This window comes from Argentina anserina, chromosome 2, assembly GCF_933775445.1.
Source record: "Argentina anserina chromosome 2, drPotAnse1.1, whole genome shotgun sequence".
Lineage (NCBI taxonomy): Eukaryota > Viridiplantae > Streptophyta > Magnoliopsida > Rosales > Rosaceae > Argentina > Argentina anserina.
In genome coordinates, this window is record NC_065873.1 from 22,684,123 (window position 1) to 22,750,163 (window position 66,041).

General features: G+C 39.6%; 8 protein-coding genes, 1 long non-coding RNA gene and 2 other non-coding genes across 16 annotated transcripts; 3 read left to right on the plus strand and 8 right to left on the minus strand.

Moving 5' to 3' along the window:
* Window positions 1-3,456: 3,456 nt before the first annotated feature.
* Window positions 3,457-5,515, plus strand: LOC126784192 (putative FBD-associated F-box protein At5g56700). The gene is made up of 4 exons (XM_050509675.1): window positions 3,457-3,915; window positions 4,009-4,275; window positions 4,885-5,034; window positions 5,195-5,515. Exons 1-4 carry the CDS (start codon window positions 3,457-3,459, stop codon window positions 5,513-5,515), a joined length of 1,197 nt encoding a protein of 398 aa, XP_050365632.1.
* Window positions 5,516-7,075: 1,560 nt separating this feature from the next.
* Window positions 7,076-12,843, plus strand: LOC126782148 (filament-like plant protein 3). Of its 5 annotated transcripts, none has more exons than XM_050507320.1 (6): window positions 7,076-7,310; window positions 7,389-7,459; window positions 8,241-8,395; window positions 9,948-10,140; window positions 10,388-12,117; window positions 12,244-12,843. In XM_050507320.1, the coding sequence occupies exons 3-6, from the start codon at window positions 8,285-8,287 to the stop codon at window positions 12,640-12,642; spliced, it is 2,433 nt and encodes an 810-aa protein (XP_050363277.1). In that variant the 5' UTR covers window positions 7,076-7,310; window positions 7,389-7,459; window positions 8,241-8,284; the 3' UTR covers window positions 12,643-12,843. The 5 variants fall into 5 exon arrangements, with proteins under 5 accessions (XP_050363277.1, XP_050363282.1, XP_050363278.1 ...); XM_050507325.1 differs by having other exon boundaries at window positions 9,951-10,140; XM_050507321.1 differs by having other exon boundaries at window positions 7,399-7,459.
* Window positions 12,844-13,450: 607 nt separating this feature from the next.
* Window positions 13,451-13,535, minus strand: TRNAM-CAU (transfer RNA methionine (anticodon CAU)). The gene is given in 2 exon segments: window positions 13,451-13,486; window positions 13,498-13,535. It is a non-coding gene; the product is annotated as a tRNA-Met (tRNA).
* Window positions 13,536-13,597: 62 nt separating this feature from the next.
* TRNAQ-UUG (transfer RNA glutamine (anticodon UUG)) lies at window positions 13,598-13,669 on the minus strand. The gene has a single exon. It is a non-coding gene; the product is annotated as a tRNA-Gln (tRNA).
* Window positions 13,665-16,061, minus strand: LOC126783527 (uncharacterized). The gene is made up of 3 exons (XM_050509010.1): window positions 15,663-16,061; window positions 14,991-15,268; window positions 13,665-14,251 (listed from the first exon to the last, which is right to left on the minus strand). The coding sequence occupies exons 1-3, from the start codon at window positions 15,907-15,909 to the stop codon at window positions 13,943-13,945; spliced, it is 834 nt and encodes a 277-aa protein (XP_050364967.1). The 5' UTR covers window positions 15,910-16,061; the 3' UTR covers window positions 13,665-13,942.
* Window positions 16,062-18,742: 2,681 nt separating this feature from the next.
* LOC126783322 (chlorophyllide a oxygenase, chloroplastic) lies at window positions 18,743-22,171 on the plus strand. Its single transcript, XM_050508774.1, has 9 exons — window positions 18,743-18,884; window positions 19,362-19,592; window positions 19,760-19,864; window positions 19,994-20,275; window positions 20,483-20,630; window positions 20,750-20,934; window positions 21,048-21,160; window positions 21,298-21,592; window positions 21,679-22,171. Exons 1-9 carry the CDS (start codon window positions 18,780-18,782, stop codon window positions 21,850-21,852), a joined length of 1,638 nt encoding a protein of 545 aa, XP_050364731.1. The 5' UTR covers window positions 18,743-18,779; the 3' UTR covers window positions 21,853-22,171.
* Window positions 22,172-22,275: 104 nt separating this feature from the next.
* LOC126783333 (uncharacterized) lies at window positions 22,276-22,747 on the minus strand. Its single transcript, XM_050508788.1, is given in 1 exon segment — window positions 22,276-22,747. A coding segment is annotated over 1 exon segment (327 nt). The 3' UTR covers window positions 22,276-22,420.
* A 653-nt stretch (window positions 22,748-23,400) lies between these two features.
* LOC126784193 (SNARE-interacting protein KEULE-like) lies at window positions 23,401-35,861 on the minus strand. The gene is given in 22 exon segments (XM_050509677.1): window positions 23,401-23,785; window positions 24,427-24,593; window positions 24,711-24,786; window positions 25,003-25,193; window positions 25,680-25,754; window positions 25,834-25,941; window positions 26,033-26,131; window positions 26,213-26,338; window positions 26,821-26,892; window positions 26,951-27,017; window positions 27,144-27,214; window positions 27,315-27,352; window positions 27,355-27,412; window positions 27,504-27,587; window positions 27,674-27,865; window positions 27,949-28,039; window positions 34,245-34,310; window positions 34,407-34,505; window positions 34,612-34,662; window positions 35,053-35,131; window positions 35,551-35,632; window positions 35,847-35,861. Coding segments are annotated over 22 exon segments (2,292 nt in total).
* Window positions 35,862-50,481: 14,620 nt separating this feature from the next.
* Window positions 50,482-52,008, minus strand: LOC126783335 (uncharacterized). Its single transcript, XR_007670860.1, has 3 exons — window positions 51,858-52,008; window positions 51,439-51,483; window positions 50,482-50,898 (listed from the first exon to the last, which is right to left on the minus strand). It is a non-coding gene; the product is annotated as an uncharacterized LOC126783335 (long non-coding RNA).
* Window positions 52,009-52,149: 141 nt separating this feature from the next.
* Window positions 52,150-52,809, minus strand: LOC126784194 (E3 ubiquitin-protein ligase MPSR1-like). Its single transcript, XM_050509678.1, has one exon. The coding sequence runs from the start codon at window positions 52,807-52,809 to the stop codon at window positions 52,150-52,152; it is 660 nt and encodes a 219-aa protein (XP_050365635.1).
* A 719-nt stretch (window positions 52,810-53,528) lies between these two features.
* On the minus strand, window positions 53,529-55,725 carry LOC126783327 (BTB/POZ domain-containing protein At1g21780). 2 transcript variants are annotated; one of them, XM_050508780.1, is made up of 4 exons: window positions 55,494-55,725; window positions 55,245-55,393; window positions 54,707-54,807; window positions 53,529-54,330 (listed from the first exon to the last, which is right to left on the minus strand). In XM_050508780.1, the coding sequence occupies exons 1-4, from the start codon at window positions 55,604-55,606 to the stop codon at window positions 53,725-53,727; spliced, it is 969 nt and encodes a 322-aa protein (XP_050364737.1). In that variant the 5' UTR covers window positions 55,607-55,725; the 3' UTR covers window positions 53,529-53,724. The 2 variants fall into 2 exon arrangements, with proteins under 2 accessions (XP_050364737.1, XP_050364736.1); XM_050508779.1 differs by having other exon boundaries at window positions 54,692-54,807; window positions 55,494-55,724.
* Window positions 55,726-66,041: the final 10,316 nt, after the last annotated feature.

Consider the following 66,041-nt stretch of genomic DNA (forward strand, 5'->3'; position numbering starts at 1 on the left):
TAAATTATAGATAAATTTTATTTGCTAATTATACCGTGATTTTGAACAAACCAGCTCGAGAGGCTCGATATAGTTATAATAAGTTTGGGTCAATTGAATAAATTTTAAAATAAAAAAAAAAGAGTTTTATTGATTTTATTTGATTATGAGAAAATTATGTAGGTCTAAATAGCATTTTAGTTATTTGTCAAAGTAAATTAGAGATCTAATTACCAGAAAATCCAAATGTCTTTTTTTGAGGTATGAATAGAAACTCCTAAAATTATATAAGGTAAATGATGCATAGAAAAGCACCAAGCTAACTGTGGAAACTCAAGTAAACACCAAGTTCAATCCTTCCAACATACTGATCCGATCAATCTTGCTAACAACGAATTTTGTATCTTTGTAAAGTTATCGTCTCAATCTCGCTTACAACGAACTTTGTGATGTTTGCCCATTGTAGTCTAGCAAATAGTTATAGAAAATTAAACCGATATAAACTATCTACAATGTCACACTGGAGGGGGAACTTTAAATGCAACAACGTGAACCCTAGTTTATAGATGAGATTCAATTCATGATAATACAGGTAAGAACACATAACCAAGGACTAAAATATCGACAAGAACGGAAATATCAACAGTCTAAAAATTGGAAATATTGACGGAAATTTCGGAAAAATATCGATTTTAAAATATAATTGAGTAAATTGATGGAAATTTAAATAAAAACATGGAAATTTTGAATGAAAACTTGAGAGATGTTCATTTGATCAATTATCTACTATATTTCATAAGAAATTATTATATAGCTATTAGTCTATAATGAGTTATAATAATTTAAGGTAAAACAATCGTCGAGAATTATTAAAAATTTACTTTAATTATTTTTTAATGGCTGGGAACTCAAAAGGAGGATAGGTCATCACGCCTTATATACATATGATACATTAAATATAAAATTATATGAGTAATTTAGAACCACATATAGGATCTATGAGGTACAAAATTTTCACCATCTTCATAATCTCATTGAGTAGAGCACTGAGTATATTGTGAAGAATATTCATTAAATGATACCTCCCATTTGTAGTTTTGTATGTATTGACTTATATGGCAACCATATGGGTCATTGGTGATTGACTGTGAATTTTAGTACTAGTAGTTCCCATTGGTAATTTGTTAATCTCCTATATGATGTAGGATTATATTTGACATGAACGTAAAAAAATAATTATTATTATAATTGACTAAAAAATATAAATTAGAACTTAATAATATTAATATACTTACCAACAAGGAAGAAAAGAGAATATCAACAAAGTCTCACTCACTAATATATTTGGAATTTGATGCTAATATATTTAGAACTTGAATTAGAATAGAGTTGAGTAGTGGTGCAACCGTACAAGTGTGCAACCAAGGACTAACATCCTAATGTATTTATAGTGTTTTAAAGTTTTAATTTGAAAAGTAGTTAAAAATTGAATTGTATGTAAATAATGTGATAAAGTTAGTTGGGATTGGACATATAACCAATTTTCTTTGTTTATCAAATTTATTACACATACAATATATATTACAAAGTGTCAAAATATAACACAAATTGACTTAGTAGAGTTGACTAAGTGATTCATTTTCTAATGAGGTGAACATGGTTCGATTCTCTTCAACAACAAGTTAGGTTTTATTTGAATTTTATATGAAACATAGAATTAAATATATATTAAAAATAGTCATGTAGAACAATAACTTTGCATGGTAGAGTTGGCTACACATCTTTGCTTGCAAAGGAATGACCACGTTTGATTCCCCTCAAATGCATATTTGAGTTTTAATTTTTGGTGGCAACACGTGGCGGAATGAGTGATTATATCACAAATATATCTAACATATCGATAATATCGCGATATATCGTGGAAATTTCTAAAATATCGACCAAAATTACTATGGTACGTGAAAAATATATCGACGATAATTTCGATTTTTTAGTTCTTGCACATAACAACAAAGGCCTTCCGAAAATCAGCTATAGTGCCCAACATATTACCAATTAATTGAGTTTAATTTATGCTTGCTTAGCACATAATGATCTTCGTCACGTAACTTCTACATGACGTACACATAGCAATTTGCAATAATTTTTAAGACGTATGTTTAATTTGACACGTGGTGACCGCCAACGTCCATGTATGATACAAGAGAAAATTGTTTCTCTTAGAATCATTGTTCATTGGCAGTAGCTTCTACTAATATACACGAGAATATAGTACCAAATATAATAAAAAGTCATATAAATAGTAAATTAATTAATAGGTAAACACTGTTCGGTCCTGTTTTGAACTGTAGCCACGTCACTGTTGCGAACTATAGCACGTCATTGTTTCTATACTGTTCCAAACCTACAGGCCGAGTAATATATAGTGAAATATGATCGATCATAAACCCCAATATATTTGTTAAACCGTTAAGTTTGATTGAATGCTGATTGAAAAAAGGAAAGCCGAAACTTTAGCCTCTGAGTCGGGGCCTGACTCTCCCCATGTCTATTTTGATCCAAAGCAAGGTTCAAACCTCTAACCTATTATCAGTATCGAAGCAGCGTTCGTCCTGTTTGGAGGCTCATTAGATTGTCATCCGAACCACACCATATGGGTGTTAAACCGTTAAGTCGTTAACCAGTAAGATGCGCTGAGTCGTTAACCAGTAAGCTATGTCAAGTTGTTAAACCGTTAACATGAACAAATAGCTTATTCTTTTTTACATTTGCAGTTATTACATCAACTTGTATGAGTTGCATCATACCATGTAAATTATGTTTATTCTTTTTTAGTTCATTTATGAATAAGTATATAATTAAAAAATAAAAATAAAACATTAATGTTGTTTCGTTTCATATAAATTATTCCTAAAACTGTAATTCAATAATTGTACATTACAAGTCTATTAAAATGAATTCAAATCCAAAGGAAAAGAAAGGAAACAACCTCACGCCAAATGGAAGGTCTTAAAATGTTAAGACTGACAGTTTTCCTGTTTTTGTTTTGGTCTGCCAGGCTGCCACAATTGAGAGAAGTAAAAGGAGTAGAAACAAGAAGAGGTAGCTACTAGCTAGTCTCTCGTGTATATCTGAATCTAACCTTCTGTGACTCCAACTAGTAAGTCTCTCCGTTCTATTTGTTTTCTCTCGATCCCTCTCTCACTCGTTGTTGATCGATTTGCTATTATATACATGTTACGATTTTACCAGCAAATTGGGGTTTGCTTCCATTATTCAAGACGTTGATTTAACATGATTGATCTAGCTTAGATTATTGGATTCAAGAATGTTTTCATATATATTTAATTATGTTTACTGTTTGGTTTCGATTCTGCTTCACTAGCTAAACATCCTCTCACTTTATGTATGCGCATCTTTTGAATGAAGTCACCTTCGACCAACTGAACAAGAGAGGCTTTAGATTTAAAAGGCGATATGGTGGAAACAAAGACTAAGGAAGAAAACCATGTCAAGGAGGATCATAATCGGTTCAATCAGCTCAGTGATGAAATTTTGATCCTCGTTCTCTCCTTCATAAGCCTTATGGACGCAGGACGAACTTGTGTCCTCTCCAAAAGGTGGAAAGAATTGTGGAAGCATCTTAGGTGTATCCACATTGATTGTGAGGCAGCTCGGAAGTCTATTTCTTGGGTAGATAAAATCTTGCACTTACACCGGGGTCTAAGTGCAGATGAACTAAAAATTCGGATCTGCTCCGGCAGGGTATATGTCAATGGAGTTGACAACTGGATAGATTTTGCGGTACAAAAAAGAGTTAAGAAGCTTGAGCTAGACTTGAAAGGAGGTGCACCTTACTATCATAACATCATCAAGTATATATTCCCGGATAAGCCATTTAAGTTCCTAACTCACCTCTCTTTGATCTACGTCAGAGTAAGTTGTGTAACAATAAACCAACTTATATCCCAGTGTCAACTTCTTGAACACATATGTGTTTGTGGATCTTCTTATCTACATTCTTTGAAGGTAATGGGATCAGCACTGCGGCTGAAATCTTTAAAGTTCAGCGAGTGTTACGAACTTGTCATGGTGAAGATTTCTGCTCCCAACCTTGTCTCGTTCATCTATGAGGGTGCAGGTCCATACAGATGTGGAATTAAAATTCTACATGCACCATCACTTGTGAAGGTTCATTTGGGAGAAGGTGACGATTGTATAACGAAATCGTTTAAGGCGGTTAGAGATTATTTTCTTCAGCTAGTTACTCTCAGCCTACGCTTGAATCTGTGCCAGGTTAGTATGTACTTCATATATATTTTATCTGAAGGGTAAATATTCTACTATGAAAATACTTGTTGAAACTTGGAAAAAATAACATGCACACTACATGTGATGCAGCTCAATTTCTATGTGTGTGAAAAAAAAAAAGATTAACCAAATAGAAAAAAATGTGTAATAAAGACCACAAAATTCAACTTAATGAAAATTAAATGGTAATGATTTAATCTGTATCATATACAATGTTGCATGATATACGAATCCGTTTAAACCCCTGCTCGAGGTTTTGAATAACAAACTATTGTTGTTATATTATGGCTTCTCGATCTACTGACTGGACATATTTTTGACACCTTCAATTAACATATATACATATACGTGTCTCATATATGTACATTTTACCCCTTCATGAATGAATTGTCAAAGTATTAATTAAAATGACAGAAAATAAGATTCTCAATGCAGTACTAAAATTGATTAAATTTAGCTAAGTAACTTAAGTTACACACACACACACACATGCTTTGGAATTGCCATAATGCGCGCATGCATGCATGTTAGTTGTGTGGGAATTTTTCATCTGTCTTACCTCTTACTATTGATTAGTTCCGTATTATTTTTCAGGAACAGATTATTCTGCCGGCATTTCGAGCATTAACCCAGCTAAGAGACTTATCACTAGCCGTAGTAGTCAAGAGTGAAGGCAAAAGCCTCCTGGAGTTGACCTCCTTATTGATAGAGAAATCTCCATTTTTGCAGAGTTTTACATTTGAGGTAAAAACCAATCATCAAATAAGTTCATTCCATGCATGATTGTGTTAGCATCATCATTAACGTTTCACTTGTTTGATCAGCAAAAGAAACTGGTCGTGATCGACGAAGATTGATCTATATATATTCTTGTACTTGATACGTATACTACTGCCTTGTGCAGATAATATGGAATTATTTTGAGCCGATGGTTACAAGATCCATGCTGGACATTCCTGAAAGCCCTCACAGATGCCTTAAGGTGATCAGATTTACGGGGCTTATCGGGCTGGGCACATTTATCGATACCGAGCTAGCCATGTATTTCATTCAGAATGCTGTTGTGCTCGAAAAGCTTATTCTTGACGTTGGAACTGAAACTACTGATTACTATTATAAAGAACGGGATCCTGTAAAAAGAGCCAAGAAGTTGGAGGCAAGAAAACAGTATGCTTTGCGGTTTGGAGCACAACTCCCACCAGGGGCGGAGCTCATTGTTCTGTGATCGATCGCAGTTGATGATGGCTCTTTACATGCAAAAGGTGGCGGACTTCTGAGTTCATTGCGTCTACTACTAATGACAGCAAGCTAAGCCTGCCATGCATGCATGTAGTTGATTTAATTTACAGTCTGATGTATGCTTAAGAAGGTTTTCGACGGTTATCACCGACTGACCACCGGAACTTGTTTGTTAATCAGAACAAATTTTCTGTCGATGAGTTTAATGATAAACCATGCTTCAATATGCAGCTTGCAACTGAATTAATTAGCTTGTTCAATGACTTGAGTTCACTATCAATCTATCATATAACCAGGGTGACGGCTGCCAGGAGTGCATGCCATCTATTCTACCTCCTCATATGGCTCTTTTTCAACATGTAGTTTCACTACAATTTACTTCGAGTATATATATATGCTCCTGAAATATGCAATCACTTGTTGGACTAAGTTTATAGGGCTATTGTTTTCTATCATTCGCTTGAGCACTTTGCTTGGTTGCGGCGAATGCCGACTAATCTCTAATGATATTTCACATTACATATTTTTGTTAACGATACTAGGGTACGTAGAACGAGAATCTGAAAACAAATAAGAGTGCAGACACGTGTATAAATAAAATGTAATTTATTGATAATCAAGCGCGATGTTACAATATTTGTGAACTCCTCTGATTCTATCTCCGTATGTAACTTGACTCAAGGATGATATGCACTTGATCTTGAGAATTTGAGTTTTAGATTTGATGAAGAACGAGTAATTTGGTAGCTTGATGATTCTTCGTGGACTTTGGAGACTTCGGGATTTCTCGAAAGTAATATTGCTCAAGTGATTTTTTATCTTCTTCTCAAGTTCCATTATATTCATGTTGAAATGAGTATTTATAGTGTCAAGACTTCTATTTTATAAAATATTTTAATGACACTAAAATAACAATATTTTATAATTATATAATTAAATCAATATGTATTTTATAATTAATTTAAAATTAGTTATTCTCATAACTATATTAATCAGAAAATAATTGATTTAATTAAAATCGTTAAGGAATTTATTAATGTAATCAAATGTCCGATTACCATTTCAAATCGTTAATGACATTCAATTTCCAATTTAAGTAAGAATCATGCAGCTTCGAGTACGATCATCCATTTATGTGCTGACACGAATTTTATTCGGATTCGCACTAACTTTATTGTTTTTTGAATTACGTATGTAATTTTATCAGACTATTGATCGATTTAATCATTTGTAAGGTGTATATAAAACAAATGAATAAATAGCTCGCTGCACTCCCCATCACACAAACCTAAATTTTGAATGTGAAGAAGAAGAAAGCATCGGATACTCAGAAGTCAAAGTCCACCGTAGGAGCGTGCACACAGTAACCTTTCTCCACTAGTGACCGTGGCTGGCGTTTGTGCCAAGACAAAAACCAATAAAGAAGCAACAGTGTCGAAAAGCTGAGGCGACAAGAAGCTAGAGGTCCCAGCACACACCAGTTTCTCTGCAACGTAGAATATTGCAAAAACTTGAATTCAAACTTATTTAAAATCCAAACCCAAAAAGCCGCTGGGAGTTTCAATAATCATTAACCATCCTCATTAATAGGCGGGAATAAGTGCACTTCATTTTCAAAATCAGTACTCAGAGACCAAACAGATTGAGAGAGCACTCAACAAGTGTGTTTGAATAGAGAGAAAAAAAAAACTGAAGAAGTCTTTGATTGTGTTTCAGGACTTGGTATCGACAAACAAGCACATGGTTCTCTCTTTATAATATTTCTGGGTACACCCAAAAAGGTAAAGTAGAATACAAGAAATGGAAACTCACATTATCTGAGTTGTTAGAGCTCAGTGGAGCTCACTGACTTTCTACAGATTTGTGCAGGGCTTTGTTTATTGAGCTTCTTTCTTCTTCTTCTTCAGGCTGTAAAATCTTAAAACTTAAGGTTTGTGCTTTCGTTTTCTGTTTATTTATTGCTGGCTTCCCAACTAATCTGTGAGTGGTGTGGTCTTCAGTCAAAGGTAGTTGATCTGGGTCTAGTTCTCATTTGGTTGTTTCGGGCAAAGTTTGAATCTTTATGTGTTTGGGGTAAGTGGGGCGCGTTTAGTTGATGGGTTGCTTCTAAATTGGGGATTATTTGTATTGGGTATTTGGGATTTTGAATTCCCTTACTTTCATGTTCTGGGTCGAGCAGTGTTTCATTAAATAGCTGAATTTTGCAACATTCGATCAATTCTTGAAATGGGTGGTTTTGCTTTTGTGATTCAAAAGATGGGTCTTTGGTGATTTGAAGAACTTGATGACATTTCTGAGTGTTGTTTTTTGGCTATAAAGCTTCCATCTTTAGAGCAAAAAAGGTGAGTCTGTGTATGCGAATTGGGTGGGTAATTTGTGCTCTTACACTCACCTGAGAGACCCAGTTTGATTTCTGATAGTGTTAGATTTCTTGTTGGGGGATTAGATGGTTTTGAAGTGAATCAAAGCTCAGAGAGTTGATATCTGAAGTCTTATTTTCTGTTTAAATGTTTGAAATGTGCTGGAAAGCACTTGGCTTTCTGTTAAGGCTCAGTGTGTTGGTTGGAGTTCCGTTTTCCAGCAACAACCAAACAAAGTTTTCTCAGTTGGGTATATATTTTGTGCTGTCTTTGTTTTGTTTCCTGCAACTATGAAGAGGATTTAGAGAGGGTGTTTATGTTATTTATGTGTAAAAATATGAATGCGTGCAGATAGTCTGTGATGTGCTAGTTAGGGAGCTGGAATAAAACATTAGATGGACCGGAAGTGGTTGTGGAAGAAGAAGTCTTCTGAGAAGAGCTCAGGTGGCGAGACTGAAAGTTCTGGTTCGGTGTCCTCTCATTCTGAGAGGTGCTCTGATGAACAGGTAGGGGTATATCCTTATTTCCATATAATTGAGTTAAATTATCGGTCTGTAGACCTTGCACATGTTGTTTTCTCTCGGCCTATAAGAAAAGAAAAGTAACTTGAAATAGATTCATCCACACGAACTTTACCAATTACCACATAGGTTGACTCAAATTAGCTAAACTGCATTTCTCACTCTACTGTTTTTCGATTGGATTCTTTCCTTCCTGGTAGATTTTCTCTTCAACTTTTGCATGTTAGATGTTATACTTCAAGTGCTATTACAAAAAGTTAGCCATCATGGCATCAATCTTCTATATTGAGTCTTAACTACCTTGCTTTGCTAATGAGTTTTGAGTCTTACAAAAGTTGAAAACCCGCAAACAGCTTCGTTGAAGGAGATCACTGTTCTACATCTTTTATCTCCTTTTCTTTTTAACGACAAATTTTGATTCTCCTAAAACTTACATGACATACAGCTAACTACTTATATTGAATTGATCAAATTAAATTTAGTTTGAGATTGGGTTTTGGCTATTTGAATTTGAAAGTTGTGGTTTGCAGTCTTTATAGCCTGCTCTATAAATCTACGTCCTCCTATCGTCCGGTCCAATTGAGGTTGCATGTCCATGTGACTCTGTGAGAGACCCCTGTTTGGTTTTCCGGAAAGAACTTTCACTTATATATTATCTTCCTTCCTGTTTCTTTTTGACAAGATTCTCTGACTGAATAACCCTTTCTTTGTTACTTTATCAATTTCCTCAAGGAACTAACCAACTTTTGTCTATAGTTCTATACTCCCTAAAGGGGCTTCACAGCTGACTGATTAAAGTTCCAACAGTAACAGCTCTAACTTAACCACATGACCATGAACTGGGATGATGACAATGTTACTGAGTCTGTTTGTTTGAACTGTCTCTGAGTAGGATCTGACTTTTGACTGTACACTAGGTTATTTTAGGAATGTACTTAGATGATGCATCGACATAAAAGTGTCTTGCTTGCCTTGATATGGTATTTGTCTTTTCTTGATCTCAGCGGCATATACTTGTTGTCAAAATGATTTCTATAACAGAGATGAAATGTCAACCAAAATTTTTTGGTACTCTGGAAATTCAATTTATTTTTAGGTTGTTGCTTGCTGCAAATGACATCAAGAACAAAGCTGACAGGTTTATACATTGTAGTTCTATTTATAGATATAAAATTTGTCCTTTTTGAACTGGACAATTGCCACATGCATAGTTTGTCACCGCAAATGTCATCAAGTACAATACAGGTAGGTTAACTCTTTGTGGAAGCTGCATCTTTTGCTAAGATAGAAGGAACTGGACATTTGCCACATGCATATAACAGCATCAGCTTTTATGTAACCTATTTTAAGATAATAAGATTTGATGCTTTTGTTTTCAACAGTTTTGATTGTTTATAATATTCAACTAATTATTTTCCTGCCTCTTTAAGATCTTTTGGTATTTGGCCACTTCTCACTAGGTGTTTCTTTTCTTAAGTAGAACTGAACTATAATGTCTTTCATGTTTGAATTTTGTTTCATTGCTTGTCATTCGAAGCAGGAGGCACTTAAGGATTCTGCTCATGATTCTCAATCACCTGAAGTCACATCAAAAGGTGTATCCGGCAGTGGTGATGTTAATGATAGTCTGAAGAATCTGACAGAGAGATTGTCAGCTGCTCTTGTGAATGTTAGTGCCAAAGAAGACTTGGTGAAACAGCACTCCAAAGTTGCTGAAGAAGCTGTTGCAGGTAGGAGTCTGTAGCTATATATTGACTTTTGTCATTGAACATATTGGCTCTAGTTTCTGTTTTTTTTTTTAATTCAAGAAACCAACTCCAGCACTTTGGACTGCTGTCACACTTGTTTAATGCGCAAAGAATGCTTGGTTAAAACTTGTAAAATTTGTAATTAAAGTATATTTGTACTCATAATGATTGCAATGATATTCTTACATTTATGTATAGGACAAGTTAAGCAATGGTTTTGTCATTGTAGGCTGGGAAAAGGCTGAAAATGAGGTGGCTGGCTTAAAGCTACGACTTGAAGCTGCAGTTAAGCAAAACTCAGCTCTGGAAGATCGGGTAAGCCATCTTGATGGAGCCCTGAAGGAATGCGTAAGGCAGCTTAGACACTCAAGAGAGGAGCAAGAGAAAAATGTACATGAAGCTGTGCTAAAGAAAACCCGCGAGTGGGAGGCTACCAAAGTGAAGCTTGAGAGCCAGATTACTGATCTCCAGACAAAAGCAGAAGCTAATAGATCTGGAGTTTCTGGTTTGGTTGATCCTCATATTTCACATAAGCTTGAAGCTTTGGAAAGTGAAAATTTAGCCCTTAAGCGTGATCTACTGTCTCATGCAGAGGAGTTGGAAATCTGCACAATTGAGAGGGAGTTGAGCACTCAGGCAGCAGAAACAGCCAGTAAGCAACATTTAGAGAGTATAAAGAAGGTTGCGAAGCTTGAAGCTGAGTGCCGGAGGCTAAAAGCTGTGGCTTGCAAAGTTCCTTTGGTTACTGATCATAAGTCCAGTGCTGCTTCCTCAATGTATGTGGACTCGTGCATGGATAGTCAATCGGACAGTGGGGAGCGGCTCAGTATGATGGATATGGAGTCCCAGAAGATGAGTGGCTTAGATCCAAATAAGCATGATCTCAGCGTCTCTGACTCATGGGCATTGGCCCTGGTTGCTGAGCTTGATCAATTTAAAAATGAAAAAGCTGTCAACAAAAATTTGCCAGCTTCTTCTGTTGACATTGATCTCATGGATGATTTTCTTGAGATGGAACGACTGGTTGCATTGCCACAGCCTGAAAGTGAATCTGGTTGCCTGGAATCAGAAGCCATAGTTGATGTCCCCAACAATGAAGAAATTACCTTGAGAGAAGAACTTGAAGCAATGAGTCATCGGACAGCAGAATTGGAGTTCAAGTTAGAAAAGCTGGAGGAAGAGAGAGCTGAATTAGCAGCCATGAATCACCGTACAGCTGAACTTGAAGTGATGACTCATCGGACAGCAGAATTGGAGTACAAATTAGAAAAGCTGGAGGAAGAAAGAGCTGAATTAGCAGCCATGAATCACCGTACAACTGAACTGGAGTACAAACTAGAAAAGCTGGAAGAAGAGAAAGCTGAACTTGAAGCCACAAGTCGTCAGACGGCTGATTTGGAAGTCAAGTTAGAAAAGTTGGAAGTAGAAAAGGCAGAACTATTAGACAAGAGTTATCGGGCAGTGGAATTGGAGGAGAAGTTAGAAATGTTGGAAGGTGAGAAAGAAAAGTTGGAAGTAGAAAAAGCACAACTAGAATCTATGAGTTATCGAGCAGCTGAGTTAGAGGACAAGTTAGAAAAATTGGAAGGCGAGAAGGAAAAGTTGGAAGTAGAAAAGGCCGAACTGGAAATTGCTTTAGCCAAAACTAGAGAATGTTATGTGGCATCAGAATTTCAGCTTAAAGAGGCAGAAATGATGTTGGAGGAGTTACAGAAGGAACTGAAAATTGCAAAAGAGTCAAAGCTGAGTATTGAATCTCAACTCATTAGCATAGAAGCAGAGGCTCGGACAATGTCTGCTAAGGTTCAATCTTTAGAAGCAGAGGTTCAAAGAGTGAGGGCTTCGTCAGCAAAAACTTCTATTAGATGTCAAAATTTAGAGGAGGAGCTATCAAGAAAGAATGAGGAAGTCGAGTTTCAGAAAACTGCTTGCTCAGATAGTGAATCAAAGATAAAGCAGGTTGGTGATCAGGGATTTGAGCTATCTACATTACATGTGTAGTAGATCATTGCCCCAACAAGTAGTCTAGTTGAAAAATTTAATCTTTATGTGACTAATATAATGCATTTGGGACTAATTTTCCAGGAAGACATAGCTGTAGCTGCTGGAAAACTTGCCGAGTGCCAGAAAACAATAGCATCTCTTGGGAATCAACTGAAATCACTAGCAACACTAGAAGATTTCCTGATTGACACTGCAAAGATACCGGAGTTTTCTGCTGCTGCTTCACGGATTCCTAGATCTGATGAACCATGGAAGATGCATTCCAATGGGACATTTTCACCTAAAAGAGATTCTGTGTCGAAACAAGCTGTGGAGAGTTCTGGACTGGCAACGAATAGAAATGAAGATAATTCCCCACTATCTTCCTATTCGTCATCCCCGTCTACTGTAGTGTCTACTCATGTCAGTTCTGAGAAGAATCGAAATGGTTTTGCCAAATTCTTCTCTAGAACAAAGAGTGGAATTCGATTAGAAATTTAGCTTAGATTCAATTTTTGGTAAAGTAGAACAAGAGGGATATGTATTATTGATTTCTGGGTTTGTATAACATAGGATTGAGTGCTGTAGCACATTTTGTTCTGCCCTTCAGAACATCGGAACAGGAGTGAATGATCAAACTTGGCATTTGATTTTGTTTAGCAAAAAGAAAGGCTACCCATCTTTGTCAAGTGGGCGTTGAACGATGCTTCTACTTGAAGGGGCATGTATTATTATTGATTTCTGGGTTTGTATAACATAGGATTGAGTGCTGTGCACATTTTGTTCTTCCCTTCAGAAGCTACCCACCTTTGTCAAGTGGGTGTTGAACTATGCTTCTACTTGAAGGGGCATAATCACTTTTCTGAGGCTACCCACCTCTGTCAGGTGGAGTGCCCTTCTGACCTAAAAGGCTTAGGGAGTTAGGGGCCTCTTCACGACTTCACCCAAGTGAAGAAACCAAACCAACAAACACTGCATAACCATCACTTTGTAAAATATACATAATACAACGTTTTCCCGATATGGGATTCTATCAACACCAATTTCCCCCTAAACCCATGTAATTGAGAAATCGCACTGTAAAGTGTCATAGCTAATCACTACACATCAAAATGCTACAATAATCAAACAGAAGCTTTAATTGCTTTCTAGCACTTGGTGAGCCTAATTTTGGTCAGATACTTCTTCGATTGCTTTCCAGTTTTGTGAACCTAATTTTGGTTTTGCTGTCCTCTTTAAACATGAATGATGAATCACTGATAAGAACTGCAGTGGGCTCTCTGGGATAAAATTTAAAAAGAAAAAAGATTGGGGCGAGAGAGGCTCGAACTCTCGACCTCAGGATAACTCAGAAGCTATGAGACCTACGCGCTAGCCAACTGCGCCACCGCCCCTTGTTGCCTTTTAGCTAACACAAATTGCATATATCCCAGGAAACAAACTAATGAGATGTAAAAGGTCCTACCGGGAGTCGAACCCAGGTCGCTGGATTCAAAGTCCAGAGTGCTAACCACTACACCATAGAACCGAACTGTTTATTTTGCTCGCAGTTTTATAATATCCCCAGTCAAAAAATATTACATGACTACAGCAGATAAAACGAATGAAAACAAGCTATGTAGAGTGTAGTACCGAGGCAGGAAGGGAAAATAACTGTGCCTTTCACAGTTTCACATGCTCACATCAATTACATTCCTAGTTCTCAACGAAAAACTCTCAACTCTTTTCCAACTGCGATTTATGTGCAAAAATCAATCAAAAACAACACGAACTCTAAACTCTGTTTTTGGCCCCTATTTTATCATTCTTGATGTGTATTATGCTCATACTTCATCTCTCTCTTGCAAGCATGGAAGAGATCAATGCCAAGAAAAGTATTCAGCGTGTTCATTCCAAACATTCCCAACAGCGCAAGAGGCAGTTCTACTCCCCTTCCAAATTTATGAGCATCTATAATAAGCTTGACGGTGATGAGAATGTGAGATGTCACCCTTGCGAAAGAGAAAGTCATCCAATTCATAACCCACTCAGCCTTGACAATGGTGCTCTTGGCATCACGAACACCAGCCATTCGCCGGATTTTCCTCACATGCAGAAAGATAGAGTGCAGCTGCATCATTGGAAATGTCCGAATCAGTTTCATACGATCCGCATAACTATCAATTGAGATTCTAAAATCCGTACATGATTATACGATTTTCAACACTGGACTGAATTTTTATTATTTTTTGGATACTGCCGTGATTGAATTTGCAGAATCTTTTATGCATATGGATTGATTACACAAGCAGAACTTTAATTGATTACTCAAGCAAAACTTTGATTGATTACTCGACCAAAACAAATCTTATTCTTTTCAAAGGACAAACTTTAAATCTAGACTAAACTTGAGCACCAGTCATGAATGAGTGAAATAAAGTAAGAAGACAGACTTTCATGAGTTCTGGATTTGTTCCGCTAAAATCAGGAGGACAACTAGAAGAAAAACTGATTGCTGCCATTTTCCTCATCTCATTTGGAATGGCTTGGTGAAAATTGACAATGTCTTTTCTTTTATAGAGACATATGGCTGTCCTTTAGAATATTGGTGAAGGCATCGGGTGTAACAAACGGGGTTTGAAAGCTTGGTTGAGGTCATAAGTCTATATTACGGTTGTTACCTTGACACATATCAATTTGAACTGATAAATATTGTATGACAAACAACCAGCCACAGTTGTGGCTGCTTTTACTAAAATTATGCCGACCTGAGAGACAGGTTCAGATGTCTAACTCTCCAGTATAACTAAACCAAAAAAATATGAAAGCAATACCAGAGAAAGAGAAGGACTAAAGAAAACGTAGCGTACCTCACAAATGAGAGTGAGAATAAGGTAATTAATGGTGACATTCCGATACAAAGCAAGAGTGAAGCAAATAAGGAGCAACAGATGATGTGCTAGGATGGAAGGGATAAGACCACTATATAATCCATAATGCAGCATATCCCACTGATCATAGGCAAAGTAACCGCACGAGAAGCACAAAGCTTGGTGCGCCCACGCCCAAGTCCCTCCAAACAACTGTGAGTGCTCAAACATCCCACTTGAACCATTTTGTAACCACTGATTAACCAATATGAATAGAACTGCAGATACAGAAAAATCATATGTTGCATCACTTATCTCAACATTGAAACTTAAATTACTAAGAAGGAAAGGTAAGACAATAACAACATCATATCCCACCCCCAAGAAAACAACTTGTCTTCTAAGATTTAACAGAGCATTAACTAAAGACCAAGACCAAGATTCTACATTCCAAAGTTCCCCAAGTTACTATAGCAAGTTCTGATCTTTTGTTCAGAACCTAATACCAAATTGCTCAAAGAATTCGTTTTACAATTAGAGAATCAGAAAAGCACACACCTTGTATTTCATCACTGAACTGGGTATCTAAAGCTAAAGTGGCAACTTAAGCAAACAAATCAACCCATCAAAAAATCCCATAAAAAGTAATAGTGAGAGAAAGCAAGAACAAACCTGAAGCAGAAGTAATTGAAGAATGAAGAAGAGAAACTGTGGTATTAACAAACAAAGGGTCACGAGACACAAAGCGGCGACATACCCAGTTAGCCAATTGGTAAAATCCAGACCCAGCAATAATATAAGCCAACTCCCTTTTCCTGTTGAACAGAATCTCAAACCAAACAGAAACAAACCACAACAGCAAAGTGGCCAAGAAGAAAGCCCCTGCCTTTTCCTGTGTTACAGTTCGAGTCCTCCCCATTGATAACTCACCACCTAATAATAATAGCTCTGCTTCTTTGTCTCTGCTGTGCTATTACACCATATAGCCATGAGGGTGATGTAGATATTTTGATGAGTATTCATTACTGTTATAAAACGATGAGCTGGGAAGTTGGGATTCTCCAATTCGTTATGGGGAGTCATCATTCGTGTGGACTTTTAAGTTAGAGTTCTTGACCGACTGACTGATTGCTTGGCTTTTCTGGTGATCGCTTGGTTTGCCCGCTGTGTCTCATCACCTCGCTAATGGGCTGTCGGTAAGAGTATCCATATTGCTCTGAGCCCATATTGGTAAAAAGTGGAAGATGGACTCCCACATTGAAAATTTAGAAAATATCATTGGAGAATACTTTCTAACATCTTTTCCCCACTTTTTAGCCCAATATTTCCATGCATGCCCTCTCTCTCTCTCTAAATCAAATTTCACCACCCCAACTCCTCCATAACTAGTCCATTACTCATCCCCCGTCGATGCCGCCACTGCAAGCCTGCGACAACCTCCGTTGTGAGACCTACCTCCGATCTTTGGCGACCGCGCTCAATCAAGTGCTCAACACGGGGGGATCTACTTCGCCACCACCCCTCCCTTCCACGCTCTCATCCTAGCGACGGAGACTCGAAGCCTCAACCATGAAGCCTTCATGCCTCACCGAATCAATGACCTGACCTCGGTCGTTCTCACCCTCCACCTCTTTGGATCTCGGTTTGTTTTAAAGAAATCGAGCTTAATTTCCTAGGTGGTGTAAGATGACTTCGAAGCTTGAACGAGGGAAATGATTCTGATGAATGAGGGAAGTGATTCCGGCAAGGCAAATAGGCGTATTTGATTGCAGGTGTAGTACATTTTGGTTGTATTGCCAGTAGCTTTTGATTGCAGGTGTAGTAGCCTTTGGTTGTATTGGCAATAGCTTTTGATTCCGACTAGTATCTTTATATGCTAGTCGTAGTATTTTTACATATCTACAACAATATATTTTGATGATGTTGCGTGCATTTTGTGTATTGTGTCGAGTGGATGAGTTATTTGGGATGTATAGTTGGATGAAAGTTGGATTTTGTGATTAGAAATAGTAGTTTTATTTGTCGTTGGTAGTAGCTTTATTTGTCATTGGTAGTAGCTTTATTTGTTGTTGGTAGTAGTTGGTGTTCTACTTCATAGGAGTTTTGGTAAACATGCATAATAGTATTTTTGTGTGGCTCGTTAGTAGCTGTGCTTGTCATTGATAGTAGCTTTGTTTATCGTTGATAATAACTTTGTTCGATATTGGTAGTAGCTTTTGTTCTGCTCCATAGTAGCTTTGGTAAACATGCATAGTAGCTTTCGTCAGGCTCAGTAGTATATTTTGTATGGCTCGATGGTATCTTTTGTGTGACTCGATAGTAGCTTTTGGGACCTCGTCGGAGGTTACCGGAAATCTCATCGTAGTATCTATTATTGCCGGTGGTAGTACCTTTTAGTGCCTGTGACCGTATTTTTTGTCATCATCAAAGTTTCCGGAGACATGCGAAACTTGTCGGAACCTCACTGGAGTTGACAAGTGTTCGCCAGAACCTCGTCGGAGTTGACAAGTGTTCGCCAGAACCTCGTCGGAGTCGGCTGGAAGTCACTGGAGACGTCATCGGAGTGATGGTTTTTGTGTTTGTTGTCATCTTTGAACTTTAGTGATAGTCTGTAATTTTATGTAATTTTAATGTCTAAAATGAAAATATTTTTACTCTAAAATGTCCTTATATAGATAAAAATGTTTGAGTGTTTATGTGTCCATATGTAATTGGTCCTTGAAATTTTGTGTTTTATATCGATGTTTTCTAGGGTTTATGTTTGTGTTATTATTGCTGAGCCTTGTAGTGGGGACTTGTAACCAAGCAGGGCATTAAAAGTCATACTCCAATAACAGGTTTAACTCGATGAGGCCTGGGTTGTCTTGGTTTGTTCACTTCGGTGAATCGCCCTTGGGGTTATGAGGGCACCCCACCTCACAAGGGTGGTCGGTAGCTCTTTCATCCCTCAAACTGAGGGAGGTGTTGCGGGATCAAGATGATCTTACCTCCGCGTGCTGTCGGGAATTAAGCTCTCACGCCACAATCACATTTTTGATGTTTGAGAAATGTTGTGGTTTTTTTTTCCGTCCTTTTCTCACTATTTCTCCTTACATAATTTTATGTGCAACGTAGGTTTTAGTAGCAATGTGATACACAAAGTGTGTTCTTTACGAGGTTTCCATGTTCTAGCACTTGCCTGCCCAAATTTGGCTCCTCCAAAAGTGTGATGACTCATATTCTCCAAATCACATGTGCAATCTTGTTACTCAAACGCCACCCTAGTATCCAAGTACAACAAGTTAAACAACAAAACAATAACTCTAGGTCACCACACACTAAGCAATCACTCACAACCATTATCACCCATCTTGATCAAAGTAATTATGCTTTATCATACTAGATTAACGGATAAGATTGCAACAAAAAAACCCACAAATGAAATCACTACCAACACTAAAGACGACCACCACCCACCTCACAAATCCCACTTTCAAAAATCTCAAACACACAGAGACAAAGAAACCGGGGGGGGGGGGGGGGGATAGGTAGAGAGATATCTTAGCCGTCCGACCTGGCAAGATAAGGGCCCCACCAAGTGCCAGATATTCACAGACACAAGCAACCACTATGTGGAATCAGAGCCTGCCACGTGGGCATCAGCTTCCTCCACATGGCTGGTCATGGGAGGAGGAGTGAGATCGCGGGTGACTGTGGCCACTTATCAACAGAGACCTCAATGATAAATGTCCCTCGCGAATAAAAATCAACGTTTCTCTTTTGTTCTTTCTTTCTGTTGTTCTGGTCTCCATGTTGAGCCTGTCAGCTTCAAACGCCATGAGCATAGTTGCCACTGCTGCAGCTCTATCTTTGCCTATCTCTTTTTGCAGATCATCGAAGCTTAGCACCAAGAAGGTATCAAGCACAGCTCACTTGCTTTGTTACAATGAGTTTGGTTGACTTGTAAATGAAACAGTTGGTTTTATAAGTTGAAATGTGGCTGAAAGTGGTAGCTAGAGCTAAGTAGGATGGTTCCCTGGTTAGTTTTTGCATCTGGGCAATGCTCAGTTCCTCAGTCTAGTAACTATATCCTGCTTGATCAGAAATTAAGTTATATTTGGATAAAGTTACATTTTTGATTTAGTGGCCATATGCTAAGTTTTGTTAATTGAATGATTGATTGTTTATCCAGTAATTTAGGACTGGAATGTGTTGCTTGAGACCAAAAGATACAAACTTTAGGTTGATTCTTGCACTTGCTAAAGGCTAATTGTTAAGGCGAAATCTTTTATTTCATACGGATGTAAATCTTGGTATCTGTAGTTTATATAGAAGATATAGGGATCAGGTTACTATGTTGGTGCTTAGGTTCTTGGGATTGTTGAATTTCAGGGTCTGAGAGGATTTCAGGTTTTCGCTGTGTTGGGAGAGGAGTCAGGGGTAGATAAGAAGAATGCTTGGAGCTCACTCTTTGATGTGGAGGATCCAAGGCCCAAAAATCCGAAACTAGAAGGGAAGGTCTTGAAGGCAGCTCAGGCCTTGGAAGTTGCTAGGTTTGATATTCAATACTGTGATTGGCGCGCTCGACAAGATGTGCTAACAATCATGCTCCTCCATGACAAGGTAACACTCATTCAATATCTTAAATTTATACATTGACCTAATTGCATGTGGTTCCATTATACCATTGTTCGATATTACTAGGTGCTCATGAAATTATTATTTAGTTTGAAGTCCTTTGCCTCTTCAGTTATATATTGGGATCCTTAGTCGTAAATATGGTGGTGCAGGTTGTGGAAGTTTTGAATCCTCTAGCTCGTGAATTTAAGTCTATCGGCACCATCAAGAAGGAGCTTGCAGAGTTGCAAGAGGAACTAGGACAGGCACACAAAGAGGTCTCTAAAATAAACTCTCAGAGCATAGAAAACCTTGTAGCTTACATAACTAATCACCAAGAACCATAAATTGCAGACCATCTAACTGACCGGATGCTTTGTCTACATTTGATCCATGAATACCAACAGGTTCATATATCTGAAGCAAGAGTTGCTACTGCCTTAGATAAATTGGCTTACATGGAAGAATTGGTGAATGATAAGCTTTTACGGCCACAGGACAGCAACACTGCAGATGCTGAGCAAGCATCCTCCTCTCCCAGTACTTCTACACAATCTTTGGATGCTGTAAAAAGGAGAAGGTCTAGGAAAGGCTTGAATGTTTCAGGTCCAGTTCAAAAGTACCATCCCCGATTGAAGAATTTTTGGTACCCTGTTGCCTTCAGCACTAATATTAAGGAAGATATTATGGTAAGCTGCTCTTCAAACTCAAAACCTTGAAAACCAACAAAAACATAGCCGATGAAAAAGAATATTATGTCCTTTTTTTAAAATGTTTTTTAGAAAAATAATTTAATTAGGTTAGGAGTTTCCATTTCAAGCACTGCTTGTCCCCTACTAGATTGTTGTCCTTTTTGGAGGTCTTCTAACAAGAGTAGTGCCACTTTTCTGATACAGGTTCCATTTGATTGTTTTGAGGAACCATGGGTTCTATTTCGTGGAAAAGATGGGAAACCCGGATGTGTTCAGAATACCTGTGCACATAGAGCTTGCCCTCTTGAACTTGGTACAGTAAAAGATGGCCGTATCACATGCCCATATCACGGTTAGTGCAACCTTTTAAGAAATGTTACTGATAAATCTTCCAGTATCTGCTAACGGAAAAAATATATGACTAGTATAAGAATATGTAAGTTTAAAAAATTTGTGGTGTATAAATCTCAGGATGGGAGTACGCTACTGATGGAAAATGCGAGAAGATGCCATCAACAAAATTACGCGATGTGAAAATTAAGTCATTGCCATGTTTTGAGCAAGATGGGATGTTATGGATTTGGCCTGGTGATGACCCTCCATCAGCCACTATACCTTCTTTACAACCTCCTGCAGGATTTCAAGTCCATGCTGAGGTATGCTAATGATCCATTCTTGGCCTTTTTAACTCTTGAAGAAGCATAGAGTTTACTTGCTTATGTGGAAGTGTGTTGTAACATTTTTAATTGAACTGTGTTTTGTATGACAGCTGGTAATTGAACTCCCAGTGGAACATGGATTACTTCTTGATAATCTCCTAGATCTTGCGCATGCTCCTTTTACGCATACGTCCACCTTTGCCAAGGGATGGAGCGTTCCAAGGTTTGTTTCTGCTTTATTTTGACTATATATAATTTCTTCCGTGGCACTGTATTCAAGTAGGGAAGTAGTATGTAGGGAGCTGCTCCCTACTTTCTCAGAAAATCAGAGCTTAATACTGTGAATAATCTGATTTTCAGCTTTGTGAAATTCTTGACACCTGCATCCGGACTGCAAGGGTATTGGGATCCTTATCCGATTGATATGGAATTTCGACCACCTTGTATGGTACTCTCAACCATTGGGATCTCAAAGCCGGGAAAACTAGAAGGGCAGAGCACGCAGCAGTGCAAAACACATCTTCATCAACTTCATGTGTGCTTACCCTCTTCAAGAAACAAAACAAGGTTATTATACAGAATGTCACTCGATTTCGCGTCTGTACTAAAGCACATTCCTTTCGTGCACGTTTTATGGAGGCATTTTGCAGAACAGGTAATTTGAATTGCTTGTGACACAAACTTCCCTAGCAACTAGCATCTTCTCCAATATGTTAAAACCATTTTGTTCAATTGACACAGGTTTTGAATGAGGATCTAAGGCTGGTCCTCGGCCAACAAGAGCGCATGAACTGCGGGGAGAATGTCTGGAGTTGCCCCGTAACATATGACAAGTTAGGAGTAAGATACAGGCTATGGAGGGAGGCTGTTGAACAAGGAAACAAGCGACTACCCTTCACAACCAAATCGATTTAGATTCACATTCAAACCAAGACTGGACTTCCTTCCTTTTTGATCATCCTCCGGAACAAACCCACTTGCTAGAGTGGCCTATTTTGCACAAAAGTTACCCCAATAACTAACAATGGCATGGTGTTCGGCGTTCCTGCGCTTGATGAAGCCTTGAACATTCTAGTCCCAGAGCGACTCGGCGGCAACTGTGAATTGAACAGGGAGAAGAAAACGGTATCTGCCATAGAAAACCCCTTGTAAAGTAGAAACAAACTGTACACCATTTCCATTTTTTTCCGTTCTCTTGTTCTGTGTACAGCATTGGTATACCTGCTTTTTCATACATGCCTTCTAAGGCTTCGATTGTTTTCCAGTCTTACAATGTGTGTTCCACTTGTATCATAACATCTCTATTGAGTCTATTGACTCTATTCAATGAAAATCCAATTCTTATTACGACAACAAACACGAAACTCATCGTTTTTATTTCAATTCACAAACACAGACAGGCAACTACATATGTGGTATCTATAAACCTCACATAAACCCTGACAAGACCTTAACCGGTGGAAGTAACTACTTTCTGTCTCTCTCACATAGCTGAGCCGCAATATGGGCAGAAGCTGAACTCAGCCTCGACTCTTTGTTCACAAACGCGACACCGCAGCAGGTCCCCCGCCGTGGAATCAGCCTTGGGAGGCGGGAGAGCTTAGTTCTGAGGAAGGAAGAGCTTACAGTTGTTACAGTACATCTGAGGCTCTTTCCCCGGCCACCGCCATACGGGTACAAAGAAGAGCTTCAGAACCTTCTCGTAGTCCACCAAATCCGCCGGCGACTTGCACGCTATGCACCTCCCCGCACCGGATTTCAGCACCTGCCGGACCTGCTGCTCTACCCCTCCAGCAAAGAAGAAGAACATGTTTGTTTCCTTGCTTTCCTATTCGATCTCCACTCGTCATAATCTTGGTTTCTTTAATTGGAAGCGATTTGAGAGAGAGAGAGAGAGAGAGAGAGATATCTGGAGGCTTCGGTAGTATTTGGGCTCAATTCTATGTATTACAGTAATAGGCTTATAGCCTAACCCAAACAAGCATATGGCTCACCAGCCCAGTTTACATTTGAACGGGCGGCTATTCTTAATAAAACTGTCGAATATTATGAGGACATGAAGCCTAAACTTCTGATGGCTCGTTTATATTTTCTTTTGATAAAAACTGGGGAATCTCTTTTTTTTTTTGTCAATAAGAAAATTCATTAAAGAGGCACATAGGCCAAATAAGGGAACAAACAAGGATAAATAAACAAACACAGGAAACTAGAGAAATAACAAAACGAAAGAAAGCCGACAACTAGAAAGACTAAGAGGAACAGTTCCAAAAAAAAGGAAAGACCAAGAGGAAATAACAGGGAAAGACTCATGGGGGTCTAGGGAGATCATCTGCTAACAGCACATCCATGAGAGAAGTTGGGGGATAGACATCCCATTCCAAGGAGCTCAACTTCGAGATAGCAAATTTAGCAGCAGAGTCTGCCGAGCGATTGACATCACGAGGAACCCAATTCCAGGTGACATTAGTGAAGTAAGAAAGGGGGGAGGCAGCTTTCGTCACCAGCGTGGAGATTGGCAAAGGCATCAATGACTTCTTTACAGTCACCTTCCATGACTATGTTTCTCATATTGCATTTGGCCGCAAGGTTGAGGCCCAAAATAGCCGCTCCCGCCTCTGCCTCCACTGCCGAATTAAAACTACCAACCGAGTACAAACCTGCCAAAGAACAACCCTGGGGACCCCTAATGCAGACACCAATACCAGTAGCATCCCTATTCTTCTTCCAAGAGGCATCAAAATTAATCTTAACATAGTTGGCATGAGGAGGAGACCATCTGTTGCACAACTCCAAACAAGTAGCTGTGGCTTTGTTAGTATCCTTCGAGGAAGAGAAAGCTTCCAGCCATCTTGAAAAGTTTGATCTTATATTCTGAGAAGTTGTAAGAGGATTTGGGGAGGGGGGGGGGGGGACACCTTTCATAACTACTGCATCTCTCTTTCCAGATTTCTAGTCGATGAAAGCAAATTAAGTGTAAAAACTCCTCTTGCCCATTGGAGAGAATAGATTCATTGTTGTGCAAGGACAGGAGCCAGCTATCCAAAGTAGAGATACTCTCCTTCACAATGGCATAGCCTAGAGAGCGAAACCAATCAGCACGGGTCCAAGGGCATGTGAGAAGACAATGCTCAACAGACTCCAAGACCTGCTATACTCCAAGTGGGGAATCTCATCATTCATAAGGTTTAGGAAGTGATTCATACATGGGGAAAGTTTTAATCTCATAAGCCCTGCTGTAAATTCACTAGATTGTGGGAAATTCAGTACTTGAGGATTGTAAGATTTAAGTCGATGATGACTGATACTAAGGACATATGCAGGATGAATAAATAGAAATGTGACAGTCAAATTTGAAATTTCTAAGTAGAAATGGGATCTATTTCCGACAAGGAAGTGCTATACATTCATATTTTACAGGAAGAATTTGTTTCCTTGTCAGATTAGGAGACCTTCCGATTAAGGCTGATTGTCTGCTGTGATCATTTTCACTTTCTGCATATGACATCAATGGCGGCATTTTCAGTACGACTACTTGTTACAGGAGAAATCTGCTTCTTTAAGGATAGAATAGTAAGTTTTTTACCGTAATAAAAGTTGATGGAGCCTAGAACAACTTCTCTGTTCAGCTTTGCGGTGAGTTTGTGACAAACCCTGAGCTGAAAATTTAATAGAGGCTCAATAATCTTAAGAAAACCAATGATCCGGGGCTCAATAATCTTAAGAAAACCAATGATCCGGATAAGTTTATCTAGGATTGGGAAACAATTTCATACCTCTGATCTAGTAGCTCCACCTACTATAAACACAAATATGCGTTTTCCCATCTTCTTGAAATCACTGGATGCATGCCTTAATACAACAGAAATGGAAGGGGAATATATAGTTAGGAATACAAGAGTACAAGACTAGCTCTTATATTTGTTTGTGATATTTTTCTGATGTGCAGTGAATCAGATTGAAAAACAGAGGAATATATAGTCGAAAGTCCAAACCATTGAGAAGAGTAAAAAAAGACATAGCCTAAAATTATCAAATGAAGTGAATAGACGGGTGCACAGTGCATACCAGAAGATGGAGTAAAAGCTATTATACCTCGAACACTCATCACCAGAAATCCCACGCTGGGCCCATGTCGTAGTCCGTCTTGATCTCATTGAATGTGCCTGCGGAGATTGATTTAAAGTTGGCTTTGGCTCATTTAGACATGGATAGTCTTCCTTTGACAGTTCACCATTGCTAAGTTTTTCTATTAGTTCCTGAAAGAGAAAATTTGGTCGGAGATGGTAGTTCATGTGAATTCACAAGAAAAAAATAACTACATGTATTCTGCTCTCTTAATCTGAAATTTGGAATGCCAAGAAGACATCAGTAAACATATGTAAAAGGATTTAGAGGCTCCACTGACATGATAATAAATTGCAGTTCCTAGAATCAGTCAGCAGCAATGTAAGCTTTTATTTGGGACTAAGTCTCTGACTTGTTGCATTCTCATCAAACACAGGTGCAAATTGTTTGAGGATATATTAACTTTAACTAACTCGGTTTACTATAGGCGCATCAGAAACATAAAAATTGTTCTTGTGATAAATTCCATTGCACAATGCTCATCAAATTTAACTGACAAACTACTCATTTATATTTATTGCACCCCAAAACACCATGGGAGCATCATCAAAAACCAACTTATGCTATCCATATCTTATAAACTTAGAACTGTGTAAAAAAAACCAGCTAAGAGGTACCTCTATAATAGGATAAAAGCTCGAAAACTTCCATGTTGCCTCACTTGGACGCTCTTTCCGAGAGGTGCGATTCTTCTGATTATTGCGTAACTGTTTGTTAGATCAATATCAATAAAATGAATAATCTGAAGAGATATGTGTGATGTATATTTACCTTGGTAAAATCTAACTTTGGAAAAGAAATTCTCGATAAACTCTTTCTGTTCTCTAAAATTTTGATATTATTCACGGCAGCCATATCTTGTGATGGTAATTTTGCCAACTAAAAACAAAGAACATGACCGCAAGTTAGCACTTGACTAATTTATAAAGACTAAGATTACATATGCGGACTCTCGTTGAATGATGCCAACATTCATCCAATTCTGTTGACCCTCCTTGCTCTCAAATTTCTCAGGATAAATGGCAGCAACAATCATCAACAAACGCAACTTATTTTCGCTTCTTATATCCTGCATAAAGATGGTGTTATACAAAATATGTGACTAGGTGTCTGCCCCCTCATATTACACAAAACTTCAAAACTTCCTTACATCTTTTGTCCTCAGATATTTGATCACATCTTTCATTCCTGCATATCCAAATACAAGATCCTGCTCCAGCTGCGCAAGCTCTTGAAGCCCCTCATCCCTGCTGATTGAGTAGATTTTGCTTGCAATCTAGTATATAAAAAACAATTTTTCCCAAGCAATTATTGCTATGCTCAAAATTATGAGGAACATAATTCTTATATGTAGCCACTTAATAACTGTCATTCTGAGTTTAATGATACTCAACCCGTCATTTGTGTAATTAGTATTCTGTATATAACATAAATTTTTAATTACTATGTTGCTTCTCTTGTTTAGTAAGAACATCATATATGAAGACAAATGGGGATTTTCTAACGGGATATTGGCAATTTAAACAAAAAAATAAAGAAAAGGACTTGGAGAAAAATTGGGGATGAACATGTAATCTAAGTGGCATATCAGAATGCATAAGCCATCTGTAATCTACTGTATACCTTGAGAAGCATGTTCTTACCTAAGAATATTTTAAATTAACTTAGAATTTGCTGTGTTCTTATAGTTTTACATAAACTTGTAGAATTCTTGCAACCTTAAGACAGTTCATATTAGATGCTCCATGAAGAACTAACCTCTGAATGAAGGGAAAGCCAGTACTTTTGTTTGACATACTGTGGTAATGCTTGACTTATCTTTTCAATTGCCTTGTAGATCGATCATGAGGTTCCTTATCACTATTTACCAGAGGAAATATTACCAAACGTAAGTTTTAAGTTTCAACACTCCCTGAGTTAGAATTTGAGTAATAGCACCACCAAGGTGCAGCATACTAAGATCAAAAGAAATGAGCACTGACTAACTGTAACTAACCCCCGCATAAGAAAAGTAACTACTGAGCATCGAATAAACTGGTATGTACGTTGATTACTAAAATTATTTCGACGCATACACAAACCTTGAGATCTCCATTTCTGCAGCCTTATTAGTTGAAAGAAGATTGGTGAGTTTGTTCAACCGTTCACTGACCTGACATGGTCCATGTGTGATCAAAAGAATACAGAGGGAGATGAATTTATGCATCAATGCATGTTAATAGTCAACAGATATGTGTAGCTACAGGTCTTACCTCTGCTATGTGCACATGGCGAAGCTCAAGCCAGACAGATCATCCTCATCTAGCAAGACATTTGTCTTGTCAGGCAGACAACCAGTTTTGCTTGGAACCTGTATATATAATCCAATGTAAAACTATTCAAAACTGCAAACTGGAAAGACATAAAAATGAAGGATTAATTGAAGGGACATTACTGCTTACCTCAAGAACATATTTATTTCCTTCCATATTTAACAAATCATGACAGATGGCATCATATGTCCATTCGTGTATGATAGGAGCAATCTGCACAAAGACAGACCAATTGAGTATAGACAAGAGCAACTTAAGTATGCTGTGTTGATGACCGATACAGTGAGCCTGATAAAGACCTGATCCACAGATCTGTCAAGGATAAGCAGCTCGCATGATTCTGTCACAGGAAAGTCTGGAATTGTATCTTTATATTTCATGAGACAATGCCAGATCCCAGCAGCAAGCTTTGAAGGAATTAAATCAGGAAAAGTGGTCATCGTCGTGGCATCAAGCATCTTGGCAGCTCGGTAGCGCACGATAGGAAATTCCTGTGAAATTGAATCATCAGATAATTGCTTAACAACATTTTCACAAAATGTTCAATTATAGCTTAGTATCGCTAAACATCTACCCTTAAAGAAGCAAAGACTGTGGCTACTCCTGCAGCTATCTCATTCAAACACATTACACCTTTGCATGAGATATCAGATACAATCAACCTACTTATTCAAGAATAATTATAAGCAAATCATATATGCAGATAATTGAGGTGTATATAAACATAGGTAAATAGAATGAAAACAAGAAGCGAGACTGATGTGTAATCCAGATGAGATTGATACTTACACGAGTCGAATTCAGTCTTAAAACTTATGTAATTTGATGCTAAATATATCTATTATAACTACACATGCACAAGTTTTTTTGTCACAAGAATCTGCTGGGTCAGAAGACGTGGTTATGAGCTTCTTTGAGAGAGTTGGGCCTAAACTCTTATAGTTAAACATACAGTATCAAACCGTCGATGATTTAGTTTGCACTAGCTTTCTTTAATATTAATCAGATATAACATTTGGAGGACATGTTATTTAAACAGTATTTCTTGTAGAAAGGTGGCTATCATCCAAGATATATATGCTCCAGAAAGATAATTTTGCAGAACATTACAGTTTAGAACCGAAAATTACTGCAATCATGAACCTAAAGGGAAAATCATATTGAAAGACATAGCATCAGAAAGACAAAGAATCTCTAATGAACATGAGTAAAATTTATAAATATACACCAAGAAAACATTAATAACCGTGTTATATATAAAGTTGGTATACTCTCAAATTCCACAATGAAGAAAAATAGTTGGTAATATAAAGTTCAAAACCAGAGAGCCAGATTTAACCATCATCCTCTCACTATAATTTAAACCTTCTGCTAGCTGTGACATATATCAAAAATGACTGCATATATTGCATAAGGTGTAATAACCTGATTTTTCCTGAACGATTATTGGATTGATTTTAAATTTATAAATTTTGTGAAACTCATTAAACATGTTTGTGTCGCCTTGCGACGTCGGAAATCGAAAACGGAAACGTTATCGGAACTTCGAGTTAGAAAAACGTTACGTTTCCGTGACGAGATAATCGACTTTTATTCCGTCGTTCGGTTGTGAAAACTTCCTTCACAAAATTTGTAGAGCTCGTCGTTACGAGTTCGTGAACGCATCACGTGTTCGAATCGGACGTCGGAAGTGGAAGTTATTAATGTTGGAAGTTAGTTTCAGATTTTAAAAACGAGTATAAAAAGAACATTTTTCAATTTAGGGTTTCCATTTTTGAAAACCCCTCTCTCTCTCCTCACCCCGCCTCCCTCTTCTCTCTCCTCCCGAGTTCTCTCTCTCTCTCGCCTCATAAAAATTGCCTCCAGCGATCTGCTTCCCTGGGCCACCGTGGCTCTCACTGTCCGGCTCTACGGCATAGCAAGGACCTCCGCAGCAACCCTCGAGCTAGTCGCCCTGTGCCTCGCCGCCGTGAAGCCGTACGAACGTCGCCAAGTTTCTGCAATTTCTCCGCTGTGTTCCTTCGCCTCTGCCGTGCTCAAGGCGAGTTCGCCACCATCAAATCGAGGTGAGGTTAGCTTATTTAGGTTGTGATGCTTGGTTGTGGATTTTTGGTTGATTTGGTTTGAAATTGTGGAGATCGGAGATCAGTGGAGGAGGGAAGATACCGCCGCCTTAGGCGGCGCGTGAAGGGCAGTGGAGTGGCCTAGGGGCGGCGTGAGGCTATAGAAGGTAGAGGAGAAGGAGATGAGGAGAAATGGGGCGGCGGTGGCGTGCTACGCGCCGGCCTTAGGCTCGGCACGTGGGCTTCACGCGCTGCCACAGTGAGTGGCGCGTGAGGGCCATGCGCGGTCGCCTGAGGTGGCGCGTGTACCCCACGCACCGCCGAACAGTGTTTCCGGAAACAGTAATTTGTAAATTTATTTTTACGTACGGTGAATGTAAAAAGTAATTTACGTACAGTAAATGTAAATTTTATTTACATTCGGTAAATGTAAATGTAAATTACATTCAGTAAATATAAAAGTAATTTTGGAAGGGTAAAGCGGTAATTATTATTTACTGAGACAATATTTTAAATTTGAATAGTATGCATACGTACAGAAATACGTAAATAGTATGTACTCGTACAGAAATACGTAATTAATATGTATTTGTACATTAATACATGAATAGTAAATACGTGAACATTAAATACGTGAACAGTAATTTCGTAAAACCAGAAATTGCTGAATAGTAAAATAATATTATTGTTTCGGCATTTAAGGTTTACGTAACTAATCTAAATTCTTTTCTTATCTTTTCAAGGTGATCGATAACTCAAGTAACGGATTTACTTTCGGAATCGTGGAATTACACTCAAGATTATAAGGTGAGTAAAATCTCACATTTTCGAATAGACCCTTGCGGTGATTCAAGATTATGCATAATTTTAAAGAATGAAATATGACATGTATATGATATAGTGGAAAATATATTTGTATAAATGGTAAATAGGTACATATATATATTTTTTGCTATATTATACACTGCCATGATTTCGTGGTGAATATGTTCATTTTGGTGATGAGATTTATATATCGAGCATGTGATTTAATTTGTACAATATAACGTGATGATTATTGTACGTGGTTTTAACATTGAGTTTTGTTAAAACGTGTTTTGTAACGACCCTAAAATTTCGAGCTTAAAAACTTAAAATTTTAAAATCGTTAAACACAAAATAATCTCAATGAAATCGAAATCATTTTAATGTCGCAGCGGATCACATCTGAGTTTAAAATATAACTCAGTCAAGCCGATTATTACAAACCAAATGATAATTCAACATATAACAAATGGAATTGTATAATCCTCACAACAACCTCACAAATAAAATTACACCAAATCTCACACACAATCCATGCTAGAGCCTCACCACTACTGGATGCGAACGACGTCGAGTCTTCGGAGTCGTCACTCAATCACCACTACTCAGCACCTGCGGAAGTATCTCCTACACCATTGATATTGGTGCACCGGGATTGCAACACAAACCCGGTAAGCTTTACAGCTCGTATGAGTAAAATATTAATATAACTCTTGTCTCATAAAAGACACAACTCCACATCAACACAGTATAATGAAAATCATGAGAAACGAGCAACCCATCTGGTTACTCTAATACTTTCACAAAATGGTAACTAATGAGCGCTGGTACACATCTGTTACCCCTCACTTAGTATACCGCTGATGTTGGGTAACCACCCGCCACCCAACATCCAAAACAAGCTGAGTACTCATGAGCAGATAACCACCCGTTACCTCCCATACAGTACTATGGCAGACAGACTAGAGCTCTAACTGTATCGTAACCTTCGCCCGGCCAAAGGCTAGGTTCCGACTTGCCTCAAATGTACAATAATCTCACATCATATTGTACCACACATCACGTCCGAAGACAAATCACAATATTTCACATTTTCCGTGATAAAATCATGTACAATAATCACTCATCATATTGTACGTTTTAAAACTTTCACAATATCACCACAAGAAAAATCATAACAGTATATTATATAGCGAACTATATATATTCGTATTTATTTACCATTTATACTATATATACATAGTCCACTATATCCTATACATGTCATATTTCATAAACACCTGAAAATTACGTACGATAATCTCACATCATATCGTACCATTTGAATCACATACACATGCCCAATTTTTTTCTGTCACTGAAATGACTATTTTTAATGAATTAATAACAGTACGTAATTTAATGAACTATATATATATATGTACTTATTACCATTATACTGTATATATGTAGTCCACTAAATTATATACATGTTGTAATTCATTTAATAAACACACTTGCAAAATGTTGAATCACCACGAGGGTAGATTCGTAATTCAGTGAGATCTTACTCACCTTATTGACTTGAGCGTGAATCCCACAATTTCCGAAGATAATTTCCTTTCCTCGCTTTATAGATCACCTTGAAAAGATAAGAAATGAATTTAGGATCGTTTCGTAAACCTTTAAATGCCGAAACAGTAATAATCGGTTACTGTTCAGTAATTTTTCGGTTTTTACGAAGTTACTGTTCACTGTTCACTATTCACTGTTACTGTACAATACTCAATTAATACGTATTTCTGTACGTATAAGTACTATATACGTATTTCTGTACGTATAAGTACTATATACGTATTTCTGTACGTATAAGTACTATATACGTATTTCTGTACGTATAAATAATATATACGTATTTCTGTACGTATAAGTATTACATACGTATTTCTATACGTATATATATATATACTATATACGTATTTATATACATATACGTACTGTTTAAAGGTAAATACAATCTCAGTAAATAAAATTTACTAATTTACCCTTTTACAAATTACTTTTTACATTTACTGAAAGTAATTTATAAATTACATTTACCGTAGGTAAAATTTAATTACATTTACCATACGTAAATAAAATTTACATTTACATTTACCGTACACAGTAAATTACCAAAATACCCCTCCGTCGAAATTGCTCACACCGCCTCACACGGCGGCGCGTGTGCCACACGCGCCACCTCCGGCCGGCCGCGCGTGGGGCCCACGCGCCGAGCCCAAATCCGGCGCGCGTGATGTCACCACCACTCCCAAAACCCTCCTCCTTTCTCCCCTCTTCCTCTCTCCGGTCCTAGGCCGCCTCCTACTCCTCCCACGCTCCTCCACGCGCCGCCTCTAGGCGGCGGTAACCCTCCTTCCACCTCTCCCTCCGATCTCCACCAACAACCTCCCATTTCATCCAAAAAAACATCACACAACATCACAACCATGAATTAAAAGCCTCCTTACCTAGATCGGAGTCCAAAACCGTCGGGAACGCTTGAAAGGAGCTTCCTCTTCGTTGTGGCTCCTTGGCGGCAGGAGGAGGCTCGGCGTGCTCGAGGTGGTTGTAGGGGTCTCGCGATTCCCAGGGACGGTGGTGAGGTGCAGCTGCTCGGTGAGGAGAGGGAGAGGGAGAGGGAGAATGAGAGAACCGAGAGAGTGAAGAGAGAATGAGAGAAAAGAGAGAGAAAAGAGAGAAAAGAGAGAGTGGGGCGGCGGAAAAGAGAGGGGAGAGAGAAGAGGTGTTTTTTTATTTTATTTTCAGAAACCCTACTTCACAAAATGTCCTTTATACCCCTGCCCTTAAAATCGGAAACTATCTTCCGTGAATAATAAATTTTACGTACGTCGTCTGATTAGAACGCGTCACATACTCTCGAACTCGTATCGACGAGCTCTACAACTTTCGTGAAGGAAGTTTTCGCAACCGATCGACGGAATAAAAGTCGATATATACGTTGCGGAAACGTAACGTTTTTCAAATTAAACGTTCCGAGAACGTATCCGTCGCTCGTTTAATAACATCGCAACCAATCACATTCATTCATATTGAAATTCCAAATTTTATAGAATTCAAATCAAACTTAAAATTGTTTGAAATTTAGGGTTATTACATGTTTTGTCTTCGGACATGGTTTATGTCTTCGGACGTGGTTTATGTCTTCGGACGAGTTATGTCTTCGGACGTGTTTATGTCTTCGGACCAGTCTTCGGACGTGTTTGGCATGTCGGAACCTAGCCTTTGGCTGGGCAAAAGTTACGATACAGTTAGAGCTCTAGTCTGTCTGCCAGGATACTGCATATGAGGTAACATATGAGTTATCGGCTTATGAGTACCCATATATTTTGATATTGGATGACAGATGGTTGTCCAATGTCGGCGGCGTACTACATGAGGGGTAACAGAGGGGTACCAGCGCTCATGAGTACCCGTATTATAAATGCATTTGGGTAAACAAAGGGGTTGCCCAATTCTCATGAGTACATATTTTCTCACATTATTAGACAACCAGATGGGCCGTCTAATGAGTCATGAGTGCATTTATATTTGTTGTTTTGTGGATTTTCGTATATATTGATATGCGAGTTATATTGTTGTTTTACTCATATAAGCTGTAAAGCTTACCGGGTTTGTGTTTATAATCCCGGTGCACCTATTCGATGGTGTAGGGGATAACTCCGCATGTGTGGATTAGCGGAAATCGACTGACCGCTCAGAGGACTTGAAGTTATTTATTTTCATCTTGTGGTGAGGACTTTGTGTGGATTTCTTGTGAGGATTTTGTGAGATTATACATTTCCATTTGTTATAATGTTGAATTATAAATTTTGGTTTGTAATAATCGGTTTGATTGAGTTGTATTTTGAACTCAGAGATGATCCGCTGTGATATTTAAATGATTTCGATTCATTGAGATTGATTTAGTGTTTTTCATGACCTTAAAATTTGAGTTTCATACTCGAAATTTTGGGGTCGTGACATAAGGGATTTATACAAAATGAGTGAACATACCTGGCTGCCTATAGCAAGGTACTCTAAATTCATTCTGCATGTTAAAAAAACAAAAAAAAAACTGAGCTGATACATATCCTCTGCGGCAGAATAATCAATAAGATCAAAAAATTACCAAGGAAAGGTATACACCTCACTCAATGCAGATATGCGATTTAATACATATACATCCTCCTTGATGCGGCCAACCAAATCTTTCGAAATAGGTGAACTGAAGAAAACAAATGCCCTTGACAAAGAAAAAACAGGTTTTTGTTACCCCTCTTTTTAAGGTTTTATGATATATCTCCAGATACAACTAGTACAAGAAAAATTATTAATACTCCTGAACATACTTCCTGTATGATGACGCTTCTCCAGACATGTCTGACAAGAACAAGTTAACACTGCAAATTAACAGAACACAGAGGAGGAAGAACGAGAGTTATTAGCATTTTCTCCACTCAGATTTTAATCAGTCAATAACCACTTTAATATTATTGAAATGGGATCACTTTATGTTTTAATCTGTCAACAAAACAAGCATGGGAAGTACTTGTTACAGGCAGAAAGAAAAGACAGTCCAAACTCCACAGTAGCACCCATTGACTAATTATAATTTAACAGAAACAAACGACGTACTGAAAAAGAGAATCAAAACACAATTGTAACTGTGTACAGGGGACGTTTGCTGGGTTTCAATGAAGAATTCAACTCCCACTCGGCCTTTTCAAGTCATACTAGTTAGTTAGTAACATTAAATAAAAAATTAACACAAAATGTTTAGTAAGTATAACTTCTCTTTGGTAGGCCGGATAAAGTATATTGCATCCATATAGGGCCATGATTGTCTTTTCTTTTCGATGACTTCAAGAACTGCAGGAAAATATGAACTCATTGAAGTAACTTGTAAAAATATAATTAATGATGCGAATATATTTATGTAATAACCAGTTTGATGTGTAATCATTACGCGAATCACTCTATATTTGACAATAACCCCCCAAGACTAAATGACGAATATGAATAAGTCCAACACATCTGGAAAAATCAAATATATATCAACCATTATTGCAAGGGGATTCCACCATTTTAGAACACACAAGTTTTAGAACTGCTAAGATGGAAGATGCGGTGTCTTTAATTAGTGTAAGTAGTCAAACGTGCAGCAGGTCGTACTGTATACAGTTAAATAAACCGTGACTAAATATGCAACACAAATTGTAGCAGAAAGCTGATACCACCGCAACATCTGAAGTACAAAATTTAGCAGAGGATGTCCGTTTGGTTCTTACATGGAACACCCTCTTCAGTGGTATCACTGCACGTGCAAGCGCAAGCCATTATCTTAGTAGTAAGTTCATCCATGATAAGTACCTATACAGAATTTAAAAATGTAGAGAAACACAATCAATAAAAATTTCATACAGATAAAGTAAACATCATCACAATGATGAACAAAAATAACAAGAGTTGCCAAAGAAGAAAGAAATTAAAGGAAATAACTAGTCAGCAAGGAAATTGAATGTGTGAGAGCTTTTCATAGTGGAAAAACCATAATTGTTTACCCTAAAAAAGCATTTTTACGCACCAACTCAATTCCCATATGTTACACAGATACTCGAAGCTTGACCAATCTATTTCACACTACTCCAAATATTAAACTTTGAATAGTAGTAACAGTTCTAACATTCAGTTAATTATAAGATTGTCATGCAAATACGAAGAAGGGATCCAAAATATATCCATGTCACATTTGAACCACCTTTTCAATCATGTACACTTGTAAAGTAATTATAAACATTAAACTTTTATACCGTAGATTGTATACAACTATACATACAAAGCCATGCTTTATCCTTCCAAACATATTCAAAAGATCTCCGTGTATTTCAGTATGTGTGCATATGTTCCTACCTTCAATTTTGATGAGTCCCTTCTTTTGCAAGACCAAAGCATCTCACGCAATAATCCTAGATAAACAAACCAAAAACTTGTCAACAAGTATATATCAATTACACATTTACACTACAACCATAAACAGCGATCACCTACAGCACAACAGCACTAACAAAAACAATAACCCAATTTAAAAAAAAAAACTCTACGAAGTTGCCCTAAAATCTTGTGCGTTACAGACTTGCAGCACAAATGATCAGATCAATCTTAGCAGCCGGTACTGACTCATATAGTCATATACTACTATCTTTCCAGATTAATCTTCCATATTATTCGGTAAATCTAATGTTGAACTAATTAACAGGATACATATGCATGCATATTTATTTGCTTGAATCATCAGAGTACGTAGAAAAGCAAAAGAGAGCTCACGGTCGCGGGTTCTTTGTCTGAAATTCTTATATGACGAATTGGCAGAGCCGGAGATCAACGACATGATCGGAGCTTTTTCCTCGGTTGGAATCGGAGACGGAACCTGGGACAGCGGCGGGATTAAACAAAAAATCACCGTTGTTTAAACAGTCGATGAAAGGGATAAAGAAAACTTATTTTCAAATATATTGTTATTTTGTCTAAATATTAAGAAGTCAGAATCAAAGGAAAAGATTCATATTGGTACTGTAACGACCCCAAAATTTCGAGCCTAAAAACTCAAAATTCTAAAGTCGTTAAACACAAATAATCTCAAATAAACCGAAATCATTTAAGTGTAACAGCGGATCATTTCTGAGTTCTCAATACAACTCAGACAACCGATTATTACAACCCAAATTATCATCCATACACAAAATGGAAATGTAATAATTCTCACAAATCACTCACAAATCTCACAAATGAAAATACACAAATCCTCACACACGAATCCATGCTAAAATCTCACCACAAGTAAGATCCGAACGACTTCGAGCCTCTGTAGTCGTCACTCAACCTCCACTAATCAGCACCTGCAGAATTATCCCCTACACCATCGAATTGGTGCACCGGGATTGTAAACACAAACCCGGTAAGCTTATAGCTCGTATGAGTAAAATCACAATACAGTTCGCATATCAATATATACGAAAGATCACAAAACAACAAATATAAATGCCCCCATGAGCCAATGGTCAGCCCATCTGGTTGACCCAAAGAAATATGAAATAGAACGCTCATGAGGAAATTAAGTAACCCTTCTGGTTACCCAATGCATTTATAATACGGGTACCAAGAACGCTGGTACACATCTGTTACCCCTCTCGTAATACACCGTTGATATTGGATAGCCACCCGCTACCCAACATCCAAAATACACCGAGTACCCATGAGCAGATAACCACCCGTTACCTCGCATGCAGTACTAAGGCAGACAGACTAGAGCTCTAACTGTATCGTAACTTTCGCCCGGCCAAAGGCTAGGTTTCGACTTGCCAAACACGTACAATAATCTCACATCATATTGTACCAAAATCAGGTCCGAAGACAATTCACATTTTAACAATCACAATGTTAAAAATCGCGTACAATAATCACACATCATATTGTACCACACATCACGTCCGATGACAAATCACAATTTTTAACATTCTCCGTGATAAAATCATGTACAATAATCACTCATCATATTGTACGTTTTAAAACTTTCACGATATCACCACAATAAAAATCATAACAGTATATTATATAGCAAATTATATATATTCGTATTTATTACCATTTATACAATATATACATAGTTCACTATATCCTATACATGTCATATTTCATAAACACCTGAAGAATTACGTACAATATTCTCACATACTCATGCTCAATTTTCCGTCACCGAAATGACTATTTTTAATGCATTAATAACAGTACGTAATTTAATGAACTATATATATATTATGTACCTATTACCATTATACTATATATATGTAGTCCACTAAATTATATACATGTTATAATTCATTTGATAAACACACTTGCAAAATGTTGAATCACCACGAGGGTAGATTCGTAAATTCAGTGAGATTTTACTCACCTTATCGACTCGAGCGTAAATCCTCAATTCCCGATGATAATTCCTTTCCTCGATTAATGATCACCTTAAAAGAATAAGAAAAGAATTTAGAATCGTTTCGTAAACCTTTAAATGCCGTAACAGTATTAATTGGTTACTGTTCAGCAATTTTCGGTTTTACGAAATTACTGTTCACGTTTCACTATTCACGGTTACTGTGCAATACTCAATTAATACGTATTTCTGTACGTATAATTACTATATACGTATTTCTGTATGTATAAATACTATATACGTATTTCTGTACGTATAAATATTAAATACGTATTTCTGTACGTATAAATAATAATATGTATTTCTGTACGTATAAATATTCATACGTATTTCTGTACGTATAAATATTAATACGTATTTCTGTACGTATAAATATTAATACGTATTTCTGTACGTATAAATATTAATACGTATTTCTGTACGTATAAATATTAATACGTATTTCTGTACGTATACGTACGATTTAAATGTAAATACAACTCAGTAAATAAAATTTACTAAATTACCCTTTTACAAATTACTTTTTACATTTACTGAAAGTAATTTATAATTACATTTACCGAAGGTAAAAATTTAATTACATTTACCGTAGTAAATAAAATTTACATTTACATTTACCGTTACACAGTAAATTACCAAAATACCCCTATCGGAAAACATTTTCACACCGCCGCAAGTGGCGGCGCGTGTGGCACACGCGCCACCTCCGGCGGGCCGCGCGTGGGGCCCACGCGCCGAGGCAAACCACGGTGCGTATCACGCCACCGCCGCCTCCAAATTCTCCCCCTCCTTCCCCTCTTCCTTCCTACGGCGCCAGACCCTCTCCTACACCCTCCACGCTCCCCCACGCGCCACCACTAGGCGGCGGTAACCCTCCCCCTCTATCTCCATCCGATCTCACTCCAACACATCAAAAATTAATTACAACAACCACACAATCGTCACTAGCATGTATCTCACCTTGATTTGATGGTGGAAAGCTTGCCTTGAGCTCGGTGGTGGCGAAGGAGATCGGTGCCGAACTTGCAGGAGACGCAGGAGCTCGGCGTGGCTTCTTGGCGACGGTGGAGGTCGCGTCCGGGCCAGGAGGTAGGGAAGTCGAGCTTGCGGTGGCCTAGGGTGTGGCTGTGTGAGCCACGGAGGGCTGAGGTCGGAGGGCAGGGGAGAGAGAGAGAGTCGTGAGGAGAGAGAGAAAGTCGAGAGAGTGAGAGAGAAGAGAGAGCGGCGGGTTGAGAGAGAGAAGTGAGATGAGGGTTTCTGATTAAGGAAACCCTAATCCTATAATTACCTATTTATACTAGTTTCCAAATCGGAAACTAACTTCCGACGTTAATAACTTTTACCTCCGACGTCCGATTCGAACGCGTCACATATCCACGAACTCGTATCGACGAGCTCTACAACTTCCGTGAAGAAAGTTTTCACAACCGAGCGACGAAATAAAAGTCGATAAATTCGTTCGGAAACGTAACGTTTCCGTTCCCGTTTCGTAACGTTTGCAAGCAATCATATTCGGTTTAAATCAAACTTCACAACTTAATAGAATTTAATTCAATTCAAATAATGTTTGAAAACGAGGGTTATTACAATCTACCCCCCTTAAAGGAATTTCGTCCCGAAATTCAAGCTCACTCAACAAACAACTGTGGATATCTGGTCATCATGTCTGACTCTAGCTCCCATGATGCATCACCCTCATCATGGTGACTCCACAACACTTTGACTAGCCCAACTTCTCTCCTCCGAAGCTTCTTTGTGGATCTATCCAGGATACGAACCGGTTCGACCACAAATGTAGCATTTTCCTTCACCTCAATGGTGCTATGATCAATCACATGTGACTCATCTGGTACATACTTCCTCAACATGGAAATGTGGAAGACATTGTGAACACCCGACATACTAGTAGGCAAGGCTAGTCGATAAGCTAGTTCGCCCACCTTCTCAAGTATCTCAAAGGGCCCAACGTACCTCGGTGCCAACTTTCCTTTCTTGCCGAATCTCACTACACCTCTCATAGGTGAAACTTTCAAGAACACATGATCACCGACCTCAAATTCCACATGTCTCCTCTTCAAGTCTGCATAGCTCTTCTGTCTACTCTGAGCGGTCCGGATTCTATCTCGAATGATCGAGATCTTCTCCGTGGTTTCCTGAACCACCTCTGGACCCATCAGTGCCTCATCACCAACTTCGGCCAAACAGATCGGAGATCGACATGGTCTACCGTAAAGTGCCTCATAAGGTGCCATGCCGATGCTAGAATGGTAGCTGTTGTTATAGGCAAACTCAATCAATCTCAAATGATCTTCCCAGCTACCCTTGAAATCCAACACACATGCTCTCAACATGTCTTCCATCACCTGATTCACCCTCTCTGTCTGTCCATCCGTCTGAGGGTGAAAAGCTGTACTCATATCCAAGGTAGTGCCCATCGCCTTCTGCAGACCACCCCAGAACTTCGAAGTGAAACGTGCATCTCTATCGGAAACAATAGAAACTGGAGCACCATGAAGTCTCACTACCTCATCCACATATAGTTTCCCAAGCACGTCCACTGAGTACTTCATCGACACTGGGAGAAAATGAGCCGACTTCGTCAACCGATCGACAATCACCCATATGGCATCGTGACCCTTCTTCGATCTAGGCAACCCGGTCACAAAATCCATAGATATCTGTTCCCACTTCCAAAGAGGAATAGTCAGTGGTTTCAACATGCCAGCTGGTCGTTGATGTTCTGCTTTCACTTGCTGACATGTAAGGCACTTCGATACAAACTCTGCTACATCTTTCTTCATACCGTTCCACCAGAATTGTCTGCATAGGTCCTTGTACATCTTGGTGTTCCCTGGATGGACGGTATAGCGTGAACGATGTGCCGTACGAAGAACCTCTTCCCGGAGATCACCACAATCTGGGACACACAATCTTGCCCCAAACCTCAACCCTCCATCGGGTCCAACTCTCCACTCAGAAGGACACCCATCAAGCGTATCAACTACAAGATCCGCCAACTTAGCTCGTGAGAGTCTATCCTGCGCCTGACCCTGTATGATCCTCGTGATCAATGTGGGTTGCACTGTGACACTACCAAGAAAGACCCTTGGTTCTCCTCCCGATGGTACCAAATCAAACTCTGATGCAGCTTCTAGCATGAACCATTCCTGGACCATAAGTGAAGCTACTACGCCTCTCGGTTTTCTGCTCAAGGCATCGGCCACCACATTTGCCTTCCCCGGGTGGTACTCTAATGTGAAGTCATAGTCCTTGAGGAGTTCCATCCACCTCCTCTGCCTCATATTCAGCTCCTTCTGTGAGAATAAGTACTTCAAACTCTTATGATCTGAAAAGAGTTGAAATTTTTCACCATACAAGTAATGTCTCCAAATCTTCAGGGCAAAAACAACTGCCGCAAGCTCTAGGTCGTGTGTCGGATAATTCTTCTCATGAATCTTCAACTGTCTCGAGCCATATGCAACTACTCCTCCATGCTGCATCAACACACAACCCAAACCCTGGAGTGAAGCATCACTGTAAATGACATAGCCACCACCACTAGAGGGAATCGTCAACACTGGAGCTGTGGTCAGTCTAGTCTTTAGTTTGTTGAATGCTTCCTCACATGCATCCGTCCACACAAACGGAGTATCTTTCTTGGTCAACTGGGTCAATGAAGATGCGATACTAGAAAACCCCTCGATAAACCTCCTGTAGTAACCTGCCAACCCGAGGAAACTACGTATCTCTGTAGGGTTCTTTGGACGACTCCAATTCTTCACTGCCTCTACCTTTGCTGGGTCCACTAGTACTCCATCTTTTGAGACAACATGACCAAGGAATTTGACCTCTTCTTTCCAGAACTCACACTTCTCTAGCTTGGCATACAGTCTCGCCTCCTTCAAGGTCTGCAACACTGTTCTCAGATGCACCACATGTTCTTCTTGTGTCTTGGAGTATATCAGAATGTCATCCACAAACACCACAACAAACTCATCCAAGTACGGGCTAAATACTTGGTTCATCAAACTCATAAAGACAGCTGGTGCATTCGTTAGACCAAATGGCATGACGACAAACTCATAATGTCCATACCGGGTCCTGAAGGCTGTCTTCGATATATCTTCTTCCTTCACTCTGAGTTGATGATAACCGGATCTCAAATCAATCTTAGAGAACACAGTAGCACCTTTGAGCTGATCGAACAAGTCGTCAATCCTAGGTAAGGGATACCTATTCTTGATGGTCACCTTGTTCAGCTCTCTGTAGTCCACACATAACCGCAGAGAACCATCTTTCTTCTTTACGAACAAGACAGGTGCTCCCCAAGGTGCAACACTAGGTCTAATGAACCCTTGGTCTAATAGCTCATCAATCTGCACCTTCAACTCCTTAAGTTCATTCTGCCCCATTCTATATGGCGCCTTTGACACAGGTGCTGTACCGGGTACTACATCAATGCAGAAATCTACCACTCTTCGAGGTGGTAGCCCCGGTATCTCTTGGAATACTTCACCAAACTCAGATACTACCACAATGTCTGCGATAGATACTTTCTGATCCACTGACTCCACATGTGCCAAAACTCCTGATCTCATGGCGTTATCAGACTTGAGGCAACGATAACGAAACACTGGCTCTCCGGGTCTATGAAAGGACACTACCATGTCAAAACAATCAATCACAGCATGCTGTGGTCTCAACCAATCAATCCCCAAGATCACATCATAAGTGTGGTCCGGAATCACAATCAACGAAGCAGAGAACTCTCTACTCCCAATCAATATAGGACAAGCTTTGCAGATTGTCTCTAACTCAAGTGACACTCCAAGGGGTGAAGTGACACATAAGGCGTCCCCGAGAGGTATAGGAATCAATCCTAGCATCTCCACTACTGAACTAGCAATGAATGAATGTGATGCTCCCGTATCAAACAACACTCTAGCAAGGTAGTCAAAAAGTGATAATGTACCTTCCACCCCTGTGTCTCGCTGACCCACTGCGAACACTCTAGCTTGGCCCGCTGGTAGCTGTCTCTGCGGCCGTTCCTGTCTACCCGGAAGTGGTCGGGTACAATCTCGAGCTATGTGTCCCACTTGCCCGCACCGGTGGCAGCCTGCTCTCTTCGGTTTCGGACATGCTGAGGCGTAATGTCCCATCTCATTGCAGCTATAACACCTCACTGCTGCTAATGGTCTGACTGGTGCTGCTCTGATGGCTAAGTGTGGCACCCTTGTCGGGGCCTGATAGTGGGGTCTTGGCCTCTTCCATGACCTATCCTTCGGCCCTGAGTGCTCGCTGCCTGTATAGACCGCCTTGCCTTTCCCCTTCGCATCTCTGTTCCCCACATCACCTGCTCGAGTCTTCTATGCTTGTTCCAAACTCATAGCACTCTCAAATATCTGCTCCCGTGAAGTCAGGCAAAGGACTGATATCATGGTCTTGTACTCTTGTTTCAGCCCACGTAGATACTTCTGAGCTAAAGCAGTCGCACCCATAGGCCTGACATACCGATACAGTTGCGAGAATCGAGCATCATACTCTCTAATGGTCATGTCTCCCTGTACCAATGCCAGAAACTCCAACTCTAAGTCCTCCTGTACTGAGGCTGGAAAATACTTCTCTTGGAATATGGTGGTGAAATCTCCCCATGTGAATGTAGACACATCCACAGTCTGTCTCATGCTCTTCCACCAATCTAGAGCATCACCCTTGAGAAAGAATGTAGCTATCTTTCTCTTCTCAATCTCTGTGCACTCCATCATCTCAAAATAAGTCTCCATACCCTCGATCCAATAGTCAGCTACCATGTGATCTAGTCCCCCATGAAATGTCGGAGCTGACAGTGCACTAATATCCTTGATCAGCTTCAACACTCGACCGTCATCTCTAACCGCAGGAGCTGGCTCATCCTGCTCCTCCTGCGGAGCAGCCTCCTCATAGAGGTTCTCCACGTTGCGGACTCGACCTGTGGCCCTACCTCGACCTCGGCCTACCCGCTCTACCTGTGGAGCAGCCTCCTCATAAAGGTTCTCCACGTTGCGGACTCGGCCCGCGGTCCTACCTCGACCACGTCCTCTCGCCCGTCCTCGGCCCTTATCAGCGTTCATCACCTTCAAACAACGAAACACTTAGTCAATACTTGTGAAATCTCGAATTCAACTAAAACAGATTCAATAGGTATCAACATGAAATTTCCGGATAAGATGAATCATCGAAGTATCATCACGATACTTCTCGGAGGACCAAACCATTAGGTATGGCTCCTAAAACACTCTCGCGTACCCAACGACATATCAATACCGAGGAGCATGTGATGGGAGCCCGCCTGCAGTCGGATCATCGCTCCCGGATGGTATTGATAATCGCCAAATACGCACTTAGGCTCTGATACCAACTGTAACGACCCCAAAATTTCGAGCCTAAAAACTCAAAATTCTAAAGTCGTTAAACACAAATAATCTCAAATAAACCGAAATCATTTAAGTGTAACAGCGGATCATTTCTGAGTTCTCAATACAACTCAGACAACCGATTATTACAACCCAAATTATCATCCATACACAAAATGGAAATGTAATAATTCTCACAAATCACTCACAAATCTCACAAATGAAAATACACAAATCCTCACACACGAATCCATGCTAAAATCTCACCACAAGTAAGATCCGAACGACTTCGAGCCTCTGTAGTCGTCACTCAACCTCCACTAATCAGCACCTGCAGAATTATCCCCTACACCATCGAATTGGTGCACCGGGATTGTAAACACAAACCCGGTAAGCTTATAGCTCGTATGAGTAAAATCACAATACAGTTCGCATATCAATATATACGAAAGATCACAAAACAACAAATATAAATGCCCCCATGAGCCAATGGTCAGCCCATCTGGTTGACCCAAAGAAATATGAAATAGAACGCTCATGAGGAAATTAAGTAACCCTTCTGGTTACCCAATGCATTTATAATACGGGTACCAAGAACGCTGGTACACATCTGTTACCCCTCTCGTAATACACCGTTGATATTGGATAGCCACCCGCTACCCAACATCCAAAATACACCGAGTACCCATGAGCAGATAACCACCCGTTACCTCGCATGCAGTACTAAGGCAGACAGACTAGAGCTCTAACTGTATCGTAACTTTCGCCCGGCCAAAGGCTAGGTTTCGACTTGCCAAACACGTACAATAATCTCACATCATATTGTACCAAAATCAGGTCCGAAGACAATTCACATTTTAACAATCACAATGTTAAAAATCGCGTACAATAATCACACATCATATTGTACCACACATCACGTCCGATGACAAATCACAATTTTTAACATTCTCCGTGATAAAATCATGTACAATAATCACTCATCATATTGTACGTTTTAAAACTTTCACGATATCACCACAATAAAAATCATAACAGTATATTATATAGCAAACTATATATATTCGTATTTATTACCATTTATACAATATATACATAGTTCACTATATCCTATACATGTCATATTTCATAAACACCTGAAGAATTACGTACAATATTCTCACATACTCATGCTCAATTTTCCGTCACCGAAATGACTATTTTTAATGCATTAATAACAGTACGTAATTTAATGAACTATATATATATTATGTACCTATTACCATTATACTATATATATGTAGTCCACTAAATTATATACATGTTATAATTCATTTGATAAACACACTTGCAAAATGTTGAATCACCACGAGGGTAGATTCGTAAATTCAGTGAGATTTTACTCACCTTATCGACTCGAGCGTAAATCCTCAATTCCCGATGATAATTCCTTTCCTCGATTAATGATCACCTTAAAAGAATAAGAAAAGAATTTAGAATCGTTTCGTAAACCTTTAAATGCCGTAACAGTATTAATTGGTTACTGTTCAGCAATTTTCGGTTTTACGAAATTACTGTTCACGGTTCACTATTCACGGTTACTGTGCAATACTCAATTAATACGTATTTCTGTACGTATAATTACTATATACGTATTTCTGTACGTATAAATATTAATACGTATTTCTGTACGTATAAATATTAATACGTATTTCTGTACGTATAAATATTAATACGTATTTCTGTACGTATACGTACGATTTAAATGTAAATACAACTCAGTAAATAAAATTTACTAAATTACCCTTTTACAAATTACTTTTTACATTTACTGAAAGTAATTTATAATTACATTTACCGAAGGTAAAAATTTAATTACATTTACCGTAGTAAATAAAATTTACATTTACATTTACCGTTACACAGTAAATTACCAAAATACCCCTATCGGAAAACATTTTCACACCGCCGCAAGTGGCGGCGCGTGTGGCACACGCGCCACCTCCGGCGGGCCGCGCGTGGGGCCCACGCGCCGAGGCAAACCACGGTGCGTATCACGCCACCGCCGCCTCCAAATTCTCCCCCTCCTTCCCCTCTTCCTTCCTACGGCGCCAGACCCTCTCCTACACCCTCCACGCTCCCCCACGCGCCACCACTAGGCGGCGGTAACCCTCCCCCTCTATCTCCATCCGATCTCACTCCAACACATCAAAAATTAATTACAACAACCACACAATCGTCACTAGCATGTATCTCACCTTGATTTGATGGTGGAAAGCTTGCCTTGAGCTCGGTGGTGGCGAAGGAGATCGGTGCCGAACTTGCAGGAGACGCAGGAGCTCGGCGTGGCTTCTTGGCGACGGTGGAGGTCGCGTCCGGGCCAGGAGGGAGGGAAGTCGAGCTTGCGGTGGCCTAGGGTGTGGCTGTGTGAGCCACGGAGGGCTGAGGTCGGAGGGCAGGGGAGAGAGAGAGTCGTGAGGAGAGAGAGAAAGTCGAGAGAGTGAGAGAGAAGAGAGAGCGGCGGGTTGAGAGAGAGAAGTGAGATGAGGGTTTCTGATTAAGGAAACCCTAATCCTATAATTACCTATTTATACTAGTTTCCAAATCGGAAACTAACTTCCGACGTTAATAACTTTTACCTCCGACGTCCGATTCGAACGCGTCACATATCCACGAACTCGTATCGACGAGCTCTACAACTTCCGTGAAGAAAGTTTTCACAACCGAGCGACGAAATAAAAGTCGATAAATTCGTTCGGAAACGTAACGTTTTCTTATTAAACGTTCTCGGAACGTTTCCGTTCCCGTTTCGTAACGTTTGCAAGCAATAATATTCGGTTTAAATCAAACTTCACAACTTAATAGAATTTAATTCAATTTAAATAATGCTTGAAAACGAGGGTTATTACAGTAGAGGGACAACTTCACTGCTGACTTTGGTTTGAGTGGAGGAAGATAAGAGACTCTGAGCTCTAAAAAGACAAAAAGACAAAAAGAGAAGGGGCTATGGCAGAAGAAATTAGGGTTTAGGAAAAAAAATAGGGGTTAGGCGAGGGCGGCGATGGCAGAGAACGAGGACTGGGCGATCCGGCCAGTGGGTGTTAACTCCAAGTTGTACCTGATAAGTGAGGAAGAATGGTTGGTCTTGGACATGGGTTTTGTAAATTCAGGGGGATGGGTATCTGTTTTTGAGGAAAAGAAGCTCCCCAGATTTATTCAAACAGAGATGGCGAAGACGGTTGTATCTATGCTTTGAAACATGATCATCATATAATACACCGCTTGAGTCGTCATGATATGAAGCCCTCCGTCCGGCCAGTGTTTTCCGACGTCGGTTCATGTAAGAAGAGAAAGCAACTCCTGGATGTTTTTCAGAATCGCATTAATTTACTGGCGGATGCCTGATGGCATATTTTGTTATGATCTGAAATCAGAGTGCATGCACACAGTTGAAAAAAGTACTTGTTGACTTACGATCATGTCGTTGTTGTGACGAGTTGGGAGGAGAAATGTCGTGGTGTCGACGGAGAGGGAGGAGAAATCTGTTCCGGGCATATACGTTTATGATACTGAGCAGCACAAACGTATCCCTAGACCAGTACAAGGCCTCCCCACTGATGGCTTGGTCCTTCACCGTCCCGAACTGTATTCAGTGTTATGGGACACTTGCTCCAAATAGGAACCACCCATCAGGGTTCTCCCAAGTTGGCTCTTGTTTGGCATTCCTATACATTTGACCACCGGAGTCGCCTTCACTTCTGCAAATTTGTACTCCAAGTCTCTGATGATAGCGCTGGCGCTGACCCCAATTTTCTGCCTCAAATCCTGTCCAATGGGGTCTATCAGCTTGGTGAGCACGACAGTGGTATCATCAATTGCACAGCAGGAGTAGGATGACCAATGGAAGAGCCAACAAAGCGGCAACAAGTTTGGGCGATGATCGACAACTTGACAAGAATGTTCCTTTGTCACCTTCCAAGCGCCGTAGAATTTTTTGAGTGTCTTATCATTTTATTTACGCATCTATAAATTATGGTCCTTGCATAGATCAAATCTACGATGAATGGTTTTGTAGAAACTAATGGTTACTTGTTAACGTACTAACAGACTAACAGGGGTATGTGACTTATAACTGGCTTAACTAAATCTCTGAATAGTCTTGGTCAATGTGTTCACCTTACATGTTATCAGAACGAGCCGTATCTGTTCAGAACTACAGATTATGTTTTACTAAATGAATCAATGTAATCTGACATCGACAAGTTGTTAAGCTTGTTAATAGCAAATTGACTAGGGTTTTGTTTTAGCTGATGTATTCTTTTTTTAGTTTATGTTTTAGCTGATGTAGTAGAATGAATGTATAAGTCATAATGCTGCTGAGTAAACTAGATTGCCCCTCCAGGTTTTATTTATCAACCATGTTTGTTCTTTTTCACTTATAATTTATAAATAGGGATTGACAGTTGAGGAGAACAACAGAACAAAGAGGAGGAGCCTGCGCGCTGGAAGTAGCTTGATTCGGGCATGATGGATCAGCTTTCAAACAAGCAGAGACTCGGTTGTGAATTTCAAGGAATTAGTAGAATAATAAACTAGTGTGAAACCAGTGCCTATGATTTACTGATTTGGGAAATGTATTGCAGACCAGTATTAATTATTATATGTTGAGATGGTATTTCCATGACTTTAGAAATCAAATGTTGGCTACGTTTGTGCTCCTTAGTAAGCACCATCCTGTGAATTTAGTAAAGTCCTGGAGTCAATGAAGTAACGTATGTCAAATGGATTATGCTACATTGAATTCAACTATCTCATTTACTGTTCAACGTCTTGCGTTTTGCATTAGTTGACATCTGACTGAAAATTTAAGTAGAACCGATGACTACTCCTTGGATGTCCTTGGTTTTGATGGTTGCACATTCCCATCTCCTAAAAAACATTTTTTATAGGAAGCTTCTATTCATACCTCTTAAAACAGTACTTAGACCTCTATCTTTTTCAAATTTCATTTTGACTTTTTCAACCCATGTGAAATTACCAAAAAAACATATAAAAGTGAAAAAAAAGGAAAACAAGACAATTCTTAACATGTTTATTTTATAAATTTTTGTCAATTATTTATTTATTTATTTATTTTAGACTAATCCTAATCTAAAATAATAAATTAAATAAGATGATTTAATTACTTGTATTTTTTATTGTTAAAAAATACAATAAATAACATTATTAATCTTCATGTATCAATTGAAAAGCTACATAAAATTTTTGATAAACTTCGTCTGAGAGAGAAAAATTATTCAATAGATGTTATAATTTTTCATGTTGATTTTACTATTTGGCAAATTTCAAATCAATGAATGAAAAAAAAGAACAATATTATTAATTATTAATTTAGGAGTGAAAGAGAAAATTAATTTGAGAAGATGAATTATGCAATTCTAAAGAAATTTTTTTATTTGTTTATAATAACTAAATATAAAAATATAATTAGAAAGATATTAATAAATAGTATATTGATTTGATATTTAATAATGATATATTGATTACGAATATTTTTAAAAAAATTTGTTGGTCTAGATAGCATTTCAAGTATTTGTAAAAATAAAAGAGAAGTTTATTAAGAGAGGAGGTCTAAATACCATTTTTGGAAGTATGAATAAAATCTCCCTTTTTTATATCATAACATCAAAAGAAGAAGAAGACCCGGAGAACATATTGTAGCTCACATCATCTGAAAAACTCACTGATTGTGGGTAATTACAAGGATGTGCGGCTTCAGTATAAACCTGCGCATTGTTCTATATCATAATATCAAAGCTGGACTTCCTTTTTAAATTTTCTTATTTTCAGATCAAAGGGCATTGTTCTATATCATAATATCAAAGCTGGACTTCCTTTTTTAATGTTCTTATTTTCAGACCAAAGGAATAAATTTCCGTGCAACTTTGGTATATATGATACAGTAGTGTGTAAGAAATTCTATGCATGGCAACACAATGTTAGCTACTGAAGCATACATGCATGCTACCGATTGAACATTGTTGATTTATCTGTATTTTATCGAAGTGTTGGAGTTTCCTTCTTGGACCAAAATTCAAACAGCCATAACGAGATGACTGAGATTTATCCTACTCTGCTTCCATGGTTTAATGGACAGAGAATTATCAGAGGAGCCCGACTTTGTCCATATATTTGTTTGGATTTAAAAGGATGCTTGCACAAGTACCTGCACTTCCCGACTATCTTTGATTTTGCTCCTTTGAAACCTTATATGCTAATATCTGTGCCAACAAAAATTACAAGTAAACAACCATTTCTTCATAATAAAGACCAAGAAAATGTTATTTAAGCTTCAGGATGATGAACTCAATGAACATCAAATTGCAAAAACATTAACCAAAATACAAATCTGAGAGATTTGATGTATAAGGAGATCAGTTTCTTTCCTAGAAAACACTTGACATCCTCTCAATTAACTATCTACCACCAAATAAGTTCACCGCACAGATAATTGCAAGAAAGTATGCCAACAGTGAATACTACTACATATGCTATCAAATCGTAGTTAATCTCAATTTACATATGCCAGTATAATTTTTATGTACTTATATTATATGAAGTTTCTCTATTTGTTTCCTTGACTTACCCTGATCTTATTTTCAATTGTAAATCCAGCAATAAACCAAGTAGCAGTAATGTTGATATATAAAGAATGTATGCAATCCTAACTACAAAATGGTTCAGCAATGAGAAACAGAAGCGCATAATTTATTTGAATGAATTGTGGAAAATCCACTGAAACTATGAGTTCATTGTCTTACCTGAACAGAACTTGCTTCTCCATCAAATATCCATAATACCCTAGCCTGAGAATTTCAGCACGATTATGTTAATCTTCAGTTACTATACAAAACCAATGAATGGCATCATGCAATCGCTATATCTTTAGATCAATCAGTGGTCACAATTCACAATATAAATCATTATTTGCAATGCATTCACTAAGAACAGGAAAAATTGAACCAGATGAAACATGTGTGTGTATACAGACGTTATGACCACATACACATATATACAAACACATTCATGCACATATGTATACTCATTGTATTTATACAGATATGCAACAGATACATATAGACAGAAAACAACTTGATCATTGTATGACTTCTACCTTGAGCTGATCAATTCAAACAATAAGAATTGTAACGCTAACAGAAGTGATCATATGCGTTCATACCTGTAAGAACTCATCCTGAGCTATGTCAAGCACCCCAACTTCCATTTGTAGCCGCGTAAGATCAATGTTACAAAGCAACACCTATTCTGTACATTCTCTGATCATCAAACTGTTCGATGCAGCCTGTATCTTGTATACTCTAGTAGATATGACATCTGCATTAACATCAATAAACACAACAAGTCAATGTAACCACATCGAACACTATATCAGCAAACAAATCCCAAATGTCAAATAAATGGTATACCTTTGGTATTTCGACACAATCCCAACTGGGATCATCCAATCCCAATCACGTTGGCATCGAAAACCGGCACAATGGGCACAAGTGACTCCTCTTCAGCCACTCAACAATGCAATCCTTGTGAAAAACATGGGAGCAGGGCATGCCTATAACCTCCAACCCAGTAGAAAACTCCTCCAAACAGATACTACATTCATTCACCACACTCAGATTCTCAACTTTAACCTTCTTCAATGCAGCAATAGATGACCTGGTGGCCGGAACCGGATTAAAAACCTGCCCAGATTCCCAAATAGCCCTCTCAATCTGGTCATGGTCATCAAAGGGGGTCACAGCCACAACACCCAAACTAAAAGGGACCACTTTAACCTCATCAGGGTCCCCATTTGCAAACTCAGTAGCAATCTCCAAAACAAAGCTGTAAACTTGAGGGACCAAAGCCTCAATGAAGTCCAGGGACACACCTGTCCCAGAGAGAATGGTGTTGATGGTGTCATGGGTATGTGTAAAGAACACGTTACAGGGTACAAAGAAGGAATCTTGGATTGAGTTCAAGGGTATGAACACATCTTGAGGGTGGTACAATTGGAGCTGATGAGTGAAGTGAAGGTTAAAGATTAAACAGTCGCCGGAGAACAACTGGGTGTTGGGGAAAGCATGGTTGTCTTGTTCTTGTTGGTAGATTGAGTATTGGTAAAGGGTCTCCATGTTCAAGAAGCAAAGAGAGAGAGAGAGAGAGAGAGAGAGAGAGAGCTTGGGATTAAAACTAAGTGTGAAGGAAGAGACCAGGTGAAAGGTTGTATGCTGATTTGGGGAATTTTTTTATGCTTCTGTTTGGGAGGATTAGCAGGGTGAAAATTGTGTAATTTATTTTGGTTTTTGTCTAGTCGGGTTTGCTTTACTGGGCTACCCAGGTTGACATGTAACATTGTTAAAGTTGTCACCAAATTTAGACAAGAAACAAAAATAGATTTATTAAAATAAAACAAGTTGAATACCCAAAAAAGATATGAACTTGGTACCAAAGTTATTGCTTCTTGACCATGTGTCTTTGTTTCATACCATTTGAATGTCCATACTCCATATTTGTTAACATGATTAGGCTGATTCGTCATTGCAGTAACTATGGCGGTCAATTTTGGTTCTTTTTTTTTATCAACAATTTTGGTTCTTGTGATCATGATATTTGCATATGGGGAAGTTGCTTGTTAGCATGTTTTTCATGAAGATCAAGATAACCTCTTTTATTTCGATAAAATATCTCATTGTTTACTTCATCTTTAATCTCAAAACGTTTGATTTTAACTGCAGTCATCTGCGTTTTATTTTGTGACATTCTTTTTCGTTTTCTTAGGACATGAAATGGGACAGGGAATGAAGTTGAATGTTGTTGCTCACCAAGTGAGAAAAGAAAAGTTAGACTTGCAACTGCATGTCTCAGTTTATAGGATCAATGAATCAAAGCAAATTCCAAATATGAGTTTTTATAAAAGATGAATGTGCTTCCAAAACCAGTAAAACCTTTCTTAATCTCTCAGGTATGCATATAACCCAAGGACCCACAAATTTATATACAAGTATCAATAGTTGAGTGCATATGACAGTAATAACTCCCACTGTAATTTATGCAGGCTTCCAACTTGTAAGGACTTCTTGAAACATTTCCGTCATCAACTCTCTGTCTGCATACTTGAAAAAACCATCCATCTCATGTCTAACATCAAATATCTTGCCAAAACCAAACAAGTACAGCAAACACCCTTTCTTCAGCTTCGGCAGTTGGTACAGTCCAGCCTCCTGCAGCCTCTCCAGGACATTCCCGGAGTTAATATCTTCCATAAGGCTCTCCTCACAAGCATCTTTTAGCTCTGAAATGTCATATTTGTTTGCTGCGCCTAAAAGTGCCAACCGGTGCATCCAGAAATCCTCTTGTTTGATGGTTCCATACAGATAACTGACAAGGGCCGTGCAAGATTCCAGTGACATGTCTTCGATGTCAATCGTGGAGGACACTGTTTCCTTAAGGTCGTGACTGAACATGCTTTGGAACACAGGAGAATATGCTGAAAGAATTGCTTTGTGAGCTTTTAAAGAGCCTTCTGCTGTGTTTATGGTGACATCAGCATGGATGCCCTCTTCAAGCATTCGAGAGAGGCATTTCAGACAGCTTTGAGTTGACAAAGACTGCATCAATCCACCAGTAGGCCATACAGGAGTAGCCTCCCCACCCTAATTTAAACGAGAACATATTGAAAGTATCAGAGAACTGGTAAGTTTCAAGATATGTGGACATGAGTGCAATGATCTATAACAGTATGAGATCATGTTTTCATATTAATACTAGATTTTCTACATGCTACTGAATTGATGATAAAACACACTGAAACTAATTAGTTAATGGCTAGTTATAAATTTGTCATCGAAAGAACCTTTTGCCATCCAAAAGAGAGAGAGAGAGAGAGAGAGAGAGAGAGAGAGAGAGAGAGAAAATCAACATTGATTGAAAAATGCTTTATGTATTATGTACAGAAGTTCATAAAAAGTATCAAACCACGAAAATAACCAAAGAGAACTAGGTAACAGAACTCACATCTATAGGGGATACCTTCAAGTCGAGAAACTCTACACTAATGACTAAGGGACCCTTGAACCCGGAATCAACAGGCCACACAAAATCATCTTTCGTGCGAAGCTGTCTTTCATAAACTGTGCGAGAAGTACGGCTTCATTAGCGAAACAGAACTAAAATTCTCAAATGCATCAGCTACTATAATGGAATATATCCAAAACATTTATGCGCTCAATACTTCTTTGGAGTTAGGAGAATCTCCAGTGTTATCATTAAGGCACAACAAGTAGGTGAACTTGCTATGTCACATACAGAACACATGTGTTCATCGAATCATGAACAAGCCATAAATATCCAATATAGATCCTTAATGTATGCAATCAACTAAAACATGACGTTATTCCAATTCTTCATTGATCCAAAACAAAACCTGGTACATTGTGACAAACACAGTACACAACAATGTAAACCAAAACAACTTAGGTTTATAAGTTATAACACAATTTGAAGCAAAGACAACCTTAAAGAGTTTGACTTAAACTAAACGTCAAAAGGATGAGAAGAGTAAGCATACCGGGGGAGGAGATGTAAGGCTGGCGGCCATTGGCGGAGCTCAAAATCCGAAGCACAAAGCGAGCGAAGGGGGGTGGTTCTTTAGACGAACGCGATTGATCGGGAAACAGATGAATGTAGAGATATCGATTCTTCTCTATAGAAAAGTACCTGATTATCGACCGACAAACAAGAATAAGACTCGAACCCAAAACCAAAAAAGACACAATCTTTTGAGGAATCAGAGAAAGGGGATGGTGGGTAGTAGTACCAGTTCCAGTTACCGAGCTTGAAAGGCTTGGAGATTATGTAAGAGCCGGGTCCGACATTGTCAATCCGCCATTGGGCTAGTCTTGAGATGGTCTCTACTTTGTGTTCTGCCATGGCTGGCGAGATTCTCTTCTCTTCTCTTCTCACTGACTTGGTCTTGAAGGTTGTGTGTTAGGGATGTTGCCCTAACGTAGCAGCACTTTGAGAGAAGTGAAAAACTAAGGTGAACTAGGAAGGAAAATATTCTTAATTGATAGATTGCGGCTCAAAACCTAGCACAAAAGCATAAATAGCGTGGAGACTGACTAGACACGTGTCAGCTGCACAACTAGTTCTAGAACCATAAATACTCAATTGAAAATACAATACAAGATAGCCCAATACATGTGAAGCAAGATCATGCGGCCCAATTACAGAGTACTTTAGTGGCCCAATAGGATGACACTTGGTAGATTCACAACATTAACGGCCGTTGATTGACTCCTCTGGTTGTTGTTCTCTCTGTGGGTCAATCTCTGAAGAGAATGATTTTCAGATTTTGTGAGGAGTTTGGTTTTATATGAAAACTTTTTTGGAGGTAACCTTATCAACTATAAAGGCCCTTTTATTGGCCCCTTTAACCCAATTGACAAATAAAAGTTGGGTCGGGAGAGTTTTGATATAAACATCGTAGTTTTCACTTGAATATAAATTTTACAAAAAAAAGAATTTGCTAACTGTTTGAAGATGAAATACTTGTATATTATTGAATGATATGGGGGCCTATATATAGGCATTTACAACACCACAATCCCGTAGGATTCGGAGTCCTAATCTACTACGGAGATGCTAATCTATCTCCTAACAGGAAACCTATTAGGCTAAGACACACACAAGGGTAGAATAGTAATTCTCCCGGAACACTCCCCCTTGTGTCGCATGCCTAGGTTGCATGGTGCACACATTGTTGCCTCGGTAAAAACCTTGTCAAGCAAAACAAAAACCTCTTGGGTAAAACAAAAGCTTGATCGAAGGGAAAAAGAGCACAACGCACCAACTACTTAAGGATCTTAACATGTGATGTAGACTCCCCCTGAAGTCTACCAAACTCTAGTGTTCCGATAAACGACGCATGCCAATGCTCTTCACATGTTTCACAAAAGTAGATTTAGGCAAAGACTTGGTGAACAAATCCGCAACATTGGATTCTGAACTCACTTGATTGATCTGAACATTCAAGAACTTCTGTTGTTGAACGTTGTAGAAGAACTTAGGCGAAATATGCTTGGTGTTGTCTCCCTTGATGAAACCTAACTTCGTCTGCTCTATGCAAGCAGCATTATCTTCATAAATGCACGTAGGTTGATCAGTTGTAGAGACTAATCCACAAGAATCACGAATATGGCGAACAAGTGATCGTAGCCAAACACATTCTTTCACTGCTTCATGGAGAGCGATGATCTCCGCGTGATTCGAAGAAGTAGCAACAAGAGATTGCTTTGTGGATCTCCAAGATATCGCCGTATTCCCAATGGTAAACACATAACCGGTTTGAGAACGAGCCTTGTGAGGGTCAGAGAGGTACCCTGCGTCGGCATAACCAACTAACAAGTTGTTTGGAGTCTTTGCATCGGGGGAAAGAGCTGCACGGGACCGGTGGCTGCTCTCGGCACCGCGCACGGTCTCCACGCCATGGCGGCCGGCGGCGTCGCTGCGGCGTACGGCGGCAAGGCCGGGGTCGGTGACGGCGGTGGTGTGGGGAGATACCGTGGCGGTGTTCTCTCTGCAATAGGGGTAGAACAATCCCATGTCAAGGGAACCTTTCAAGTATCGAAACAAATGCTTGATTCCATTCCAATGACGTAGCGTAGGTGCGGAGCTAAATCTAGCCAATAAGTTCACTGCGAAAGATATGTCCGGTCTAGTGCATTGAGCAAGATACAATAGTGCCCCAATCGCACTAAGGTATGGAACTTCAAGACCAAGAACGTCTTCATCATCCTCTTTAGGACGGAAGGGATCCTTCTTGATATCTAGACTTCGGACGACCATGGGAGTAGACAATGGACTGCATAGATCCATATTGAAACGTCGAAACATCTTCTGCGTGTAATTTGACTGATGCACTAAGATGCCGTCGGCCCTATGCACAAGCTCAAGGCCGAGACAGAATTTCATCCTCCCTAGGTCTTTCATCTCAAATTCCGACTTCAGATAAGACACGGTCTCTTCAATCTCATCAAGAGTGCCGATTATGTTCATGTCATCAACGTAGACCGCAACGATGACGAATCCGGAATTTGTCTTTCGTATGAACACGCATGGGCATAGTTCATCATTCTTGTAACCCCTTCTCACCAAGTATTGATGCAACCGATTGTACCACATTCTTCCGGATTGCTTTAACCCGTACAACGAACGACGTAATCTGACTGCATGAGCACTCCGTGGTCTGGAGGCACTTGATGGAGGTAAAGGTAGTCCCTCAGGAGCTTTCATGTATATCTCTGCGTCAAGATCCCCATAGAGATAAGCTGTGACCACATCCATAAGCTGCATGTTTAGTCTTTCGAACACTACCAGACTAATAAGGTAGCGGAAGGTAATGATGTCCATAACAGGAGAATAAGTCTCTTCATAGTCAATACCAGGTCGTTGTGAGAATCCTTGCGCCACGAGTCTTGCCTTATAACGCACGATCTCGTTCATCTCATTTCGCTTACGAACGAAGACCCATTTATGTCCAACAGGTTTGACATCTCTTGGAGTCAATTCAACCTTTCCGAAGACTTCTCGCTTCGCTAATGAGTCAAGTTCTGCCTGGATTGCTTCCTTCCACTTCGGCCAATCTGCTCTGCGTTCGCATTCAGCTACAGAGCGAGGTTCAACGTCGTCTTCAGATATGATCTCAAGTGCGACGGAATAAGCGAAAACGTCATCAATGCATGTGGTGGCTCGGTTTCGGACCGACTGCTCACTTGTGTAGTTCACTGATATTTCGTTGTTCTCTGGCATCAAACAAGGTTCCATAGCGTCCCACGGAAACACTTGAGTTGATTCATGGACATAGCTGTAATCAGAGACAACTTCATACGATGGTGATTCATCGTTGATGACGCGATGTGCCTTAGTCATTCGCTTCTTTCTAGGTTTTGAATCCCTAGAGTTTATCGGTCTTCCCCTTTTTCTTTGAGGAGCCGAGGCCGAAGCTGCTCCATGCTGGGCCATCTCAGCATCGTCGCCACAAGGGGCGCCGGCAACACCACGGCGTACGGTGGTGCCGCCGTCGGCCTCCGTCCCACTGTCAGGGGCGGTGCCAACGTTGCTAGGTCCAGGAGCTTGTCTTCCACGCCCGTATTTCGGGACATCCAACCGTGCCGGTACGTTCGCAGCGGGTATGTTTGATCTCGTCACTTTAGCAATATCTACAAAGCCGTCGGGCATCGAATCCGCGACTTTCTAGAGGTCGATAATGCGTTGCACTTCTAACTCACTTTGAGCAGTGCGGGGATCATAATGAGACATAGTGGGGACACACCACGTCAATTCCTGACGTTCATTTGGAATGATAACATTCCCATCTCCCCCTAACGACGGGAAACATGTCTCATCAAAGTGACAATCTGCAAATCTTGCAGTAAAGAGATCTCCGGTGGTTGGTTCTAAGTAGCGGACAATCGTTGGGGAATTATAGCCAACATAGATACCTAATCGTCTCTGAGGACCCATCTTAGTACGCAGCGGAGGCGTAATAGGCACATAAACGGCGCAACCAAAGATGCGTAAGTGTGAAATATTGGGTTCGTAACCAGTTACCATCTGGTACGCACTAAACGCTTGGTTAGCCGCGGGTCGGAAACGAATGAGTGTCGCTGCATGCAACACTGCATATCCCCACGCAGAGACCGGCAGGTTAGTACCCATAACCATTGCCCGAGCAACAAGCTGAATACGCTTGATGGTAGCCTCTGCTAGACCGTTCTGTGAATGAACATGAGGAACGGGATGTTCAACTTCGATCCCAATAGACATGCAGTAATCATCAAAAGTTTTGGAGGTGAATTCTCCAGCATTATCCAAACGAATGGATTTGATAGTATAATCGGGGTGGTGAGCCCGAAGTTTGATGATCTCAGCTAATAACTTAGCAAATGCAGCATTCCTTGTGGATAGCAATGCGACGTGTGACCAACGCGTCGATGCATCAACCAATACCATAAAATATCGAAAAGGTCCGCATTCTGGTTGAATAGGTCCACAAATGTCACCTTGGATACGTTGTAAGAATGGAATGTTCTCGGTTGAAGTCTTAGCAAAAGAAGGATTTCCTTGAAATTTAGCAAGAGAACAAGCTTTGCAAAACGAGCGATGGGCATCAGAAATTGCCATGGAGGCATGTGAAAGCACGGGAGGCATCACAAGCTCCTGTGAAGGAGGGGATGCCGCCACCGACGGCATGAAAGACGTGGAGCTGCCGAGTGAGGCATGCTCGGCCTCACCATGCGGTGCATGGGTCGGCACGGCCTCACCGTGCGGAGCACGGGTGAGGTGATCCTCCAATCGCTTCCGGGACTTGAAAAATGGATGACCATGTGAATTCTTAAGAATTCTAATCATCATATCACGTCCAGGGTGCCCGAGACGGGCATGCCAAAGCATATAAGAGTCTGAATCACAAAAGTTGCGTTCAACCGCATATGATTCAAAGATTCGAATGGAAGTAAGATACAAACCATTCCCAAGACTCTTCATCTTCTCTAAGATGCGGCGATGGCCTGCTTTCTCAGAGGTAACGCAAAGATATTCCTCTCCATTCTCAACATAAGTATCGAGGTGAAAACCATTGGCACGTATGTCCTTAAAACTTAGCAAGGTGCGGGGAGACTTCGGCGCATAAAGAGCGTCTACGACGTTAAGAGTCGTACCATTAGGCAACATGAAAGAAGCAGTGCCTCTTCCTTGAATGATGGATTTCGAGCCAATCATTGTAGTCATCGAAGAAGTCGAAAACACTAGATCCGTGAACAACTGCCTGTGCCGTAGGACAGTGTGGGTGGTTCCGCAATCAGCTAGACATTCGATTTCACCGCGGGACATCTACAAAATGACAATTAAGAGAGTCAGCGACACGGGAACAATTCTATACAATACGCCGTAGGATATTGTAAGAAAGGGAATCGGAACGAAGGTCGATCCCATCGAATGTATCACATGGCAATAGTACTACATTCTTCAACTAAAGAGTTGGAAATCATGGTATTGAAGCAGTGAAATACCAAACAGTAAACGAGGGTGGTATAAACCATCCAAAAATGGTGTGGAAACACACACGAAGAGTACCGGTGAGTGCATATAACGGACTTGGAGAAAACCGGAAAAACAAACCGGAAAACCATGTCAAAAGAACTCTAAACCGGGTGAATTTTGAACGAGGAAAACGTGGCAGCAGGGGCTGCTGCAATATGCCGGAAGAATCACGAGAAAACGACGAAAAAAATCGTCGAAAAACTCGGTGGAAAACCGGCGGCACCTATTTCCGGAAAAACCGGTCGGCGGCTGTCGAAACTGGCCGGTATGGAGGCCGGGACTTCAGGTCCGACAGGGGACGCCGGCAGGAGCCGAGTGGCGGTGCCGGAAACGCCGGGAAATGGCCGGAAGACGGCGAATACGCCGGCAAAACGTGCCGGAAATGCCGGAATAGTAACCGGGGCCGGCCAAGGCAAAACGACGTCGATTTTCGACGTTCCGAGGTTCGTTTTCCGAATTTTAAGTTCCAAATTCACAATGTAGTGCTATTGGGGTCCCATGTGACCCAAAAGCGTCCAATTTAAAAACCACGTGAGTTGCACACGTTGATCATCATGCTAAGTGTCGGATAAATAAAATTCTCAAAGAGATCGTCTTGTAAGCAAGAAATGAGAAATTTTATTGAATGCCAATCTTTAATACATCACACATAAACTCCTAATTCCAAAATCAAAAGACTATTACAAAGTCAATGAAAATAACAATGGCGGTCGGCCATAACAATACTTGAATCATAATGCTAAAGAAGCGAAAACGACTAATCAAAGTCGGGAGTATCCATGGTAGCAACCGGAGGCCTAGCTTTAGAAGCAAGGGGCTCGGGTTTCATGGAGATATGGTGAGTCTCGATCTCATGGTCCTCATCCACATGATTCGATTCGGGTTGTAGAAACTTCTTGTAGGCGGAGTAAGCCTTGATCATCTCTTTGCTAGCGCGACAATCGCGATTAAAGTGCTTAAAGGAGCCACATTTGAAGCATGGAGACATGCCATTACCGGAAGTGGAGGCATTAGGAGGTGCACGGCCTCCTTGGAGTGTGGGACGGTGACGGCCTCCCCCTGAGGGTGCGGCGCCGCCACCATCACGGGTCCATGTATTGGACCGAGGCCGAGATCGGCCTTGTTGCCTCCCACTACGAGAGTTGTTATTTTGGTGCTGATATGGAGCGTTCCTTGATTGATTCTTTTGCTTAGGAGCTTTCCCATAGTTAGCTTGTGGCGTAGAAATTCTTTTAGTGCCAACAGGTCTATTGTTGTTGTTGAGGAGAATCTCAGAATGTCTCTCCTTCTTAGCTAAGAGTGCCATTAGGTCGGCAAAAGACCGGATCTTCCCTTCCTCTACATGAGTGCGGTACGTATGAGCTTGAACCTCATAGTTGATTGGAAACGTGTCCAATGTCTTATTGAGAAGATCTAGGTCGGTCTTGATGACACCAACAATGCCAAGATCGGATTGCAAGCATAGCATATCCTGATTGAAATCATCCACTCTCTTATAGTCCAATAGACGGATGTTATCCCATCTAACGGTCAATTCAGGAAGGAGCTTATCATGAACGTTGTTGTACCGCAAGCGTAGTTTGTCCCATAATTCTTTAGGATCTTTTATGTTCAAGTATTGCCTCTTGAGAGTTGCATGGATGTGACGTCTCATAAAAATGAGAGTCTGAGTCTTAGCCATGGGTGGGAAATCAGCAGGAGGGTCGGCAAACATGCCTTCAATCCCTCGGCTCTCGAAAGCGAGTTCCATGTCGGAAACCCAGCGGTGGTATTCCTTTCCTTCTAGATCAAGAAGGCCAAATTCCGGTCGAGATGGCGATGACATCTACAAACACGAATACGGAATCGATTAGATTCAAGTATAATAGGAATTAGAAGGGGTGACGTATATGGTCACAAGAAAAATCGATGCAAACGGCGATACTCATGATCGCACCCAAAACAGCGGTGCACTCAGGCGACCACACGAAAATCGATTAACTTCCCTTTCAAAACAATCGTGACTCCCCCAGGACCGTCACACAGAAAACATCGACCAAGAGGGGAAACCCATCCCTCTATAGTCTCATCGGCGTTATAAGAAAGGCCGGAATTAAGACAAGAAGAAGGCTAATAGCGCCCGATATAATATATCTATACGTTCAAAAGCGGGAACGTTTATAAAAATTTACCTTGGGAGGTTTGTAGTATACGGGAGTAGCTTCTCTTGAGCGAAGTCCTTGCTTGTGATTTTCACGTCTCTTGCGTGAATATGCGGGAGGAGCAATTTTGAATGCTTTGAGGCGAGCGGCGAGCGGCGAGCAGCGAGCGGCGAGCGGCGAGCGGCGAGCAGCGAGTGCGGCGAGCGGCGAATGCGGCGAGCGGCGAATGCGGCGAGCGGCGAATGCGGCGAGCGGCGAATGCGGCGAACGGCGAGCGGCGAACAGCGAGCGGCGAATGCGGCGAGCGGCGAGCAGCAGGGCTGCGGGCAGGGGCTGCAGGGCTGCGGAGGCTTGCGAGGGGCAGGGGCTGCGAGGGCAGGCAGGGGCTGCGGCGGCAGGGGGGCTGGAGGGAAGAAGAGAAAAAAATTTCGGAAGGCTCTAAAAGATTCAGGGTTTTAGGGCTTCGTGCTGATAACGTGTTTGAGGATGAAATACTTGTATATTATTGAATGATATGGGGGCCTATATATAGGCATTTACAACACCACAATCCCGTAGGATTCGGAGTCCTAATCTACTACGGAGATGCTAATCTATCTCCTAACAGGAAACCTATTAGGCTAAGACACACACAAGGGTAGAATAGTAATTCTCCCGGAACACTAACTAAATTGTATGGAATCAGGTATGAGACCAAAATATTTAAAAATGCGAAAGTAATTCTTTTTTAAATGTTTAGAAGTGTGGGAAGCATAGATAATAATATATATATATTATAAATAAATAAATATCCTAAGCAAAATAAGGGCATTCTCAATTCAACGAGCATCCTTGCTTGAGCTGGTTCTATCAAAATTATATTTTATTTTCTTGCTGCACTTCCTCTTTTGCCCTTCTCCTTCATCCAAATGAGACTTTCTTCCTCACCCATATATGGTACTCTCCTCCTCAACTTCAAATCATAAACGCCAGCTCCTATATTTTACCTTGTAAGGAAAAAGAAAGAATTCAATTGCTTCAATAGATCGAGTTCAACCCAAATCAAGAATTTCAACTTCAACCCAGATCCAGTTTCATTGCTTCATTATACTGATGATAGAGCTTGTTTGAACTATCAAGAGTGATGCTCTTGATTGGATGGTGGAATCGTTTGCAAGAGGAAATCTATTAGGGTGATTAAACCAATTTGAGTTTTTGACGAATTGATTTGAGAAAGTGCGGTTTTTTTTTTAAAAGAGGAAAATGAATTAAAACTTGAAACATCTGGAGCAAGCAGAGTTTACAACATCAAATAATAAAGCTCTAGAAGCCTCCCTAGGAACTTTCTCAATCCAACAAGCCGGCGAAGAATGACCTAGATCAGCTAGAGCATCAGCAACAAAATTAGTTTCCCTAAAAACATGTCGAAAGCTAATGTATCTAAATTGGGCAGCTAGGACTTTAATATCCCTAATAATCACAAGGAGCCTCCATGGAGGTTGTATAACTCCATTAACTGCATCAATGACCATCTTTGCGTCACCTTCAACATCCACCGAGTGAAAGCCACGTTCCAGAGTTACTTTCAAACTGTTCCTCAACGCCATAGCTTCAGCAATAGGAACCGAGGTGCATCCGAAAGAAGTGGCAGCTGCATAGATTGGCTGACCGTCTTCACCCCTCAAGATGAATCCTCCAGCGGCTGAATCATTTCTAACTGAACCATCAAAATTTATCTTTACTCTGTTTCTAGGAGGATTTTGCCATTTAATAATGGCTGAGGATGGTTGAGATATAATCCCCCTAGAAATGGAGTTTTCAGTCACAGCTGCAGCGAGGAAATTTGCTGCACTTGATATGAGCACTTTGTGCTACGTTTTTAATATGTTTTTACCTCCATTTGTACTTTGCTTAACCCTTATTATTGTAATATCGAGTCATTGAGTCACAATAAGAGTCTTAGATGGTTATGGATGTGTTTTTGTGCTTAAACAAGCTAAAAACGAAGAATTGGTCTAGAATCCTAGTTTGAGTATGAATCCTTATAGGACTAGGAAACCTAGTTGAATTAGGAGTCTTCATCTTTCTACGTTTTGGTCGCATTGGCGATATCTTGAGAGTAATGTTTGCATTAGGAATCCTTGTTAGACTAGGAAACGTACCATTTTGGAAAGTCCTACTTCAACTCAAACTCTTATTACGAAACTTTCCTAAATGAATTTTCATGTTTTAGTAACTTACTTATTCTAATAAGTTTCCTTTTTGCAAATTAGAAACTTTCCTAATCTAGTTGAGCTCATCTATTACATGTGTCTTTTTAAGACAATAAATGTCTAGATTAAGACATAAGTTTCTAAATAGATTATCTCTTCTTATTAATTTCGGTTTTTATTTTCAGATTTGAAGATATAATTCAAGGAAAGAAAGAGGAGAAGAAGGAAACAAAAGGAGATAAAGGAAAGAAGTAATTTAGTTTCTGAATGGGATAAAAAAGAAGAAGTATGCAGCCTCAAAAGAGGGAATGTTCATCCGGCAATTAAAAGGAAAGAAGAAGAAAAGAAGGAAGAAAAAGAAAAAAAAAGAAATAGTGGATCAGCCCATCAAAAACCCTAGCGCCCCTCTCTTCCTCCTTCCTCTATATAAGGCACAACCTTCCTTCATATTTGGGATCTCCATTCTCTCACAAACAAAGCCGAATTGCTGCTTAAATACATCCAGAAATTTCAAGCCAAAAACCTTCATCCATCATCACCAAGCCGTGCTCATCTTCCTCCTCCACCAATTCGAATTCATCCTTGCTTCATCCTAGAAGGTTTCTAATGTGTCATTCATCCATGGCTTGTAATCTTTCTTTTTATTTTCTGCAAATTTCGAATTCATTGTATGAATCATTGGATGTTATTTTCGATTTCATATATGAAGAACATAAATTCAGACTTCTTTGGTTTTATGTTTTGATTGCATGAACTCATGAAATATGTGTGTATGTCATGTGTAGCATCTATGGGCAGTAGGATTTCGAAATTAATTTAGGTTTTATTTCAATTAATTCCTTGAATTTGTACATCTAAATCAATGCTTGAGGAAGCCAAGGCCATGGTTCTCCTAAGGTTGCGATTTAATTCACCAAAGTGTTCATTGAT

Excerpts from the sequence above, each read along its gene's own strand:
- LOC126784192 (XM_050509675.1), top strand. The coding sequence starts at position 3,457 with ATGGTGGAAACAAAGACTAAGGAAGAAAACCATGTCAAGGAGGATCAT. Across the intron at positions 3,916-4,008 it reads TCTCTTTGATCTACGTCAGA|GTAATGGGATCAGCACTGCG; the intron begins GTAAGTTGTGTA and ends CATTCTTTGAAG. Across the intron at positions 4,276-4,884 it reads TACGCTTGAATCTGTGCCAG|GAACAGATTATTCTGCCGGC; the intron begins GTTAGTATGTAC and ends ATTATTTTTCAG.
- LOC126782148 (XM_050507320.1), top strand. The coding sequence starts at position 8,285 with ATGGACCGGAAGTGGTTGTGGAAGAAGAAGTCTTCTGAGAAGAGCTCA. Across the intron at positions 10,141-10,387 it reads TGCTGAAGAAGCTGTTGCAG|GCTGGGAAAAGGCTGAAAAT; the intron begins GTAGGAGTCTGT and ends TTGTCATTGTAG. Across the intron at positions 12,118-12,243 it reads GTGAATCAAAGATAAAGCAG|GAAGACATAGCTGTAGCTGC; the intron begins GTTGGTGATCAG and ends CTAATTTTCCAG.
- LOC126783527 (XM_050509010.1), bottom strand. The coding sequence starts at position 15,909 with ATGGGGAGGACTCGAACTGTAACACAGGAAAAGGCAGGGGCTTTCTTC. Across the intron at positions 15,269-15,662 it reads TTCAATTACTTCTGCTTCAG|TTCTATTCATATTGGTTAAT; the intron begins GTTTGTTCTTGC and ends CTGTATCTGCAG. Across the intron at positions 14,252-14,990 it reads TTCTCACTCTCATTTGTGAG|CTGCACTCTATCTTTCTGCA; the intron begins GTACGCTACGTT and ends CCAATGATGCAG.
- LOC126783322 (XM_050508774.1), top strand. The coding sequence starts at position 18,780 with ATGTTGAGCCTGTCAGCTTCAAACGCCATGAGCATAGTTGCCACTGCT. Across the intron at positions 20,935-21,047 it reads GATTTCAAGTCCATGCTGAG|CTGGTAATTGAACTCCCAGT; the intron begins GTATGCTAATGA and ends TTTGTATGACAG. Across the intron at positions 21,161-21,297 it reads AAGGGATGGAGCGTTCCAAG|CTTTGTGAAATTCTTGACAC; the intron begins GTTTGTTTCTGC and ends TCTGATTTTCAG.
- LOC126784194 (XM_050509678.1), bottom strand. The coding sequence starts at position 52,809 with ATGGAGACCCTTTACCAATACTCAATCTACCAACAAGAACAAGACAAC.
- LOC126783327 (XM_050508779.1), bottom strand. The coding sequence starts at position 55,606 with ATGGCAGAACACAAAGTAGAGACCATCTCAAGACTAGCCCAATGGCGG. Across the intron at positions 55,394-55,493 it reads AAGCTCGGTAACTGGAACTG|GTACTTTTCTATAGAGAAGA; the intron begins GTACTACTACCC and ends GTCGATAATCAG. Across the intron at positions 54,331-54,691 it reads TGAAGGTATCCCCTATAGAT|GGTGGGGAGGCTACTCCTGT; the intron begins GTGAGTTCTGTT and ends CGTTTAAATTAG.